Genomic DNA, 72,089 nt, shown 5'->3' on the forward strand with positions numbered 1-72,089 from the left:
TGGATGAATGTAATGTGGATAAGATTGTTTGTGTTTAGATGGATGTTGTTTATGTTTGGATGGATTTACGTAGTTTGGGTTTAGATGGATGTGAATGTAAATATGATGAAATATATTATATAACGGTGTATATCAGGAAGAATACGATGAAATATATTGTAATAGGTGTATATTGACCATCTCAAATATATTGTATATGTCGTTTAAAGGCTCATAAGAGACGGTTCTTAGCAGCCCTTTTTAAGGACGGTCCATAATCGTCCTTTGAAGGCTCATAAGAGACGGTTCATAGCAGTCCTTTTAAAGGACGGTCCATGACCATCCTTTGAAGGCTCATAAGAGACGGTTCATAGCAGTCCTTTTTAAGGACGGTCCATGACCGTCCTTTGAAGGCTCATAAGAGATGGTTCATAGCAGTCCTTTTTAAGGACGGTCCATGACCATCCTTTTAAAGGACGGTCCATGGCCGTCCTTTGAAGGCTCATAAGAGATGGTCCATGACCGTCCTTTTTTCTTTAATAAGAATGACGGTTTTCAACCTCCTTTAAGTAATACAACACATCAAAATATGACGACCCATGCGACGTCCTTTTTGGTCATTTGAGATGGTTTTGGACTGTCCTTTTTCACTGTTTTGGCGTAGTGTAAAGGGGTAAATTTTAGATATATGCACCCTATCGAAGTAAGGAATCCTATTCACCCCCCCCCCCCCCCACCCTCCTCTAGGACTGAGTGCTTACCCTTTTCAGCATTTGCTTTTGAAAGTATGAAAATATTTTACTGATGGTTTTTTTGTTAAACCAAAGTTCATAAGCTGTTTTATTTATTCCTGCTCTTATATGTACTCAATTAATAATATAACAAGTAGTATTAACAACTTCAGCCCATAGATTTTTTGCTAACTTTTTACTGTTAAGCATAACAGTCGTCATTTCTTGTAGAACTTTGTTTTTCCTTTCAACTACACCATTTTGTTAAAGAGTTTTAGGGGCAGAGAATTCATGTAATATTCCATTGTCATTACAGAACTTCTCAAAATTACTATTTTTAAATTCTGTTCCATGATCACTTCTTATCTTTTTCATAGTCAATTATTTTTCCATCTGGATGCGTTTAAATAATTTTTTGACTTCGTCAAAAGCATCTGATTTTTCTCTTATGTAAGCTACCCATGAATATCTAATGTAGTCATCAACTACAACTAGAAAGTAATTTTTACCTTCTCTACTCTCTGTTCGAGTTGGTCCAACTAGGTCCATATGGAGTAATTCAAGGGGTTTAGATGTGGTTAAGCAGTTCACCTTCTTGTGGCTACTCCTTATTTGTTTGCCTACTTAATAGGCACCACATACTTTCTTTTCCATTTTTAAAAAAAAACTTGGGTAAGCCTCAAAGATTATCTCTCTTGTTTAGTTTATATAAATCTCTAAAGTTCACATGTCCAAGACGTTGATGCTATGGTTCAGTTTTGTCTGTTTGGACCATATAGCAAGAGCGATTTGAGGAACATGATTCATCAGTGATATAGCAATTTTCAGAGGTTCTTCGACCATTTAATATTATATGACCTTGATTATTAATTATATCATATTCGAGATTTGAAAATTTAACACTATGATTATTATCACATATTTAAGATATGTTAAGAAAATTAGGTTTTAAACCTTCAACATATAAGACATCTTTAAAAACAAGAAGACTGAAAAGTTTTACATTACCTCTTCCGATGATTTTACAATTACTACCACCTCTAAATGTTACTGAGTCGCCATCAATTTGATTGATGTCTTAAAGTATCGCCTTGTCACCTGTCATATGTCTAAAGCATCCATTGTCTAGGTACCTTGATGAGGCCTGTTATTGAGGCCCACCTTGATGTGATGTATGAGGCCCGTTGTTGAGGCCCACCTTGATATATATGAGGCCCACGTGATGTGGCTCATTTGATGTGTTTGAGTTCCATGGGTCGAGGCCCAATGGGATGTATATAAGGTCCATTGCAATGTGTGATTCCACCATAGTTTATATAATGATGTTTATGGCAAGCCGTGCCTTGGGAACAATGATGGTTAAATGTCCACATTGATGGGCGATGATGGTTAACTATCCACATTGTGACCTTCTCTTAGGCGGATTCTGATTGACGGGGCCGATTATCAAGGTCGATTGCCAAAGCCGATTGTCGAGGGCGATTATCGAGACCGATTATCAGTGCCAGTTATCGATATCGATTATGAGTATGTGACAGCATAGCATCATGATACCTACACCTTGGAGCTACCTTGTATATATATTGGGCCCATAGAAAAGTCCAGTTTATTACGCGATAGAGAGGGTAAGGAAGTCCACTTCTTGCACTTAGACTCGGGTCTGCCCTTAGTGGGGGATATTGTGATGCTCCATCACTGTGATCGCATGTGAGTGGGCACACATGAGTGGACACTTATGTGAGCGGGGCCTAAGGAGCCTGGGCGAGTTACCAGTGATTAGAAAACTACTGTGCTGACAGGCTACTATGCACACAGTGAAGGCAGAACTTTATCCCACATCAGTTGCATCGTCCAATGTTATGGTGGCTATAAGTTGGATTCTTTCCTAAACTATAGTGACACGTTTTAAATCAGTGAGCTTATCTTAATATTTGGACTATATCCGCCGTCCTTCTGTGGACCCCCATCATTCGTATGCATGTTATGATGGATGATTGATTAAAGCAGATGTCATTGGGCTGAGATGTTTATGGAACTCCTTGTGAGATGGAGTTATCCCCACATGATCGCGCGATATGCACATGTTTGATGTATGGCCCAAATGAGGTTGATGGTATTCATGGCTCGTCAAGATTTGCATATTACATTGCATCATCGGCATCTGTTATTGTCTTATCATGTTTTGTATTGCATAGCCTTGATATGGTCGTTAGCATTCATGCCTTGTATAACACAGCCTTGGTACGGCTGATAGCACTCATGATCTTACCAATATTTTTTTACATTGTATTGCATTGAATACTTGGCACTTACCTTATACACACTTTCACCACCCTCTAAGCTTTCTATAAGCTTATGCATGATATATGCGTGCAGGTGGCGTTAGGTCGCAGCAGCAGCGTTGAACTTAGAGCATGCAGCAGACTTCTGGAGCTTTGATTTTGATACATATATATATTTCCCTTTCAGCATTGTATTCAAATGTTTATATTAGTGGATATGTGATGATGATGTTGCCTTTGTGATTTGAGTACACTTGTGGTTATGCTTATTACGAGATAAAAGTATGATGGAAAATCCTCCTTGTAGGATCCCAAGATCGGAATCTGGCATATGGACGCTGGGAGCCGAGAATGGGGTACTACAGAGGTTTTCGGCACCGGATTCAGTGATCGGGATTCCTGTGAGTCCGATCTCCGGGTTTGGGGCATGGCAATCTCGAATGGCTACTAGCTTTGAAAGATGTGTGAATAACAAGACACTTATTTTTTGGAACCCATTTTAATATGGTTTTAGGTTTAGGAGGATCTCTAATAACATATTATTTTGAGAGTAAGATTTTTCTTTATTCTTACTTACTCTATTAGTTCTAGAGTTGGATTTCAAGATCTCCTTAAGTAAGTCCACTATTTTATCTCCTTAAGTAATCTCCTTTGATAGTTGGGCTTAGTTTTTGGATAAAAAGTTTTTTATTCTTCTTTATTTCCTTTTTAATTTCTATTTTAGATTTTGAAGATTCACCTTTAACAAATCTAGGAGTAGAATTTTTAAATTTTGTAAATGATTCTTAATATATCTCAAGCCAAATTTGTTGCTACTTTGACGAGATGAAATTAACAGCTTTTTAAGTCTCTGGTCACCATGGGTATATATCCAAGCCTCTTTAGAATTTTTAAAAGAAGCAACTTCTAATAATAAATTTTCATTTTTAGTTTTGAGATTTTGAATTTCAGAATTTTTTAGATTCAACTCTAGTTTACTTTTCTCAAAACAATCAGAAAAATGAGATTTCTCCAAAACAGATTTTTCAAGTTTTTGTTTTAAATCACTAAATTTATCTTTTTGAATTTTTAATTTTGCCGCAATCTTACAACTTTCTTTATATAAGGCATCATAGGCAATTTGAAGATCTTCTTCATTTCCAATATCACTTCCTCGTGTTTCATAGTCAGAAGTTTTATCTTCATTTGTAGAAGTGATTCTAGCTATGGTCATGAAGGCCTTTTGATTATTTTCAGTTTCTTTATTTGATTCATCAGTTTCTAAATTAGATTTAGATTTAGACGATTCATCCCACGTGGCGATCATGCATCTCTTTTAGATTTATCCTTCTTAGGATACTTTACAGCTAGATGCCCATATTCAGAACAATTGAAACATTGAAGTCTTTAGATTTTGATTTACAAGCATTGCATTTTCTCTTGTCAATCAGTTTTTGAAAATTAGATTTGTTTTTATTTTAAAAATTTCTATAAAACATTTTAGCTAGCATAGCCATGTCATCCTCATTTTCTTCATTATCTGAATTTGAATCTTTGGAGTTTGATTTTGAGGATTTAAGGGCTATGGACTTATTTTTGGGAGCTTTGAAATTCAGCTCATAGGTTTGTAGAGATCCAACTAATTCCTCTACCTTCATTGTGTCGGTATCCCTCAATTCTTGTATCACAGTGACTTTAGAATTGAACCTGTCAGGAAGCGATCGTAGCATTTTTGCACACACATTGCTTTCAAGGACTTTTTCTCCAAGACCCCACATGGAATTAACAATGCCATTTAGTTTAGTAAAGAAATCCATGAATGATTTGTTTTCTTCCATATGAATTTCTTTAAACCTTGTAGTAAGGATTTGAACTTAGACTTTTTGACAATGTTAGTTCCTTTGTGTGTCATTTCGAGAATATCCCAAACTTGTTTTGCTATATCACAAGAGATTTTTTTTTTTATTTCGTCTGGTGATAAAGCACAACTTATAGCATTAAGTGCTTTTGCAATAGCACTACTTTCACTTTTTTGACCTATAGTCCAAAGAGTATAAGCTAGTTCTTTCATGAACTTATTTCCATTTTCAGCCACCACTTCCAACATTGGAGGGAACCATTGAGTCACGGTGGCTCGCCACACACTTTCATCAATGGATTCGATGAAAATCCTCATCCTAGCTTTCTAATAGGAATAGTTCGAGCCATCAAAGTGAGGTGGCCTAGAAATGGATTGTGAGACCCGACGCTAGTTCTCATGGGTGCATGTGTGTGTGTGAGTATGCATCTTGTTCTTCATCATGGTCTCACGTCGTACCAGTCGAATTTCGTCGACCCACAACCCTCGGATTGTGTTTGAGGTCATCCTTGACTCTGGTCACATGAACCCGACTCGGATCGACCCAAGACCTATGCCATCTTGTTTGCATCGTCGCTGCGATTCCGACGATGTGTATTGTGCATCCATCCGACTTATGGATCAAAAGTTATGAGCATTACATGATATGGCTCTTGATCATATGGCCCACTTTTATGCAAATGCATGAGGACCACTTCCATGGCACAAGTCCCCATACACACTACACACACACCACAAATCCTATGGAAACACCACCTATCTCAACAAACACTACCAAAGCCTAGCCTAAAAGCCTAAGCATTGTAATCTCCTCCCTATGATAATGATGACTTCTCTTACAAAATAATGATGGCACTTTTCTCTCTCTTTATTCTCTCTCTCCCTCTCATTTCCCTCTATTGGTAGAATTTTCAGCAACTTCCCTTCCATCTCCCCCTCTTCTCCAGCCCCCTAATCCTCAAAATACTCTCAATCCCTCCATCAAAAGTAGATCTCCACCATTAAAACTCTTCCTAGGCTCAAGACCTTCATGGTGTAGGAGTTTGGAGGCTTGATTTGTAAGTGGGTGATTATAATTTCTAATCTTCTTTTCTACCCTTTGATCTTATTTTTCTTCTTAGATGGATCATATGGGACCCACCAATCCATGGTAGGGACCCCATTTGACCTCATGGATGTGGCCTTTTGACCCATCCTACATGCATATCATGAAACATGATGTATTGTATCATCCACTTTATTTCAAGGGCATCTAGACCCTAGAAGTCATGTTGGGATGGCATCCTAACCACCCATTCTAGTCATAGATCATGCATGCATTAGTATAATGTTGCATGTTCAAGTAACATTGTTGTATGGTTAAGATTGACACTTGGGAGGGCCCATTAGTGGTGGGCCCCTACCCCCATGGCTGGATTACTCTCTTTTCTTCTTCTCTTTTCTCTGATGTATGGATGATAATGTGTGTGTGGCCCATTTAGTGGGCCTAGGATGTCCCAAAATAAATAAAAGTAAAATCCAGCAAGGTGGGATGCCCTTACCACCCAACTCCATGATACTTGGACACCTTAATCAATGCATGCAAGTATCCTAGCCTTAGTATGTGATCTAGACTTATGTGGGGCCCACTGAGGAAGGTCACATACCCTTTTTATGGCTGAGATTATTGAGATATAGGCTGATGTGTCCAGCCATGTATTGCTGTCAAAAAATCTGAACTGTTGCATGGACTGTCATGTTTAATCTTTGGCATGGATTTTTGGATCATGATTTCCATTATTTTCTTTATAATTATGGGGTGTAATGAGAAGGTGTGGACCCCACCTTGAGGTGTGGTGGGTCATACCTCAGATGGCCCATGAAATGGTACCCAAAAAGGAGGCCCATAGGGGTGGGCGACCCACCTTGTTGGGCTGTCCAGCCCACATGTATGGAGGGAAAACATACACTTCAGCTTGGTTTCTCTGAGGGATGGGCCACTTTTGTGGACCCCACCTTACTGTATTTTATGAAGAAAATACTAAACCTCTATTTCCCCCCTCTTGGATGAAGTTTGGGCCCACCGTATTGGGTAAATAATGCATGGACAGCAACATCTCTTCCTGGACAGATTGAAATTCCTAATTTCATTAAAATATTTATGAGTATTCAAAAATTAAAAAATTTTCAAAGAGGTGATCCACTCATGGTAGGACCCACCTACAAATTTTTTGGGACCAATGGACACCTGTACACACCATGGTGGTGTCTGGACTGGCCCATTACAATATGGTGTCCAGATCAGTCCGATTTTTAGGATAGATTGATTTATTTAAATAAATTAAAATATTTCTAGATGTCTAAAAATTTTGAAATTTTGGAGTTGTGGTCCACCTATTTTAGGAGCCACCTACCAAATTTCAGGTCCAATGGACCCCTGTACACACCGTGGCAAGGGCCGGACTGGCCCACCTGGTTGGGACGTCTAGGTCAGTCCGATTTTCTGGACAGTTTGTTTCATTTAAATAAATTAAATTATTTTTAAGTATCCAAATATCCTAAAAAATTTTGATATTGTGGATAACCTATGGAAGTATCACCCTACAAAATTTTAGACCCAACAGACATTTGAGCTGGCCGTGGTATGGTTGGAAGTGGCCTGCTAGGTAGGGACGCCCAGGTTGGGGCGTCCAGCCTGCTTCGTGGGCCCACCTTGATGTGTTGTATATCCCACCACCCATCCATGTGGGGTCCTTAGGGGATTGATTATCCTCCCCTTTTTTATTCAATTGGGGCCCATTGGGTGGATTTTTGGGCCAGACACCCCGGGCCCATAGGGCTGCGTACACATGGGACATCCCTGCCTTAGGCTACTGCCGGGCCTACATTCCAACGGCCTGGCCCATTTGATATATGTGTTGCATATCCTCTCTCATATGGTGGGGCCCACAGTGACGTGTGTGGGCCATCAGAAATTAATTATACTAAGAAATCATTCTATTGTTGAACTCCAACCAACCTAGAAATTTGGGTGGGCTGGAATTTGGCATTGAGCCCAATAATTGTTACCTATAGATGTTCTTTTGGGGCAATATGGCCCACTAGATTTGAGGAGGATTTAAGTCAGTATCTTACCATCTAAGTTATATATTTTTTTTTGGACTTAATTAGTGCATGATTAAAGGCCCATCCCAAATGAGATTCTTCTTGGGCTAGTCTCTTAGTTAAGTATGGGCTTTATAGCCTTGGTTGGGATAGAACTTTTGATAGGCCCATTGAACCCTTGGGTCCTATATTTACCATGTCATTGTGATGGGTCTTATGGGCCAAATACCCAAGTAGTTGGGCCCTTGTTTGCCTACTATAATAAATCCATACTTGGGCCAAGATGTGAGGCCCAACTTACTTGTGTTAAAAAAATAAGGATTTCCCATATGTTAGGATAATGGGCTGCCCATTAGGCCCACCACAATGGGTGAACCCATGACCCTTATGGTTGGGCCCTAAACTTGCTTAAGGGCCCACCAGGTTGCCTTTGTTTTGGGCTTAGTGTATGGCCCACTAGGCCATGGATTGATTGTGTCATGGACCTTTCTTTGCATACGTAGCAGGCTACGTTTTGCGACCCAGTTGAGGTTGGATGTCCTCCTTGGTGGCCCTAAAGTAGGCCCATAGAGGCCCTTATAGGTGGTTGAAGGTCCACCTTAGGCCTGGCGAGAACCGTTCCTCCTTAGGTTTTGACTCTCTTAGTTTATGGGCCATCCCAAAGTACTGGGCTCCCACTAGAGGACTTCTCTTCTTCTTAGAATATATGTCTATGTTCCTAGACCTTAACCCTCCTTAGGACAGAGGATTCCATATTCCACAGGTAGCACACTTACATTTTTATGACCCATATGCATCATCTGTATGAATTGATTGTATTGTGTGGTGGTCATTGAGGTATGGAGTTTCTCCCCTTATGCATATTGTGTGCCTGCAACTAGTGCATGATCTGTGTGTGTGACTCATGCATTGGCATAGCATTTCATGATGATACCGCCCTTGCTTCATCAGGGCCTCGCCTCCATAGAATATTCGTTGATGACCGTATGAGTGGACACCAGAAATATTACTTGAGTATACCGAGTGCATAAGATGCCTATGGGTAAAATTCTCAAAACTTTCATGGTAGCAGGTATCTGCTCCAACGTCATGATCGAGTGGAAACTATAAGTGCACGAGGGCCTTATACCGATAGGTTGTGACTCCTACTGTCGTGTAGTCGGTTGGATAGGGGTGTGGCTTTACCTTCCTAGTGTGAGGAGGCATTGCTAGGCTGAGTCTGACCAGCTCGTAAATGGGTCCACTACCTTCAGGCCTTGTTGGTGATTGGTTGTCCACAGGCGGGTAGTGAGGTCTCTTACACTCGTTTGACTGTGCGAGGTCTGTAGAGCGACAGTCATTCAGCAGTGTAATGGACCCTAGTGATTTCCTTATGATTGGAAATATACTTGACATATGGTTGGGTTATGAGCACTGGCATTACTTCCATCGCATTAGCATTGGCTATGTAAGCCCCTTCATGCAGTGCCTTGGTATGGCTCCCAGTACTCATTGCATGGTATTCATGATAAGCCTTGGAAAGGATAGTGATATTCTCATTGAGCATCTTCTTTCCTCGTACTTCCTGCTAATCTTATGTGCACCATTGACACACACTTTCACCACCCTCTAAGCTTCTATAAGCTTATGCATGATTGATATGTGCAGGAGACTCTAGGCAGGCATTGTAACAGCAGAGCGTGGAGTAGAGTTAAGCAGTGAGGACTCTAGTGTTGCTGATTTCTCTCTGTTTTCTTGTTACCTTATGTATATTCTTTTGAACCTGATGTAAACTTGTAAAAGTTCAAATTCTTAGTGGATTTTACGGTGTATGCCTTTGTTATTCTCATATGTACTTGATGTAATCTTGGTTATCATCATATTAGAAATGATTATGCTGTTATGGAAATCCTCCTTGTAGGATCCCAGGGTCGGAACATGTCTCAAGAGCCGAGAATGGAGTACTATGGAGGCTGTTGTGGCCAGAACCGTCCATCGGGTTCCTTGCGAGTCCGGTTACCGAGACTGGGGTGTGACAGGACTCGGTATCAGAGCATAACAAGTAATTCTGGGATGACTTAGGATAACATCACATGTCTACCAAGAGCATAGGACAAGTAGTGTCCGGAGATCCTTCCTTTCGCTCCGTATTGAGCCTATAATTGTCCTGATTCCTTGCATCATCATTATTTTATAGACGATGCCGCGTGGACGTGGCACCCATGGTCATGGCACCCGTGGTCGTGGTGCCCGTGGACGAGGCGCCCGAGTTACCCCTCCTACTCGAGCACATCCTACTCCCGTTGTTGAGGATCCGATTCCTAAGGTCCCGATCCAACCTGCTCCCCCAGTTGAGCCCGTAGCGCCCGTACCTTCAGTTGCTCCAGTTCCCCTACTATCCCCCCTCCTCAGACTATTGTTCCAGTTTTGGAGGCTCCTGCTCCGTCGGCGGCACCTGTGCCTCCGCCTGAGGTGAGTGTCACCCCTGCCTTTCCGATAGTACCTATAGGAGACGAGTATTTCTAGCAGCTGATACAACTTGTTGCCACCGCATTGCAGACCCGTCAGCCAGCTACTGCCGAGGTTTCTGGGAAGTCTGATTTACCAGGTGCTAGTGCGATAGCTTGAGATTTCCAGCAACATGATCCCCTGAGGTTTAGTGGTGACCCTGACCCTTCTGCCGCCGAGGCTTGGCGCACTGAGGTTGTGAGGATTTTTGACACTATACATATCCTGCGGGTCAGAGAGTATCCCTTGGGACATATCTTCTTCAAGGTGAGGGCTGTCACTGGTGGTTATCCATATCTAGGATGGTCGGGCCTCAGTTCATTTGGACATGGGAGGAGTTTGTGGTCCATTTTGACTAGAAATTCTTCCCCAAGCATGTTCAGATCCAAAGGGCTATCGAGTTTGAGACCCTAGTACAGGGTGATATGATTGTATCTTAGTATGAGGCCCATTTCTTGGCTCTGTCTAAATTTTCTCCTCATCTCACCAGCGATGAGAAGATGAGGGCCCGTCGTTTTGTGACTGGGTTGCGTCCTGCCCTTCGTAGCCGTGTGGTAGGGCATTGTTTGAAGACATTTGACCAGGTCGTTCATCGACACTGGTTTATGAGGAGGACTGAGTTTTGACCCAGAGTTTGAGAGAGCAAAGTTCCGGTGGAGACCGGAAGAGGAGAGCACCAGCCGGTAGTTTCAAGCAGCTCCGTTAGCAGAGAAGGAGGGGTAGATCAGGGTTTCGGTAGCCTGCAGTTCAGACAGTAGCTTCTTCCTCATCCTCAGCACCTCCAGCCGCTTTATCTTCCAGCCCCTTTTCTGGTGTATGCTTCGACTATGGACAAGCCAGACATCGGAGGCGTGAGTGCCCTCTCCCCATTCAGCATAAGAGGCCACTGCAGTTGCCCCCTCCTCATCCTCCTCAGCAGCAACAGAGAGCACAGCTTCCACCCATCGCTCCTAGGACTCCTCTTCAGCAGCAGAGGCAGCCAGGCAGACCTCTTAAGCAGAGACAGTAGCAGTAGAGACAACAGCTGCAGAGACAGCAGCAGCAGTAACACCAGTAGAGGGGATATCCGTATGTCTGGTCCATGGGTCTAGTATGTATAGCAGCCCAGCAGGCTTAAACTCAGGACCCTCAGTCTTCCGGTTTGCTTCCCCTACTAGCTCAAGGCCATTTTTATTCTGTGCAGCAGGCACCAGGCTAGGACCCGCAGTCATCGACTGGTGGAGTCGTTGAGGGTATTCTTCTTGTTTCTTCTTGTGTTGCTCATGTTTTGTTTGATTCTGGCTCTTCCCATTCTTTTGTGGCCGAGAATTTTTGTCAATTGACCGGTATTCCATTGGAGGCCGTGTTTGAGGCCTTGACCATTTTGACTCCCATGGAGAAGTCTATTGTGCTGAGTCGTCGCTGTCCTTCTTGCCCAGTATTAGTGGGCGAGATGTTCCTCCCTGTCGATCTGTTCGTGATGATGATGGTAGGATTTATTGTGATTCTGGGTATGGACTAGCTTGCGGAGTATCGTGTCATCTTAGACTGTGCCGCGAGGATGGTTACGTTTCACATTCCAGGCTTGCCAGTATTTCAGTTCATCGCTGAGCCCAAAGGGGAGCCGTTATCTAGTTTCTTGGTTTCAGTCGTTGAGGATTCTGTGGCAGAGAGTATTAAGAGTTGCTAGTTGTTTGTGAGTACCCGGATGTGTTCCAGGAAATCCCGGGTTTGCCACCGCTTCGGCAGGTAGAGTTCCAAATTGATTTGGTACCGGGTACCACGCCTATCTCAAAGGCCCCTACCGGATGGCACCGTTGGAGTTGAGGGAACTGCAGGAGCAGTTGGATGAGCTCCGGGAGTTAGGTTTCATTCGTCCCAGTAGTTCGCCTTGGGGAGCCCCGGTATTGTTTGTGAAGAAGAAGGATGGTTCGTTGCGACTCTGTGTAGATTATCGTGAGCTCAACAGAGTCACCATCAAGAACCGATACCCACTTTCACGTATTGATGACTTGTTCGATCAGTTGCAGGGTGCACGGTATTTTTTCAAGATAGACTTATGTTCCGGTTACCATCAGATTCGGGTCTGAGAGGAGGACATTCCAAAGACGGCTTTTCGGACACGCTATGGTCACTTTAAGTTCCTGGTCATGTCGTTTGGACTGACCAATGCGCCTGCCGTATTCATGCAGCTGATGAACGAGGTTTTTCGGCCATTCCTCGATCAGTTCGTGGTGGTATTCATTAATGATATTCTTGTATATTCGAGGACCCGAGAGGACCATGCTGAGCACTTGCGGATTGTGCTTGAGACCCTCCATGCCCACCAGTTGTATGCGAAGCTGGAGAAGTGTGAGTTTTGACAGGAGGAGATGAAGTTCCTCGGTCACGTAGTGACGAGGGCGGGTGTCACTATGGACCTCTCAAAGGTTGATGCAGTGCGTCAGTGGGGCCAGCCCATGAACGCGTCCGAGATTCGCAGCTTCCTTAGTCTAGTGGGATATTATCGACAGTTTATCAAGGGTTTCTCCCGTATTGCAGCACCGCTGACCCAGTTAACGCGGAAGGGCATTGAGTTCATCTGGAGTGACGCTTGCGAGAAGGCATTTATGGAGTTGAAGGACCACCTCATGACCGCTCCTATTCTGATTCTTCCTGATGGGAGTGAGGGTTTCGTTGTTTTCACTGATGCCTCTAGAGTTGGCTTGGGTGCTGTACTGATGCAGCATGGGAAGCCAGTGGCGTATGCCTCACGCCAGCTCAAAGTCCATAAGCTGAACTGCCCCACTCATGATTTGGAGCTTGCAGCAGTTATCTTCGCACTGAAGGTGTGAAGGCAATACCTATATGGGGTCAGGTTCGAGCTCTTCTTAGATCATAAGAGCTTGAAGTATCTATTTTCGCAGTCCGAGCTGAACCTACGGCAGAGGCGATGGATGGAGTTGCAGAAAGACTATGATTTTGATCTTCAGTACCACCTGGGCAAGGCGAACGTGGTGGCGGATGCGCTCAGCCGTCAACCACGAGGCCTAGTTGCACAGATGATGGTGTGAGAGTGGCAGATGCTCGAAGATGTTTCAAAGTATGACTTTGAGTTTGGCCTACAGTCTTCCATTGTTCAGCTTTCGAGCTTATCGATTCAAGCCTCTTTGGTAGCTAGGGTGATCGAAGCTTAGCAGACGGACGAGTCACTTCAGGAGTACCGAGCAGAGGCCACATCCATGGAACAGTCAGACTGGCAGATTGGTTCTGATGGTGGCTTATGCTTCAGAGGCCGGTTGTGTGTCCCGGACGTACCAAAGTTACGTCGTGATCTAATGACCGAGGCACAACGATCGAGACTTACTATCCACCCGGGCTCCACGAAGATATATCATGATATGAAGAGGCGGTATTTCTGGCAGGGAATGAAGCGCCAGATTGTGAGTTTTGTGGCTGAGTGTGACACATGCCAGCGTGTCAAGGCTGATCATCAGAAACCCCCTGGTCCCTTGCAACCATTGAGCATTTCAGAGTGGAAGTGGGAGCATGTATCAATGGACTTCATCGCAGGATTGTCGAGGACTCAGTGCGGTCACGATACCATCTGGGTTATCGTCGATCGTCTGACAAAATCGGCTCATTTCATTCCAATGCGTGCTTCCTGGTCTATGGATTAGTTGGCGAGGATATTCATTGAGGAGATAGTGAGACTGCATGGTGTCCCAGTTTCGATCATTTCAGACCGAGATTTCAGATTTACGTCTTAGTTTTGGAGGAGTTTCCAGCAGGCGCTAGGGGTCACTTTGTGTCTCAGTACCGCTTATCATCCGCAGACGGATGGGCAGACCGAAAGGGTCAATCAGATCCTTAAGGATATACTCAGGGCTTGTGTGATCGACTTTGTGAGGAGTTGGGATGAGCACATGCGCCTCGCCGAGTTCGTGTACAACAACAACTATCAGGCGACTATCGGTATGGCTCCTTTTGAGACACTTTATAGTAGATTGTGCAGATCTCCTAGTTGTTGGACCGAGGTTAGAGAGCGTCATCTCTTAGGTCCCGAGCTTGTGCAGCAGACGTCAGAGGTTATTGATGTTATCAGGCTGAGGATGCGCACAGCTCAGAGCCGGTAGAAGAGTTTTGCTAATTGTCTGCGTCGACCTCTCGAGTTTGTAATCAGGGACATGGTGTATCTTAAGGTCTCGCCTATGAAAGCCGTGGTTCACTTTGGTGTGAAAGGCAAGCTCGCCCTAGATTCATTGGACCTTTTGAGATTACCGAGCACGTAAGCGTGGTGGCCTAAAGGCTTGCCTTACCTCCTGAGTTGTTCACGATCCACGATGTATTCCATGTGTCTATGTTGGGGAAATGTGGGTCGGACATTATTCCCGTGATTGATTGGCAGCCGCTTGAGGTCCGTGAGGATGCTTCCTACATTGAGCAGCCGATTCGTATTCTTGATCGGAAGGAGCAGGTCCTCAGGACCAAGGTCATTCCATTAATGAAAGTGTAATGGGGTCATCATTCAGAGGCCGAGGCATCTTAGGAACGTGAGGCCAATATTAGAGAGCGTTATCCCCATCTGTTTGATGATTGATTGCTTGTATTTCTTGCATTGCCTTCTCTTGTGATTGATGATTGAGGTATATATGTACGACGATGTTTATGCATTTTCTTGTCCCTGTTTTGTCAATTTCGGGGACAAAATTTCTTTATTCGTAGGGAGGATTGTGAGACCCTGCCCTAGTTCTCATGTGTGCAAGTGTGAGTGTGAGTATGCATCTTGTTCATCATGGTCTCGCGGTCTAACCAGTCGAATTTTGGTGACCCTCGGATTGTGTTTGCAGTCATCCTTGACTCCGATCACGTAGACCCGACTTGGATCGACCCGAGACCTATGCCATCTTGTTCGCATCGTCGTTGCGATTCCGACGACGTGTATTGTGCATCCATTCGACTTATGGATCAAAAGTTATGAGCATTACATGATATGGCTCTTGATCATATGGCCCACTTTTATGCAAATGCATGAGGACCACTTCCATGGCACAAGTCCCCATACACACTACACACACACCACAAATCCTATGGAAACACCACCTATCTCAACAAACACTACCAAAGCCTAGCCTAAAAGCCTAAGCATTGTAATTTCCTCCCTATGATAATGATGACTTCTCTTACAAAATAATGATGGCACTTTTCTCTCTCTTTATTCTCTCCCTCCCTCTCATTTCCCTCCATTGCTAGAATTTCTAGCAACTTCCCTTCCATCTCCCCCTCTTCTCCAGCCCCCTAATCCTCAAAATACTCTCAATCCCTCCATCAAAAGTAGATCTCTACTTTTAAAAACTCTTCCTAGGCTCAAGACCTTCATGGTGTAGGAGTTTGGAGGCTTGATTTGCAAGTGGGTGATTATAATTTTTGATCTTCTTTTCTACCCTTTGATCTTATTTTTCTTCATAGATGGATCATATGGGACCTACCAATCCATGGTGGGGACCCCATTTGACCTCATGGTGTGGCCTTTTGGCCCATCCTACGTGTATACCATGAAACATAATGGGGCCATTCTCCATGGACCCCATCATGATGTATTGTATCATCCACTTTATTTCAAGGGCATCTAGACCCTAGAATTCATGTTGGGATGGCATCCCAACCACCCATTCTAGTTGTAGATCATGCATACATTAGTATAATGTTGCATGTTCAAGTAACATTGTTGTATGGTTGATATTGACTCTTGGGAGGGCCCATTAGTGGCAGGACCATACCCCCATGGCCAGATTACTCTCTTTTCTTCTTCTCTTTTCTCTGATGTGTGGATGATAATGTGTATGTGGCCCATTTAGTGGGCCTAGGGTGTCCTAAATAAATAAAAATAAAAATCCAGCAAGGTGGGATGCCCTTACCACCCAACTCTATGATCCTTGGACACCTTAATCAATGCATGCAAGTATCTTAGTCTTAGTATACGATCTGGACTTATGTGGGGCCCATTGATGAAGGTCACACACCCTTTTTATGGCTGAGATTATTGAGATATAGGCTGATGTGTCTAGCCATGTATTGCTGTCCAAAAATTTGGACTGTTGCATGGACTGTCATGTTCAATCTTTGGCATGGATTTTTGGATCATGATTTCCATTATTTTTTTATAATTATGGGGTGTAATGAGAAGGTGTGGACCCCACCTTGAGGTGTGGTGGGTCATACCTCAGATGGCCCATGAAATGGTACCCAAAAAGGAGGCCCATAGGGGTGGGCGGTCCACCTTGTTGGGCTGTCCAGCCCACATGTATGAAGGAAAAACATACACTTCAGCTTGGTTTCTCTGAGGGATGGGCCACTTTTGTGGACCCCAACTTACTGTATTTTATGAAGAAAATACTAAACCTCTATTTTCCCCCTCCTGGATGAAATTTGGGCCCACCTTATTGGGTAAATAATGCATGGACAGCAACATCTCTTCCTGGACAGATTTAAATTCCTAATTTAATTAAAATATTTATGAGCATCCAAAAAGTAGAAAATTTTTTAAAGAGGTGGTCCACTCATATTAGGACCCACCTACAAAATTTTGGGACCAATGGACACCTGTACACACCATGGTGGTGGCTGGACCGGCCCATTACAATATGGTGTCCAGATCAGTCCGATTTTCAGGATAGATTGATTTCTTTAAATAAATTAAAATATTTTTAGATGTCTAAAACTTTTGAAATTTTGGAGAGGTATGGTCCACCTATGTTAGGAGCCACCTACCAAATTTCAGGCCCAATGGACCCCTGTACGCACCGTGGCAAGGGCCGGACTGGCCCACCGGGTTGGGATGTCTAGGTCAGTCCGATTTTCTGGACAATCTGTTTCATTTAAATAAATTAAAATATTTTTAAGCGTCCAAAAATCCTAAAATTTTTTGATATTGTGGATCACCTGTGGAAGTATCACCGTGCAAAATTTTAAACCCAACAGACATTTGAGTTGGCCGTGGTACAGCTGGAAGTGGCCTGCTAGGCAGGGACGCCCAGGCTGGGGCGTCCAGCCTGCTTCGGGGGCCCACCTTGATGTGTTGTATATCCCACCACCCATCCATGTGGGGTCCTTAGGGGATTGATCATCCTCCCCATTTTATTCAATTGGGGCCCATTGGGTGGATTTTTGGGCCAGACTCCCCGGGCCCATAGGGATGCATACACATGGGACATCCCTGCCTTAGGCTACTGTCGGGCCTGCATTCCAACGGCCTGGCCCGTTTGATATATGTATTGCATATCCTCTCTCATATGGTGGGGCCCACAGTGATGTGTGTGGGCCATCAGGAATTAATTATACTAAGAAATACTTCTATAGTTGAACTCCAACCAACCCAGAAATTTGGGTGGGCTGGAATTTGGCATTAAGCCCAATAATTGTTGCCTATAGATGTTCGTTTGGGGCAATATGGCCTACTAGATTTGAGGAGGATTTAAGTCAGTATCTTACCATCTAAATTTTATATTATTATTTTTTGGGCTTAATTAGTGCATGATTAAAGGTCCATCCCAAATGGGATTCTTCTTGGGCTAGTCTCATAGTTAAGTATGAGCCTTATAGCCTTGGTTGGGCTAGAACTTTTGATAGGCCCATTGAACCCTTGGGTCCTATATTTACCATGTCATTGTGATGGGTCTTATGGGTCAAATACCCATGTAGTTGGGCCCTTGTTTGCCTACTATAATAAATCCATACTTGGGCCAAGATGTGATGCCCAACTTATTTGTGTTAAAAATATAAGGATTTTCCATATGTTGGGATAATGGGCTGCCCATTAGGCTCACCACAATGAGTGAACCCATGACCCTTATGGTTGGGCCCTAACCTTACTTAAGGGCCTACCAGGTTGCCTTTGTTTTGGGCTTAGTGTATTGCCCATTAGGCCATGGATTGATTGTGCTTTGGACCTTTCTTTGAATACGTAGCAGGCTACCTTTTGGGACCCAGTTGAGGTTGGATGTCCTCCTTGGTGGCCCTAAAGTAGGCCCATAGAGGCCCTTATAGGTGGTTGAAGGCCCACCTTTGGCCTGGCTAGGACTGTTCCTCCTTAGGATTTTGACTCTCTTAGTTTATGGGTCATCTCAAAGTATTGGGCTCCCACTAAAGGACTTCTCTTCTTCTTATAATACCTGTCTATGTGCCTAGACCTTAACCCTCCTTGGGACGAAGGATTCCATATTCCACAGGTAGCACACTTACATTTTTATGACCCATATGCATCATCTGTATGAATTGATTGCATTGTGTGGTGGTCATTGAGGTATGGAGTTTATCCCCTTATGCACATTGTGTGCCTGCAGCTAGTGCATGATCTGTGTGTGTGACTCATGCATTGGCATAGCATTTCGTGATGATACCACCTTTGCTTGATCAGGGCCTCGCCTCCACAGGAATATTCGTGGATGGCCGTATGAGTGGACACCAGAAATATTACTTGAGCAAACCGAGTGCATAGGATGCCCATGGGTGAAATTCTTAAAACTTCCACGGTACTAGGGATCTGCTTCAACGCCGTGACCGAGTGGAAACTATAAGCGCACGAGGGCCTTATACCGATAGGCAGCGACTCACACTGTCGTGTAGTCGGTTGGATAGGGGTGTGGCCTTACCTTCCTAGTGTGAGGAGGCATTACTAGGCTGAGTCTGACCAACTCGTAAATGGGTCCGCTACCTTCAGGCCTTGTTAGTGATTGGTTGTCCACAAGCGGGTAGTGAGGTCTCTTATGCTCGTTTGACTGTGCGGGGTCTGTAGAGCGGCAATCATTCAGCAGTGTAATGGACCCCGGTGATTTCCTTATAATTGGAAATATACTTGACATATGGTTGGGTTATGAGCACTGGCATTACTTGCATCGCATTAGTATTGGCTGTGTAAGCCCCTTCATGCATTGCCTTGGTATGGCTCCCAGTACTCATTGCATGGTATTCATGATAAGCCTTGGTAAGGATAATGATATTCTCATTGAGCATGTTCTTTCCTCGTACTTCTTGTTATTCTTCTGTGCACCATTGACACACACTTTCACCACCCTCTAAGCTTCTATAGCTTATGCACAATTGATGTGTGCAGGAGACTCTAGGCAGGCGTCTTAGTAGCAGAGCATGGAGTAGAGTTGATGAGTGAGGACTCTAGTGTTGCTGATTTCTCTCTCTTTTCTTATTATCTTATGTATGTTCTTTTGAACCTAATGTAAACTTGTAAAAGTTCAAATTTTTAGTAGATTTTGCAGTGTGTGCCTTTGTTATTCTCAGATGTACTTACTGTGATCTTGGTTATGCTCGTATTGGAAATGATTATGCTGTTATGGAAATCCTCCTTGTAGGATCCCAGGATTGGAACCTATCTCAGGAGCCGAGAATGGGGTACTACGAAGGCTATTGCGGTCAGAACCGGCCATCGGGTTCCTTGTGAGTCTGGTTATCGAGTCTGGGGCGTGACATGGATAGACTATCAAAATTTGGTATTCCAATAGCTCTAGATCTAACTCTAGGAAGTTAATCTCAAAAAGAGCAACCTCGCTCTGATATTAATTGAAAGGGCAAGCTATAGATGTCCTGGAGGGGGGGGGGGGTTAAATAAGACTATACCAAATATTTTGATGCAACGCAGAATAATACATCAAATAAACTCAATTGCGTAAAGTATTGAATTCTTGATATCAAATAATTTGTAGGATAAACTTCACCTAAATGATTTAGGTAGGACAAACTTATTTCACGACGTATTTGAAATCAAAATATTAAACTATCAGAAGAATAAATGAAGCAAAAGATATGCACAAATAATAAAAAACAATCACCACAATGTACAAAAGAATTAAGTGGTTTAGTTCCTAAATGCAACCTACTGCACTCCCAAAATTACTACACTTATAATTTTGGCTTTCACTATTTCAAGGTTTTTCTAAGGACACCTTAACAACCTGATACAATTATTGTGATTTTCACGGGCTATCACAATTAAAAACTCACTTTGTGATTTTCACGAGATCACCACAAATAAACCTGCTGAGATTTCTGGACTATCTCAGAAAAACCCAAACTGAAATAAATATAAAGATAGTACTTATCTTCGATTGGCGAGTCAAAGTCGTAGCTATAGCTTGAATGCAGCGATCTTCTTCTTGGGATGTAGATGAAGTCTTTATATAAGTTTAACCTAAAAAGAAATAAATGGATCTAATGTATTTTTAATAAAATGAATGATGCCCTAATGCTGCAAATTCGATTCTTTATTTCTCAAGTAGAGTATGGATTACTCTATTAAAACAGTTTAAACTAACTTGAGAGAAAGAGGAGAATGAATTAGCTATAACAAATATAAAAATTACAACACAAATAACTTAAGGAGGCTTGAGATTTCTCTCTTTACAACACTAAATAGATCAATCAATTTTCATGATTTAAAGAGTAAGAAAGAGCCTCTATTTATAGCCAAGAATCTGTGAAGTTCGCCTGGCCCGAGGGTCGGTTCGGCTAGCCGGATTTCAAAGATCACATTCTAAAAGAAATCGGATTTCATGGGATAAGATCTTTCAAAAATTCGGCTGGCCTAAACCTAAGTTTGGCTATTCGAGCATCAGGTTCGGCTAGACCAATTAGCCTAAAATCCAAAAATGTGTCATTGCTGGAAACTTAACTTAACCCACCTTGGGCTAGCTGAACCTCGGGTCGTGCTGGCCGAACAGGCCGCGAAATTTTTTTCAAATCTATCTTTTTTTCCCGAATATTGTAAGGTTGGCCAAAGTCATTTAAGTCGGCCGAACCAAACGTCGGGCTGGCCTAACTTGAGTATATTTAAGATAGAATATGATTATTGTTATGCATGTGTGAAATACACCTAACTTATGGTTAATTTAGGTTTATATCACCTGAAGGTTGACTTATACGAAGTGTTTTAAACTTTGAACCATGAATGATCTTGCCTTAAGATGTTGAGTCTTCTTTTCTGACGCTTGATCGAGTTAATAACTTGTCTTCAATAGAGCTTGCGATCATAACAGGACTAAAAAATTTGACAAACTATAATGTGTTTAAATATAAGCACTTACAGTATCCTTCAAGCTCCTCTACCCTAAGGTAGGAGCTCACGCCTAATCTTAGGGCACAGGCCTATCATAAAATGAGATAGGGTCACAACAAGGGACTCATCAACATCACATTACATCACATTATGTAGTTGTTGCATGTCAAATATTGCATATTTTCCTCTGCTAATATCTTGGTTTTATGCACATGATACTGCTTAATGGTATATTTTATACATGTTTGCGTTGCAAGGTGAATCTGAGAGCTTGAATTGAAAATAATGTTAAAAGCATGGATTTGATGCTCAAGAATCACCAAAGCAAAGTATGGATCTTAGGAGACCAAGATTGAAGAATTCACATGCCAAAGATCTAAGGAAATCAAGTGATTCTCGACTAGCCTAAGCCCTGCTTCGACCAGCTTAAGCTCTACCTCGACTAGTTGAAGAAACTTAGGCTCGAACTCCAACAACATTATCTTTTAAATTCGCGTGATCCTCGACTTGTCGAAGATTGTCTTCCACTTGTCTACGGTTACACAGATTCTGCGCGAACTGCGTAAATTTGAAGTAGTTTTTGTCACGCCCCAAACTCGGAAACCGGGCTCACAGAATTCTCGATCGTCGAATCCGGTGCCGACAGCCTCCTTAGTACCCCATTCTCGGCTCCCAGCACCTATACACCAGATTTTGATACTGGGATCCTACAAGGAGGATTTTCCAATGTACATTTATCTCGTAAGGAGCATAACCACAAGTTTACCCAAATCACAAAGGCAACATCATCATCACATATCCACTAATATGAACAGTTGAATACAGTGCTGAAAGGGAAATACATATATCGAAAATTAAAGCTCCAGAAGACGGCTGCACGCTCCAAACTCAACGCTGTTGTGACCTAACGCCACCTACACGCATCTATTGTGCATAAGGTTATAGAAAGCTTAGAGGGTGGTGTAAGTGTGTGCTCAAGGTAGGTGCCAAGTATGCAATATCAGAGCAATACGGAAACATGCCGGTAAGTCCATAAATGCCAACATCCTTGTCCAGGCTATGTGATGCAAAACATTAAAAAAAATTCAATATCATATACTGAGGAAACAATGTAATCAGCTATGCAATGCGGAGTCGTAGTAAGCCAAATATCATATACTGAGGAAATAATGTAGATCAGCTATGCAATGCGGAATCATAGTAAGCCAAATATCATATACTGAGTATGCAATACAATATGCAAATCCTGACGAGTCTATGAATACCGTCAACCTCATCTAGGCCATATAAATGCAAAAACATAGCAATCTAAAATATCATATGCCGCGGATGTAAGGTAATGTGTAGTGCGAATGGAATGAGCAAGCTGGAGTGTGAAGTCGAGATGATAGTACGTAATATCACAAGCTATAGGATTCATCACAAGGGACTTCTATCCAAACTAGCCCCATAACTAAATTTGGATAGCCAGACTCCATGTGGTAAACTCCTGATCTCAGGTTAGTCGCGCGCCCCAACCGAAATCCTGTTCATTGCAAAGGTACACAGTAAATAGTTGCGCACCACCAGCTAGAGTGCATAGTGTATAAATGAATTAATCAAATGCTGAGTATGCAATTGCTGCTCAGAAAGTCACATATCAGTATCGTACATTTCTGGGATCATCACCGGGGTTTGGTACACTCGACGTCACATGTGGCCCCATTAAGTGCACAATTGGGTAAGTGGAAGAGACCTCACTATCTGCCTGTCAGCAGTATACCAGTGCCTACCTTGCTCATCAATAGTAGACCCATTTATTAGCTGGTCAGACTCAGCCTAGAATCGCCTACTCCCTCAGGCAGGTAAGGCCACACCCCCTCCCAACCGACCATGACACAGTGGGAGATGCAACCTACTAGTATTCGACACTCGAGCGCTCATGTATCCACTCGGTCTAGACATTGGGGCATCCTCTGATACCTAGAGGGTTTAGGGACTTTCACCCAGGGATATCTATGGCACCCCATGTAGAAAATGATTTTTAGTGTCCCATCTAGCCATCCACGATATGCATGTGGAGGCTACGGCCCTAATGTCACTAGGGCGTACAGTAGTCATATCACAAATGCAAGATGCATGAGTCACATAGTCCAATCATGCATCAGTCTTGCGCATACCATGCGCTCATGTAGGATGACTCCGCCTATCAGGGAGTCCCATAAACAACTAGCCCTATGGCATATGCAAGAGTCAATCACATCTCATAACAAATGTGCAGATGATGCGTTTGGGTATGTATCATGATGTTATTTTGTCACATATTCATAATCGATATCGATAATCGGCACCGATAATCGGCATCGATAATCGGCCTCGATAATCAGCATCGATAATCAGCCTCGATAATCGACCTTGACAATCGGCATCGATAATCGACCTCGACAATCGTCCTCGATAATCGGCCTCGATAATCGGCATCGATAATCAGTCTCGACAATTGGCCTCGACAATTAGCCTTGATAATTAGCCTTAACAATCGACCTCAATAATCGGCCTCAATAATCGGCATTGATAATCGGCCTTGACAATCGGCCTCGATAATCAGCCTATATGCAAGGCAGGATCCATAGATGAATAGCCGATCTAAAACAAAACATAAAAATCAGCCTTCAGCCATGGATATGCCCAATCTGGTAGCATGGGGACATCCGTCTACGGCGATGATGAACCATTCAACATCAATGGGGCCCGATGATTTAGGTTGACCCAGAATAATGAGAATAGGCCTAACAACGGCCTAAGGGAAGGTCACAATGTGAACATTTAACCATCATCGCCCATCAATGTGGACATTTAATCAACATTGACCTCAAGGAGTGGCCCACATAGGGCCAAACATATAGTGGGCCCATAGCCTCACACAAGGGCCTCATAGACAACTCAATGGGCCTCACACAAAGGGCCTAATGTGCACCATGATGGGCCTCACCAAATGGGCCTCTCATATACATCACATTGGGCCTCACTCATGGGCCACATATATATCATATTGGGCCACACATAAGGGCCTCATACACATCAAGTGGGCCGCATCAAATGGGCTATAACAATGGGCCTCATACACGTCAAGTGGGCTGCATCACATGGGTTGTAACGATGGGCCTCATGTACACTTCAAGTGGGCAGCATCACATGGGTCGTAACAAAGGGCCTCGTACACGTCAAGTGGACTGCATCACATGGGTTGTAACAATGGGCCTCATATACACTTCAAGTGGGCTGCATCACATAGGTCATAACAATGGGCCTCATATACACTTCAAGTGGGCTACATCACATAGGCCATAACAAAGGGCCTCGTACACGTCAAGTGGGCTGCATCACATGGGTTGCAACAATGGGCCGCACCAATGGTCCTCATATACATTAAGTGGGCTGCATCCATGGGCCATACCAATGGGCTTCATATACATTAAGTGGGCTGCATCCATGGGCCACACCAATGGTCCTCATATACATCAAGTCGAGCCCACCGATCTAGGCAAACCATCTACACCCTACATCTATTTTTAGAGATCATTTTAAAACATTACCCAAAAATGAATTAATCGGAAGATCATCTGGACCATACCACAAATAATAGTGGAGATAATGATTTCCACTGTAAAAAATTTCCAGGGCCTACCATAACATTTATCTTCCATCTGACCTGCTCATAAGGTTACAAAGACCTGAATTATGAGGAAAAACAAATTTCACATTGATCCAAAACTTCTGGAATACCAAAAAGGGTTTCAATGGTGGTCGTTCAACCCCTCACTGGTATTTACAATGTGGTCCATCAAATAGGCAGATCTATCTCATTTTTAGTCTTAGGCCTTAAGACAAGCTCGCCAATTGGATGGACGATTTAGATGTAACACATACATCAATGGTGGGGTCCACGTCCCTGGACAGTGGACGGTGCTGGTTGTAGCATGTCAGCAGGGTGGGTACCACCATCCTACAGACGGACAGCGTGGATGAAACACCCACATCACGTGGGCCATACCATCCTCAGCTGGACAGTGTGAATGAAACACATGCATTGTGGTGGTCCCACGTGCTGGGTACAGCACGGTAGGCTCCACACGAGCTTGGATTAGCCTCATGGCTATAAGGTACATACATCCAGGTGGGGTCCACGGCAGTGTGGCCCACCTAGTCTTAAATCAAGCTGATATATATATATATATTAACATCAGATGTCCAGCGTCCAGGCCTTAAACAGCCTGGATGGATAACGTACATCAAGGTACGGCCCCCCACATGGTCTTATATACATCACATTCGGTGAGTCCACACGTGTGGGACCCACCACTGGAGGAAGTTGTTACCACTGGAGGAAGCCGATACTTGTGTTTCCCTTCATCTGGGCCTGTCTAGTCGGTCGAGCAGCAAACCCGTCTAATGGACAGTCCAGCAAGATAGGCCCCACAATTAGATGGCATGGATATAACACATAATGGTGGGCCATGCACATACACTAGGTAGGCCACACACCTCATCATCATCATAAAAATGAAAGAGAGGGAGAGAGAGAGAGAGAGAGAGAGAGAGAGAATCGTGATGGAGGGACCTCGCCACTATGGGCCCCCCATTTCTTCCAATGCATATATCAAATGGATCCCACCACATGTTGGCCCACAAATCATCAAGATCAATGGTAGGAACCCTAGATCACCCACCGATTCCGCTTCTTCTAGGCTCCATGGACTCCTTAGCTCCTAGGCTTTAAATTTAATGGAGGAAGATGAGGATTGAAGGGTGGAGATGGGAGATAGAGTGGTAGGGAGTGGGCCACACTTGACTCTCTCATGGGAGGCTTGGATGTTGGCTCTCCTTTGGGGCTTGGGATGGATTGAGAAATGAGAGAGAGGATGGGTTATTGTAAGGGAGATGGGATAGAGGGTATGGTTTCTCTTGACTTTTGGTAAGAAGGGAATGGTTAGGTGTGGGTGTTGTTAACTTGGTGAAGAGAGAGGTATGGGTGAGTGATGGGATGTACTTGACTTGATTGATGTGATTGATTTGATAGGTTGTAGAGATTCTCTTCACAGGATTGTAAATGCATGGCATTTCTTCGAGATATACGCTGGCCCACAACTTCAGGCCTGGGTATCGTATCGACTCGCGAGACGCGGAGTTGAAACCGCGGCAACGGCGCGATTCCTAGGATATAAGTTTCGAGTCGAGTCAATATAGATATACAAGATGTAACTTAGGGTCACACGCAAACACCGATTATAGGTCGTGGTTCGTAGGAATTCGATCGGGAGAATCGCGGAAGCTTACAGAACGGTACGGTTTAGGATACGGGTCTTATAGTTTTTAGATTTTTCTAAGTCAGTTCGTAAGGAGGCCTTTCACAACTATAAATAGGAGTTCCTAGGATGTTCCAAGACATCTTCTAAGGTTTAAGGAGTGGAATAAAAGCGTAAATAGCCGCCACCAAGAGTCTTTCTTCTTCTTCCTTAGTTGTTTTTATGTTTTTCTTAATAGATTCTAGTTCAATCATGTCTATGGTTGGCTAAACCTCTTAACTAGGGCTGAGAGGTGAAGCTTGTAGCGTGATTGGGAAGTTTGCTTTACTTTGATTCAAGTTTTTATTGAACCTTATGGATTCTAGTTCTTTATTAAGGAATATTTTTAGTTTTTAATGGTTTATTGTGACAAATTACAATAGATCTACAATTGCTTTAAATTTCGTCTTTTCCTGATTTGAGATTGTGAAATTAGTAAGTCCCATTGTTCACCATCTTCCCTTGGGCATGGTTAGGTGATGGAATCCTTCCTAATCTTCACAATTCTCCTATGATTGGTTGTGGGATTGGTATATCCTGTTGTTTGCCATTATCTCCTGGGCATGGTTGGGTGTTTCCAATCCTCACAAATCTCATCTATTAAGACTTGGTTCATGAGAAGTTCAGACATCTGACCGTCCCTTCTTTCTTTAACTAGATAAGAGAAGACTCTGATTCCAGTTGGATCTCTTGAATCATACAAGGTGGCCTCCCAATAGCTACAAGTGGATTCTTGGCACCCTAGTTCCCACCTTTAAATTAACAAGTTTCAATTACATTATTCAGAATTACTCTTTCCAATTATTCAGATTTCGATTTATATCTTCTTCTAGTTCTAGTTCTAGTTACTTTTAGAAACGTATAAGATTAGTCCTTATGGAGTCGACCTTAGTCTCACCGAGATTATTACTACATCGTGACCCTACACTTAGGGTTGTGAACAAGTTTTTGGCACCATTACCGAGGACTAATGGTTGCATTTTTTTAAATTTAATTAGTTTTAGAATTAAGTTAAATTAGGATTGACTTTTTATTTTATTTCTATGTTAGGATTTTCTCTGATTTACTTTTAGAAATTAACTTACTTTTCTGTTTTGTAGGATTTTAACGTTGCAATCTTCAATCTGTTAACTTCTTTCTAACTCTCTCTCTATTTTAGATCTCTTATTTGTTTTAGTTTCTCTAGTTTTCTTTCTTAGGTTTAAGTTTAGTTACTTGAAGGCTTCGAGTGGTTCATGCCCAAGTGGGTTTGTGACAGCACTCGACATCTCTTAAGTGAATGAGGATTGGTCGAAGGGTTGTCTATCCATCATAGGATTAGACACCACCAAAGATCCACAGAGTAGATAGAAGTGATGCTTACAAATCAACCTGCAAATCCAAAAAACGAGGTGCAGAACACACCCCCACCTCATACACTACGAGATTTCTTACAACTGCGAGGGTGAGCACGCCTTCTTGTATGGTTTTTCCAGAAAATACAGGAAACATAGATACCAAGCTAAGAGTGATCCAACTCCTTCCAAAGTTCCATGGACTTGAATATGAAAGTCCATATTTACACATGAAAGAGTTTGATAAGATAATAGTGTGTCTGAGGACACAGTCGGGCTGAAACTTTTTCCCTTCTCTTTGAAAGAAAAAGCTAAGATGTAGTTGCATTCACTACGTTCATGATCTATTGGTAGATGGAACGACGTGACAAGGGAGTTCATAAAGAAATTCTTCCCATTTCATAAAACAAACACCCTCTGAAAGTCGATCATGAACTTCGCCCAAAAGGAAGATAAAACATTCTTCCAATGTTGGGAGCGGTTCAAGGATCATGTCAGTTCATGCCTACAATACGGTTTTGAAATGAGGCACATAACAAGTTTGTTCTATGATGGACTGACATCTTCCATGCGCCAAATGGTCGAGGCAAAGTGCAATGGGGAATTGATGAGCAAAGATGTCAATGATGTGTGGGACTATTTTAATAAACTTGCTGAAAACACACAATCACGAGACATCTCCCCTAGACCCATTACCACTTCTAAGCTTACTCAATCAAAGGAGAGGGGCGGAATATACTTGTTAAAAGAGGAAGATGATCTAAATGTTAAAGTGGCCAGTCTCACAAGGAAACTCGAGGCCATGAAACTTAAGAAGGATAAGGCTAAGGAAGTTGTCTGCAGTATTTGTGCTTGTAATGTTCATACGATTGAAAATTATCCAACAATACATGCTTTTCAAGAAATATTGAATGACCAATCGAATGTCGTAAACAACTACCGAAGGCCTTTCAAAGGACTCACTTCAAATACATACAACTCAAGTTAGAGAAATCATCCAAACTTCAGCTGGAGGAATGGACAAACTGCTACTCAATGAGTCCCCAATGAATTTTTAAATCAAGGGAAACCTCAAGAGGAATCAGTTCAAAATCCTACACAAACTCAAGAGTTCATCCAGCAAAGTACTCTCCAAGCCTTATAAGAACTTACTAAGGCTATAGAAAAGATAGACTCACGTATTACGGTTATGGAGAAAGGGATCCTTCCAGCTCAACCTATCCCCAATCCTAAACTGCAACACGGAGTTAGTGACCCAAGCTCTTTAAATTCAATGGAGCAAGCCAAGTCTATCACCACTCTTAGGAGTGAAAAAAATTGACAAATCTATTCTGGTAAGGGCTGAAAAATCTAATGACACGAAAGAGGACACAAATGATAAACCTAGTACTACTCCACATGGATTAGAACCAGAACCTGTGAGCAAGCCGATTGCTCCATTCCCCCAACGGTTGATTGCACCAAAACCTCTAGCCAACTCACAAGATATTCTAGAGGTATTAAAATAAGTGAAGGTCAACATCCCTCTTCCGGATGTTGTGAAATAAATTCCCTCCTATGCTAAATTTCTAAAAGACCTATGCACAACTAAGAGGCGGCAAAGTATCAAAAAGAAAATTTTCTTGACAAAAAAAGTGAGTGCCATCCTCAAGCAAAGTGTGTCACAAAAATACAAAGATCCTAGTAGCCCAACTATTACTTGTATAATTGGGAATCACCAAATTGAGAACGCACTTCTTAATTTAGGGGCGAGCGTAAATCTAATCCCTTTTCAGTCTATGAACAACTTACTCTAGGTGAATTAAAATCCGCCCAGACCACATTACAACTTGCTGATCACTCGGTTCATGTACCAAGGGGGATGATTGAGGATGTGTTGGTCCAGGTTGACAAATTCTACTATCCAGTAGATTTTATTGTCCTAGAAACTCTGCCCATTGTAGATATGAGCACTCAAATCCCTATCATACTTGGTCGCCCATTCCTTGCTACTCCAATACTATTATCAATTGTAGGAATGGGCTCATGAATTTGTCTATTGGAAATATAACATTGGAGCTCAATATCTTCTTTAACATGAGCAGACAAGCAGAGGATGATGACGAGGCCCATGACATAAATAAGATAGACTACTTTGTTAAAGATAGAGCCCTGATGACCCTATCCTCTGACCCTTTAGAGACATGCTTGGCACACTCCCCCAATTTGGATGATGACATGATTAGGGAGATGGATACCATGCTTGATACTACACCGGTACTTAAAGTTAACTGGTGGATGCCGCAATTTGAAGAATTGCCCTAAACTAATGTAGTGCCTCTACCATCTAACCTCAAAGCACCGAAGCTTGACCTAAAGCCTTTACCCTCTGATTTAAAATGTCTTTTTAGGTCAAGATGAAACATACCCGGTGGTGGTTTCTTCCCACCTTGAGAAAGAATAGGAGAGTGAGCTTATCGCTACTCTCATTGAGCAAAAAGGAGCTCTTGGATGGTCGATTACAGACCTCAAGGGAATCGACCCTTTGATTTGTACTACTGTATTCATCGTGAGGATAATGCGAAGACCTCTTGACAACAACAACATAGATTAAATCCAAATATGAAAGAAGTGGTTAAGGCTGAGGTGCTTAAATTGTTGGACGTGGGTATCATATACCCCATATCCGATAGCCAATGGGTGAGTCCAACTCAAGTGGTTCCTAAGAAATCCAAAATCACCATCATAGCCAATGCTGACAATGAACTCGTGCCAACTAGAGTCACTACTAGTTGGAGAGTGTGCATTGACTACAGGAAGTTGAATATTGTCATGAGGAAGGATCACTTTTCTTTGCCCTTCATTGATCAAATCTTGGAAAGGCTAGCTGGTCACTCTTACTATTACTTCCTCGATGGGTATTCGGGCTACAATCAGATAGAGATAGCCCTTGAAGATCGAGAAAAGATAACATTCACATGTCCTTATGGCACCTTTGCTTATAGAAGGATGTTATTCAGACTGTGTAATGCCCCTACCACTTTTCTGCGATGCATGTTGAGTATTTTTTCTGACATGGTGGGGTAATATTTAGAGGTCTTCATGGACGACTTCTCTGTCTTTGGTCCATCCTTCAGCAAATATTTGAAAAATCTGAAAATTGTGTTGAAACGATGTGAGAAAAAGAATTTGGTACTAAATTGGGAGAAGTGTCATTTCATGGTTCGTAAGGGAATTGTTCGGGGACATATCATCTCGTCCAAGGGAATTGAGGTAAATAAGGCTAAAATTGATCGTATCTCTAACCTAACCCCACCCAAGAGCATAGGAGATGTGCGATCCTTATTAGACATGCTAGATTTTACACAAGATTCATAAAGGGACTTTATCACCTCTCTCGTCCCTTATGCAATCTACTTCAAAAAGATGTACCATACGAGTGGACTGAGCAATGCGAGGAAGCTTTTCTAAGCTTAAAGGCATGTTGACCACCATACCTATCATGCAGCCACCCGATTGGAGCATTCCTTTTGAAATTATGTGTGATGCGTCTGACTATGCTATTGGGGTGGTTTTAGGCTAGAGAAAAGAAAGAAAGCCCTACGTCATTCATTACGCAAGTAGAACTCTAAATCCTGCCCTAAGTGAACTACTCTACTATGAAAAAGGAACTATTAGTCGTAGTATTCGGTCTGGAGAAATTTAGGTCCTACTTGATTGGATCTAAGATTATTATCTACACTGATCATGCAGCACTCAAGTACATTCTCTCCAAGAATGATGTTAAGCCCCGCTTGATAAGATGGATCCTCAAATTTAGAAATAAAAGATAAAAAGGAAGTAGAAAACAAAGTAGCTGACCATCTTTCAAGACTTGACCACCATGATTCCCTTCAGACGACACCTATAAATGACATGTTCCCTGATGAACAACTGTTTAAACTCTCCCACTTACCTTGGTTTGCTGATAGTGCAAATTATCGTCCTATTAATTTCACACCAACTCATTAGACTGTGCAGGATAAGAAAAAATTCTTCACTAAGGTACGTAATTTCTTCTAGGATGACCCATATTTATTCAAACTAAGGAGATGCGTGCTAGACAATGAACACCAAAGTGTCATCTCCTTTTGTCACTCTCAGGCCTATGGTGGTCACTTTTCTGCTAAAAAGACCACAGCCAAAATCCTGCGGTGCAACTTCTATTGGCCTACTATTTTTAAGGACACTCATCAGTTCTACAAAGCTTGTGAGCTTTGTCAGAAATTGGGAGCGTTGTCCCATCGAAATATGATGCCTCTGAATCTCATATTGATCATTGAAGCATTTGACTGTTGGGGCATTGATTTCATGGGGCCATTCCCCCAATCCTTTGGAAATTTATATATTTTACTAGCAGTAGACTATGTCACTAAATGGGTCAAAGCAATCCTGTGCCGGAACAATGACCATCGAACAGTCATTAGATTCTTAAAAGAAAACATTCTTTCTCAGTTTGGAACGCCTCGGGCCATCATTAGTGATGGAGGTTCACACTTCTGTAATATGCCATTTGAAAGATTAATGAAGAAATATGTCATCTCTCATAAGGTGAACACTCCATACCACTCGCAGATAAGTGGGCAAGCTGAGATTTCCAATAGGGAGATTAAACATATTTTGGAGAAAAAGGTTAACCCTGATCGCAAGGATTGGTTAATCCGTTTGACTGATGCTTTATGGGCCCACCGGACTACCTTCAAGACCCCAATTGGAATGTCTTCCTTTAGACTCGTCTATGGGAAAGCTTGCTACTTACCTATGGAATTGGAACATGGAGCCTATTGGGCTATCAAAAACCTGAATTTTAACCTGGACAATGCTGGCTCACTGTGCAAACTTTAGTTGAATGAACTCGAGGAAATTCGGAATGACGCATACAAGAACTCGAGAAGTTACAAAGATAGGATGAAGGTCTTTCATAGCAAGAACATCCTTCGAAAATCATTCTTGACTAGTTAAAAGGTCCTTTTATACAATTCTCAGTTATATATTTTTCTAGGTAAACTCCGATCTCGTTGGACCAGCCTTTCACTGTTATGAATGTCTATCCTCGTGGGGCCATTGAGATAAAGAATCCGAACAATGGTAATGCTTTTAAAGTGAATGGACATCTTTTAAAGCCATTTGTTGAAAATTTTGATTCAGAGGACATGTCCATACCTCTAATTGATCATGTTTACCAGGATTAACCTCCTAGTTTGATGGATGTGTAGTCAGGTTTATTGCTTTCATATAATTTAGGATTGGGATAGTTTGCTTTCTGTTTGTTTCATATTTTGGCTAACCCATCTTCACATTGAGATCCTTGGAAAAAGCCTCAAAAATTCCTTCTTCATGTACTATCTTTCCATTGCTACTCCTTTCTTTTCATTGCCTCTTTTGTATTGCATGCTTATATCTTTTACATTGAGGCAATGTAGATTTTAGGTTGGGGGTGTGGATTAAGTAAACTAATCAGTACTTTCTTAGTTAATTTCTGAGCAAAAATTATTATTTCTTTTGAATTTTTTAAGTAAAAACCTATTTGGAAAACAAAAGTTTGTGTACTTAAGAATGTTTTGAGTATGATAAGATAGAAATTGAATTTTGAATTATTGGAGTCTGATCAATTAAGTAGTTTATCACCTAAGTTCTTACACTCAATTGATTGAGAGGAAGTTTGAATATCATGTTAATCTAAATCACAAGACACGTTCAATTTGCTTTCTATGAATAGTATTAGATTTTCAAATTGTTAGTATGATGATCATTGAAAGATATTGAGAATCAAGTCTGAAAAATTTTATCCACCTTAAAAGAAGAAAAAGACCAATTAAAAAATAGGAGATTGGCAAAAAGGTCATGTATGGTGAAAAGACTGAAAAAGTTTGAAAAAGAATGAAAAAGCTAAAAGAAAAGAGAAAAGATGAAAAGAATGAAAAGACTGAATGAATACAAATGACCGTCAATATAAAATTAAAAGCTGAAAAAAGAAGGAAAATGGGATAAGTTTGGAATCAGTACTTGAGTTTCAACCAATCTTGAAGTGACGAGCATGGCTAACATTATGAAAAGATAGTATTTTTATGAGAAGTTAATTTGCACTAAGCACATTGAAAAACTTGATACATTAACTTCTGCTTTGAAAGAATTGTAAAGAATTTATTTGATTGATTGCTTATGTGATTCAGCTCCAGGTTTTCAAAATCACGCTTACTCGTCTTAACTCGACTCATTCATACTTGATTTCACGAAGGATTAATTTCTAAAAAAGGTTTAAACGTTGAAAATTGAAGATTACTTCACGTATGTTTTGGTCGGGACTAGCAAAATGCTGGTTGGGGAGTGTGTTGAGTGTCAACTATTGCATATTCCCCCTGCTTATATCTTGATTTTATGCACATGATACTACCTAATGATATATTTTATACATGTATGTGTTGCAAGGTGAATCTAAGAGCTTGGATTGAAAAGAATGTTAAAAGCATGGATTTGATACTCAAGAATCACCAAAGTAGAGGATGGATCTTAGGAGAGCAAGATTGAAAAATTCACATGCCAAAGATCCGAGGAAAGCAAGTGATTCTCGACTAGCCTAAGCCCTGCTTCGACCAGCTTAAGCTCTACCTCGACTAGTCGAAGAAACTTTGGCTCGAACTCTAGCAAAATTATCTTTTAAATTCGCGCGATCCTCGACTCGTCAAAAATTACCTTCGGCTCATTGAAGGTGACCTTTGACTCATCGAAGATTGCCTTCGACTCGTCTAAGGTTATGCAGATTTTGCACAGACTGCATAAATTTGAGGCAGTTTTTAAATTTTTTTCAAGTCAGTTCACAAGGAGGTATTTCACAACTATAAATAGGAGTTCCTAGCATGTTCCTAGGCATCTTCTAGGGTTTAAAGAGTGGAACAAAAGCATGGAGATCCACCTCCAAGAGTCTTCATTCTTCTTCCTTAATTATTTTTATGCTTTTCTTAAGAGATTCTAGTTTAATCATGTCTATGGTTGGCTAAACCTCTTAGCTAGGGCTAAGAGGTGAAGCTTGTAGCGTGATTGGGATGTTTTCTTTGCTGTGATTCATGTTTTTATTGAACCTTATGGATTTTAGTTCTTTATTAAGAAATATTTTTAGTTTTTAATAGTTTTTTGTGACAAATTACAATAGATCTGCAATTACTTTGAATATCTTCTTTTCCTGATTTGAGATTGTGAAATTAGTAAGTCTTGTTGTTCACCATCGTCCCTTGGGCATGGTTGGGTGATGGAATCCTTCCTAATCTTCACAATTCTCCTATGATTGGTTGTGGGATTAGTATATCCTATTGTTTGCCATTGTCTCCTAGGCATGGTTGGGTAATGGAATCACTTCCAATCCTCACAACTCTCATCTATTAAGACTAGGTGCATGAGAAGTTCAAAGATCTGACCATCTCTTCTTTCTCTAACTGGATAAGATAGGACTCCGATTCCAGTTGGATCTTTTGAATCATGCAAGGTGGCCTCCTAATAGTTACAAGTGGATCCTTGGTACCCTAGTTCCCACCTTTAAATTCACAAGTTTCAATTACATTATTCACAATTACTCTTTCCAATTATTCAGATTTAGATTTACATCTTCTTCTAGTTCTAGTTCTAGTTACTTTCAGGAACGTAGAAGATTAGTCCCTGTGGATTCGACCTCGGTCTCATCGAGATTATTACTAAATTGTGACCCTACACTTTGGGTTGTGAACAATACTCCTTGAATCTCTTGATGTAATCTGACATAGACATCGACCCTTGCTTCAAGGATTGCCATTGGTCCAAAAAATGATCGCGATAGGAGAGCGGGCCGTATTTTTCTTTTAGAAGTTCTTTCACCTCAACTCATGGTGTAATGGGTGCATCTCTACGTTGCTCTACCTTCTATTCTGTTGGCTTGAGTAGTCAACTTCATCTTAACAAACCGTACTCGACAATGATCTGACATATCATGTCACTCGAAGAAGTGGTCCATGTCAGCTAGCCGGTCGAGGAAATGCTTCAGGTTCAAGTGACCATCAAAACTGGAGGTATCAACTTTGACATTCTTCATAACCCTTTCCTCAAGGATGTAATGATCCCGCGACTCTTTACAAGGCACGTGGGTGCATAGTCCTACATGGTGTACTTCCTGACCAAAGTAAAGTTCCTATTGCAATCCCTAATGGGTTCTACTGGGACTGGACCCTACTCAATTGAGTCATCATCCACTAGCTCTCCTGCCTGAGACTGGTGGTCTTCCTTGGTGATGGGGGTACCGTGGGAGGTGGCATCTAGTCACGTGATACACTGGTTACCGGCAGTCAATTGTATGGTTGTGGTCTTATTGTGTCTCAAAAGACATTAAACAATGATTTATCTTTTTGAGAGCCTTAACAATCTGATCCGGGTTCATGGTGGGGCATAGACCTAAACCACAACCTATTCACATTTGCATACACTAAACGACTAAATGAGAGACAACCTAGCTGAATGTGTAATATATGATCAATGCGGTGAAAAAAATTAGATTTAACGATAATCAAGGTGACGCTATATGATGAACATGTTCTATGTATGATGAACCTTAGTACCTAAAACCCTATGGACAACCCTAGAATGATTCTAATAAGGGTAAAACTGAAAATTCAGTAACTAAGTGTCTTAAAATCATTAAACCTGAAAATTTCAACAATATAGGACTTTGAAAATACCCAAGTAAAAAATTTAGCAAGCCAAATCAAAAAATTCAGCAAGCTATATGTGACTTATATGCTCTACTATGGTTATAGGAATTTTGTCCAACACCTACACTATGTTAGACGCAAGCTCTAATACCAAATTTGATGTAGGATTATAGAACTATCCTAGGATGCAAGATGAGAGATCAATTTACATATTAATTTTAGCAATCAACATGTAAAATATAACATATCTACATAATAGATTTGGAAATTAAAATTTATAACACGAAAGTCCCAGGTTATCACATACGCGGTGCATGAAAATATAAAATAATTCAATAATGGCCCACTTGGAATTAAGGACTTCCAATCTAGTGTGGGTAGTGGAGCAAACAAATGGATAGACGATGATACAATCAAAATTCTAATTTGGGGAAAGTAAATAATAATAATAATAATAATAATAATAATAATAATAATAATAATTTCATTAGGGTTTTAGATTCATGTATAAAGATTTAGGAATGAGGTTTCTAGGGATTCAAAGGATCTATGGATTAGGGAGGTTAAGAGAAATATCAAAGAGGAAAAACACCAAACGAGGGCCCACATATGGTTGCCCGTACGGACTCACATGCGTGTGTGTGCACATGCGGGTCCACACGTGGATAGGAAAGGGGAAAGAGTGAGAAGGTGGATTGTGTTAGGTTTTGATGGGTTGAGAAGGTTGTTTGGGAAGGGGATGAGAGGATAAAAGAGAAGAAGAAGAATAACTTGTTGGAGAAGAGGAAGAATACACATTAGGGAATTCACCACCAGTCAAGCCTTTACTCTCTCACAGTTCAATTGGAATGGAGGGTTTAAAAACCCTAGAAAATGAGGAAAATTCATTCACACAAGAGAGCTTCTCTTTTCTCTTTTTTTTCCTTCTTAAATATCCACTAGGGTTGGATGTTCCCCTCCCCTGTGCTCTTATAATAAAAATTCAAAATAATTACAACTATGCCACTCACTTAAGTGAAATGGCCAATTATCCAAAATAAGGAAACTAAACACTTATTATCAACATCAACCATCAAATAAATCCTAAAAATAACAAGAAAAAAAAACATAAAGGAAATATGATCAGAGTCTAAAGGGACCTAGATCTAGTAGCCCCATGGCCTAATCGACAAGATCCAATGGTTGGATCGACACGAACTAAAAATTCTATGACAAAAATAGTATCCTAAGCAACCCACATGCATCATCCCAAAATGGGGTCTTCTTGATGCACGTCCAATGCATGTGGGGTCTTCACAATGGCCTAACTGGCCCCATCTGGAGGTTGTCTCCCAGTCACAAAGAAAGCTGCGTTGATGTGGATGGTCGCCTCTGTCTCCGGTACACCCAGGTAGGTCCTTTGATCTCCCCATTAACAAGGAAAGTGAGCTGGTGACTGCTAATTATGGTAGTGTTTTGGGTCATCTAGGCAGCCAAAAATGGGTGTTGCTTTAGGGATATTCGGGTGGGGGTGGATGGGTGTTGCTTTAGGGCTATTTGGGTGGGGATGGATGAGGTCATTAGGAAAGTTTAAGGCCTTTTAGTAGATTGGGCAAAGCATGCTTTGGTTGCATAGGTCGCTTTTTTATTTTTTTTATTTTTTTTTTGTGTTCTTGGCATTGTATTCTTTGCTCACTTTTTGTGAGCCTTCTCAATAAAGTGATTTATCATCTCTTAAAAGGAAAAAAAAAAACTCCAATCAAGTTATTTTGCATCAGAACACAAATTGGGCAGTGAAATTGTGATATGAGAGTGGATTTGGGCTGAAGCTTGAAAGTTGAGCAAACATTGCTTACATTCTAGTTTTTTTTTCAATATATTGTAAGAAAATACTTATCAAGTAGGGTTGGAGAATAACCCCTTGATAAGGAGCTTAGTGGAGTTGGCTGAAGAAGGAAAGACTAAGAGATTGTAGTGCTCTATGTGCCTAAGTGAGGTGATCTACAAAGGGAGTTGCTTAGGTAGGGCTGTATGACACTTAATGGGTAGGACACGCTAGCCAATATTGGACTTTGGCCTCCTTGATGTATGGTACTATTGGCCGAACATGAGGAATGATGTGGAAGGATATGCACAGAGCTGGTTTATATATCAAAAAGATTCTACCATGGTAGCAACAGAGTGATTCTCCCAGTACACGATATTCATAATGGCGCGAATTGACTATGAGGCAAAGGAAGTAGGCGATTGTTACTCAAGAATGTGGTGAAGTTTTAGATTATCCCTAAGGGCATTGTGAGTGATAGCGATCCTAGGTTCACAGTCCAATTCTGGACGGAGGTGTTCAAGGTTATAGGGATGCAACTGCATTTCTCCGTGAGCTTCTACCTTTAAATGGATAACTAGACCAAGAAAGTCAATGCGTTGCTAGAGTATCTACAGCACTTTGTCATTACTTGCCAAAAGTACTAGGTCCAACTTTTGGATGTGGTAGAATTTACTAATAACTCGCATCAAAGTGAACCATCTAGGCATAGTCCAAGGGCAACAACCACTCGTTACAATAGTGACAACCTACACGAGGAAGAGTCCAATTGCATATTGATTTGCCAAAGTATAGGTAAGAGAAGACCGATATCACCAAGACATGCTTGGAGAAAGCTACTAAGCACATGAAGAAGTGGGTGGATGAGAAGAGGCGGCCTATCGAGTAAAGAAAAGGGGATAAGGTTTGTTGAGTGTGAAATATTGCATATTTTCCCATATTTATACCTTGGTTTTATAAACATGATAATGCTTGATCGATTTAATTATTCATATTTTTATATGCGAGGTGATTTTGAGAGCTTAAGGTGAAATTGATGCCAAAAGGAAGATTTATGCTCAAAAGTTTACTAAATAAAGATTTGAAGATTTACAAGTCATTAATGAAGATTTCACATGCCAAAGATCCAAGAAAACCAAATGAGAAATGAAGAGAATCAAAGATTTAAAGTGAAGAAAAGGAATCCTGAAATTGTCCTGAAAACAAACATATTCTTAAAATTGTCCTGAAATAGCATATTCTGAAACTCTGAGTCCATTTTGGAAAACTGCGCAGAGTGAAGTCTATTTTAAAAAACTGTGTAGAGTGAAGTCTATTTTGGAAAACTGCACAGAGTGTGTAAATTTGAGGCAGTTTTCAGATTTGTCTAACTCAGTGCGAAAGTTAGAGTTCCACAACTATAAATAAGACTCCCTCAGATACTCCAAAGCATCTTCTAGGGTTTGGAAAGGTCTCAAGGAGCACAACAAGAGGGTGGAGCAGCCACCAAAGAGTTTTTCTTCTTCCCTAGTTTATTTTTCATGCTTTGTTTAAGATATTTGGTTTCAATAATGTCTATGGTTAGCTAAACCTCTTAATTAGGGCTAAGAGGTGAAGCTTGTAGTGTGTTAGGATGTTTATTTTATTTTGATTCTTGTTTTTATTGAACTTCATTAATTTCTACTTTGATATTAAGAGAATATTTTCAGTTTTCTATGATTTATTGTAACTAATTACAATAGATGTTGTGATAGTTTTAGATATCTTCTTTTCCTATTTTGAGATTGTGAGATTGGTAAATCCTGTTGTTCACCATCATCTCCTGGGCATGGTAGGGTGATGGAATCCCTTCCAATCTTCACAATTCTCCTCTATTGAGAATTAGGTCAATGAAAAGTTCAGATTAAATTTAAATTGCTTTATCTTCTAATTGGATAGGATAGGACTCCAATTCCAATTGTGTTTATTGAATCAAGCAAGGTTCTTGATAACTACAAGTGGATCCTTGGCACCATAGTTCCTACCTTTAAATTCATAAGTTTTAATCAACATTATTCACTATTACTCTCAATTATTCAGATTTCAATTTAGATCTTTTTCTAGTTCTGGTTATTTTCAGAATATGCACAAGTTTAATCCTTGTGGATTCAACCTCAGTCTTACCGAGTTATTACTACATCGTGACCCTATACTTGGGGTTGTGAACAAGTTTTTGGCGCTGTTGGTGGGGACTATGGCTACATTTCTCAGCAATTAATTGGTATTAGAATTCGGTTAAGATTAGGGCTAACTTTTTTCTTTGATTTTAGGTTAAGATTTTTTTTCTTTGAAATTATTTTTAGAAACTAACATTGTTTTCTGTTTTGTAGGATTCTAACATAACGACACCAATCCGGTAACCTCTTTCCAATTCTCTCTTTCTTTTCTTTTCTAGATTTCTTATTTGTTTTAGTTTTTTTAGTTTTCTTTTTCTTAGGTTTAATTTTTAGTTATTTGAGGACTGAGAGTGTTTCATGCCTAAGTGGGTTCGTGATAACACTATACACGTCTTTTGAGTGAAGGAGAATTAGTCGAAGGGTTGCCTATCCATCACAAGATTAGACACCACTTGAGACCCTCTGAGTCAATAGAAGTGATGGTTGCAAATCAACCTCAACCACCAGTTGAAGAAGTTGAAGTTCAATATGAAAATGCAGTGCATAATGCACCCCCACCTCATACTCTATGAAAAGGGCGAGCCCCAAGTCCTAGAGGGGGGGGGGGGGGGTGAATAGGATTGTACCAAATAAAAAATAAATGCAGAAAGATAACTCAAATAGCAAAAATATAAAACAACATCAAATGCACAAGTATTTAGAGGTTGGTACAAACGTTGTTCTAAGGACAACCTTACACTAAAAACCAATGGCTTATGGTAAGACAACCTGATTTCTAGAACGTTAGTAAGTATCAAAAACTCAAACTGATACAGAGGCAAAGGAAATAAATTTGGCTATTACAACAACCACTACAATTGCATAAAATAGATATAAGCATTCACACACATAACCAGATACAATCATCGACCACAACACCATGAATTATAGTGGTTCAATGTGTACACCAACTATTCGTAAATAGCCACACCCACTCCACTCCCAATAACCACAACCCATGTGGTATTGGCTTTCACTAAGAAAGAAAGTTTTCCAAGGTTCAGCTTATAACCTTTACAAATGTGTTTTTCAATGGGCTTACACAATCAAAAAAACCTTCACACTGAGATTTTCCTGGCTGATCTTAGTCAAAACCACAAAAAGAGATTTTCCTGGCTGAATCTCTCAAACCACAATATAAAAAATAAAATCAATACTTATCTGAAGAATGATCTTCGATGTAGCCAGTAGAACTGTCTCTTTGTAAATGAAGATGTTCAATGTTCAATTTCACAGAAGAAGGGGTTTTAGGTCTAGATGAATTTTAAATTAAATCCAACCTTAGGCTACTTAGATTCAATTCCTTGGATCTCACAAAGGGTTAAATCAAAATCCCCTTTGTATTAAGTAGAATGGAATCAAGAGATCAAGAAATAAAGAAACCAAAAAGCTATTAAAATGATTTATAAATACCTCACAATAGTAGGGACTAATCCCTCAAAGTGGTGGCTTGAATTGGCTTGGAATGAATGAAAAAATCTGAGAAATGTTCTTAATTTATAGGTTGCAACTCAATTCCCTCGACTGGTCTAGGGTTCGGCTCGACTAGTGCTAATAGAACCAATTTTCAAATTTTCTGACATGATCAGATAAAACAGACCCTCGACTGGTCGAGTGGCCAGCTTGACTAGTCGAACACAGCTCTAGACTGGTCGAGTGAATTAAATTAGCATTGCTGGAGTTCGAGTCGATCCCTGCTTGACTGGTCAAGTAGGTCTCTACGACCGGTCGAGCAAGGTACTCGACTGGCCGACGACCAAACAACCTTATCCGATTTTTTGAGTAAAATTCTGGACTGGTCGAGAAAAACCCTGGACTGGTCGAGCCAGCGCTTGGACTAGTCTAACACTGACTAGGACTAGTCAAAGTAAAGCCTAAAATAATTGCTATGACCCAAATTAAACATGCAATGTTAATGACCTAATCCTAAAGTCTTTCTAGGGTTATGTATACCTTAAATGTGAGTATTGAAATTGAAACATCGGTCACTTCGGTAGATAGGTCACTTTGAAGAACATGAAGCTTGACCTCGTATACTTGAGCTTGTGTCTCGAACTTGTGTCTTAAGCATGTGACTTGAGACTTAAGCTTGATTAAATGTATTTTAGCTGAAACTTGAGCTTTAAGCTGAAACTTGAGCTTGAACTTAAGCTTGAGCATTTGATGCACTCGAACTTGAGCTTAAGTCACTTGGACTTGAGTACTTGGACTTGGTGAACTTCAACTTGTTCTCGTAGTTGAACATGCATAATTGTAGCACACTAAATGTCGATGTAAATAACATGAAGCTCATCTTCGAATGAAGATGAACTTTCCATCTATTTGAACTTGAAGGTGAACATTCCATCTATTAAAACAAGTCAAACATTCCGAAGTGTTTTGGCACAACAAAATTTGACAATACAAGGTGCTAGATTTACAACATAGCACTTACAATCTCCCCCTTTGTCAAATTTGTGACAAAACCAACTTACAGAAGATTAACCTATTATAATACACAGATTCACTCAGTTCAACTTAAATCCAACAATCACAACTCCCCCTCAATCAACCCCCCTCCCAACTTGAGCTCAGTAGAGACCTGTATTAAGATATACATATACATATCAAAAAAAAAAAAAAAATCCACAATGCCACATGCATATCCACATCTCTACATCCACTCCAAAACCACATAATAACATAATAACAAATAGATTAAGTAATAAGCAATCATATACTCCCCAATTTCTCCCCCTTTTTGTTATAAAATAACAAAGGAAGAAAAGATGAAAAATATGTGAATTTGGTATCTAATTATGTGAAGAGAATAAGAAAGAGTGTGAAAGTTAGCAAATTAAAACATAATAGAATAGAGTATCCACATCATACCAATTAAACATATCCAAATATAAGAGTCACCAAGAAGAGTAAAGTTAGGTAGTTAATACAAGTCCAACATAGCACTTACACTCTACAAGATTATTTATAACCGGCGGCAGTGAGTACACCTTCCTGCATGGTCTTTCCACTTAATGTAGGAAACGTGAATATCAAACTTGGGGTGATACAGCTCCTTAATAAATTTCATACACTAGATTCTGAAAGTCTATACTTGTTCGTCAAAGAGTTTGATGAGATAGTGGCCACATTGCACTTTCCAAACGTGTTTGAGGACACAGTGCAACTAAAATTGTTTCCCTTCTCATTGAAGGAGAGGTAAAGACATGGATGCACTCCTTAAAGCCAAGATCCATCAGCACATGGGCCGAGATGACTCGGGAATTTCTCAAAAAGTTTTTTCCATTTCATAAAATTAACACTTTAAGGAAGGCAATCATGAACTTTTCCCAGAAAGAGGAAGAGACCTTCTTCTAATGCTGGGAAAGGTTTAAGGATCTCACAAATTCCTATCCACCTCATGGCTACGAGATATGGCAAACAATAAGCTTTTTCTATAATGGATTAACTTCACCAATACGCCAGTTTGTAGAGATGATGTGTAACGGTGAATTCATAAATAAGGAGTCCGATGATGCGTGAGATTACCTAGATCAATTAGCAAAAAACGCGTAATCATGGGACACCTCTCCAAGGCCCACTACTTCTAAGCCTATTCAATCAAAGGAAAGGGGAGCAATTTATGCTTTAAAATAGGAAGATGATATGAGTGCAAGAGCGGCCAATCTCACAAGAAAAGTCGAGGCCATGAAACTTAAGAAGGCTATACCTATCAAATCCGATAAGCATACGGAAGTTGTTTGCGGTATTTGTGCTAGCATCATACATACCACTGAAAATTGGCCAATAATTCCTGCTTTTCAAGAGATATTGAATGATGAATCAAATGTCGTGAATAACTACCAAAGAACTTTCAAAGGACGCACCTTCAACACATACAACTCTAGCTGGAGGAACCATCCAAATTTTAGTTGGAGAAATGGACAAACGGCTAACCCTCAAGAGGCCCTTACATAATTCTTAAATCAAAAGAAGCCTCAAGAAGATACGGTTTAAGAATTCATGCAAAATCAAGAGCTATTCAACCAAAATACAGTGCAAGCATTCCACGATCTCAAAACAACGATGGGAATGTTTGCATCATCCATTCAAAGGATTGAGTCATGCTTAGCGAGTGGGGAGAAAGGGATGCTTCCAGCCCAATCCAAAACAACAATGTGAAATTAGTGACCCAAGCTCTTCAAATCAAATGGAGCAAGCCAAGTCTATCTCCACTCTGAGGAGTAGAAAGACAATTGACAAATCTATTCCAGTAAGGGCTGAAAAGCCTAAGGATCCGGAAGAAATTGAGAATGATAGACCTAGTAATGACCCACATGGGTTGGAAATGGAACATCAAAGTAAGCCAATTGCGTCATTCCCCCAGCGGTTGATTGCACTAAAATCTCTTTCTAACTCTCAAGATATTTTAGGGGTGCTTAAACAAGTGAAGGTCAACATCCCTCTACTGGATGTCATTAAACAAATCCCTTCATATGTTAAATTTCTGAAAGATCTATGCACTACCATAAATGACAAAACATACAAAAGAAAATCTTTTTGACAGAAAAAGTGAGTGTTATCTTCAAGTAAGATGTGCCACAAAAATACAAAGATCCTGGTATCCTAACCATCACTTGTGTAATTGGGAATTACCAGATTGAGCGTGCACTTCTTGACTTAGAGGCGAGTGTAAATTTGATTCCTTACTCGGTCAACAAACAACTGGGTCTTGGCGAATTAAAACCCACCCAGACCATGTTACAACTTACTAATCGATTAGTTCGTGTACCGAGAGGGATGATTAAGGATGTGTTGGTCCAGGTTAATGAATTTTATTACCCAATAGATTTTATTATTTTGAATACTCAACCCATCGTGGATGTGAGAACTCATATACCCGTCATTCCTGGTCACTTATTCCTTGCTACATCAAATGTTATCATTAATTGTACGAATGAGATTATGAATCTATGTTTCGAACATATGACATTAGAGTTCAACATCTTTTTCAATATGAACAAATAGTCAGAGAATAATGACGATACCCACGATATTAACATGATCAATTCTTTCATGGAAGATAGAGCACTTTTGACTCTATACTCTGACACTCTAGAGATATGCTTGGCCTACTCCCCTGATTTAGATGATGACATGATTATGGAGATGGATGCCCCAAACTGATGTAGTGTCTCTACTGTATAGCCTCAAAGCACCGAAGCTTGACCTAAAAACTTTGCCCGCTGATCTTAAATATGTCTACTTAGGTCAAGATGAGACATACCCGATGGTGATTTCTTCCCACCTTGAGAAAGAACAAGAGAGTATGCTTATTTCTACTCTCATTAAGCATAAAGGAGCCCTTGGGTGGTCGATTGCGAACCTCAAGGGAATTGACCCTTTAATTTGTACTTACCGCATTCATCTTGATGATAATGTGAAAACCTCTCGATAACCACAACGTCAACTCAATCCAAATATGAAAGAAGTGGTTAAGGCTGAGGTACTTAAGTTATTGGATGTGGGTATAATTTAACCTATATCCGATAGTCAATGGGTGAGTCCAACTCAGGTGGTTCCTAAGAAGTCTAGAATCACCATCGTAGACAATGTTAACAATGAACTCGTACCAACCATAGTTACTACTAGTTGGAGAATGTGCATTGACTATGTAAAATTGAATACTGTCATAAGCACAACTTTCCTTTGCCCTTCATTGACAAATCTTGGAAAGGCTAGCTGGTCGTTCTTATTACTACTTCCTTGACGGGTATTCAGGCTACAATCAAATAGAGATATCCCTTGAAGATCAAGAGAAGACAATATTCACATGCCCTATAACACCTTTGCTTACCGAAGGTGAAAGTACCCTAATTTGTCAATTAGCGTGAGTGCTAAGTCAGCAAGACAAGTGAACCCCACAGGAAGATTGTTCAAGCATCTGCCTCAACAGGATGTGTGCCCGAACTCGTCAAAGGTAAACTTAGCCTCACATCCAATGTCCCAAAACACCAAGTATATAAAACACTTACAAATGAATAGAACATCTTAGGGTTTAAGGTGAGAAAACTATTTTACAAAATCAGGAAAATCTCTAAGTTTTCTACCTTTGTCGATTTATCGATACGTGGTTCAATAAAATTGAACCCTGTTATTGATGTCCTCGAAACTCACTTGATATTATCGAATTGAGGACTTCAAATGTCCAGCAACTACAAAGACTTTTGGACTGAATTATCGATGAATCGATGGAATGTTCGATATCATCGAATTTTGAATCTTGAGTTCATCAAGACAAGACGGCTCGATAAAATCAACATCTGGTCAAATGTGTCCAATATGCTATTAAGGCAAATCATGTGATTTTTGATATGTTGAAGAGAGCCTCGTTATCCTCAAAATTCAAACCCTGATGATATCGACAGACCTTCGATGATATCAGATTGGGACACAAAACTATCCAGCAAGCTTACAGGTAAAATATTTCAAGTATCGAGGATCACTCGATAAAATCGATATTCAAATATCGATCATATTGAGACTAGGTCGATGTCATCGAAATAAGACACAAACTGTCCAACAAGCTTACAGGAAAATTCCTTGAAAATATCGATGAATCGACACCGTCATCGATATCATCGATATTCAAATTCTGATGATATCGAGGGATGCTCGATCATATCAAATACCTGTTAAGTTTCAAAGACAAGTCTGCTCTCATGTTTTTAAATGTCAAGGAATCGAACCCTGTTTCGATGAAATCGAAGTTCGAAATCCGATGACATCGAAGAGTGTTCGATTTTCTCGACTAGTTGGCAAAAAGGTTCAAAAGCGTTTGACAGATTGAGTTCGTGGCATCAAGCGGCCATTCGATGTTATCGAGAGTATATACTTGATGATATCAAACTCTACTCGATGATATTGAACTCTATAAAAAATATGACTGTTTTATTTTCGTTGGAACTTTTTGCCTATTTAATGAGAGCTTGCCTTTGGTTGTTTGTAGAGAAAATAGATAGAGCTTTTGAGTGTTTAAAATCGAGATCATATACCCTAAGTCTTTTTCTCTCATGGAAGTTCATCCTCCAATCCACCCTCGTCATTGATATTCAATAGAGTAGATTGGGGAATGAACTTTCACATTCAAGGATCCTGTAGCTACCATCTTAATGGTAAATCATTGAGCTGGGATACCTTAAATGCAAAAATGATTGGAATCACTCTGTTTCTAACATAGAAAAATATTTAATAGAGTAGGATTCCAACATAACCTTAACCCAACCCGTTGCCTTACATTGGAACATCATCTGTGTTACGGTTCAAGGGAGTTAAAGACTCTCGTCATCAAAGGAGGAGATCTTTACCAACATGCTGAATGCGGCTCATTTACTTATCTGTAAGTCATTAGAGTCCAGAGACCCTTTTGATCATTCCTTTTGTAGGATTGGGTCAAAGGTGCTTCTCACCCCTTTCAAGTCCTCATAGGAGGCCTCCGACGGGAGTGTACGTGGGGGTGTTGTGTGTTGACCCTTGCTCTGTGGAGAGCATAAACTTAGGTCCTTGACCTGTGTGGTCTAAAACCTGGGTGTTGTGTGTTGACCCTTGCTCATGTGAGCATAAACTGTCAAGTTCCTTGTATGGATCCTTGGCCTGTGTGGCCTAAAATCTGGGTGTTGTGTGTTGACCCGTGCTCCTTTGTGGGGCATAAACTTATGTCATGGAGACACGTTAGAGTCAGCCTGGTGTAGGTTATACTAGTTTGAGGTGAACCTGATTTGAAACCACCGTTAGTGAGATCCGGTACACTTAATGGTTGAGTGCGTCCACCGGAAGTGGAGTAGACACCTAATCGAACCACTACAAAAATGACTGTGTTTGAGATTTCCATTTACATCTACTGCTTATGTGATTTCTTTGAATGTTCTCATATTGCATGTGTACATGATTATCTAGAACTAAGTAGAATCACACCTCACACATAGTCACAACCATCATGAACTATGTTGTACATCTTGTATATCTCTTGAATAGACTTATGATTGGATCCTCAATGTGGCTTGGAAGCCAGTAGAGTTACATTGAAGAAATCCTGTTATTTGCATATTAGGCAAGGATAGGGTTGATAGGTTTTAAATCATCATAAAATTTTAAAAGTCCTATTCACCCCCCTCTAGGACATCTTGGCATATTCTTACTTCAACTAAAGCGGTCATTACCGCAATTTCAGAAGGATGCCATTCGGTCTATGTAATGCCCCCACCACTTTCCAGCAATGCATGTTAAGTATTTTTTCTAACATGGTGGGGCAATATTTAGAGGTCTTCATGGACGACTTCTCTAGCTTTGATCGATCCTTCAGCGAGTGTCTGAAAAATCTCAAAAGTGTGCTAAAGAAATGCAAAGAAAAAAAAAATTGGTTCTGAATTGGGAGAAATGCCATTTCATGGTTCCTAAGGGAATTATACTTAGACACATAATTTCATCGAAGGGAATTGAGGTGGATAAGGCCAAAATCAATCTTATCTCTAACCTACCACCTCCCAAAAGCATACGCGATGTGCGATCTATTTTAGGACACGCCGGATTTACAGACGATTCATAAAGGACTTTAGTCCCTCTAAATTCATTCAAGACTATCTAAATCCCTGCTAGAAGTGAGAGAGAAGCTCCATTTCTTATCAAGCTATTGAACGGTATTTATAAATTATTTTATAGATTTTTCTTTAATTCCCTTAATCTCATATTCTGTCATTCTGATTCTAAAGAGAGTGAATACAATTGATGCAGTTTTCCGGCAGACCCTCCGCAGCTAACCCTCTTAAGCCTGCACAGATGTGAAAGAGAAACAAAGGAGACCCGGGCCAGTGTAGGAAACTCTCCAATGCTAGGAACAGGGTCTTTTTTTGTAGGGTAGGGTCTCCAAAAAAGAGACACCAGTCGAGTGCTAGGGTAAGAGTTAACGTACCTTTGATGGTTAGAGATACATCTATATATAAGAAAGAGAGCCCAATTGCGCAAGGACTCTTCCTAATATCTTGGAGATCCATTCAAATCAGGGATCCTTGCAAGATTACCGGCTTCCGAGGTTATTGGGATCTGATCTTATCCCCTAAAGATCTGGGGAGAGATCTTTGGGATGTTAGGGAATTACTCGAATCTATAGCTCGGGTTTAGGTTTGCTCCTATTGGCGGGTGACAACTCGGGAATAAGCAATGTCGATCTCCTTAATAGATCAGCATTCACCATCTTTGATCAATGATGATAGATCAACATTCACCTTCTTCAACCAATAATTGGGTTGGAGGGTCCGTGTTCCCTTTGGCTGGGCGCTAATGGTCCTTAACCTTCTCGCGGGGTGTCACCTAACTTTCAACTAGACATTGACCGATCTATGGCATTCAATGGTTGAGCTATGACTGGGCTATGGCCGGGTAGTAATTGATCTAGGGTTGATCTATGGTCAACCTACATCCAACCTATGACCAACCTATCGACGATCTGTGGTCGATCTATAATTGACCCATTAGGTTAGAACACGGTTTATCCGAATGGGCTCATAATCGTGTTCTCTGAGTGTCCTTACAGTTGCCTTGACCTCCTTGAAGGTCGGCCTATTTCTAGATGTAGATGCCTTATCAGGCTCGGGTTTTGCTAGGTCCGTGCTAGTTAAGTAGAGTTAGTCCATTCCATAAGCAACTTATCGACTTGTCACTTTTTTCCCCCAACAATGAGCCCCCTTACTTTTCGCGCCAATCTATGGAGGTTCAAAAAGTAAGCTGGCCATAGCTAGGTCAGGTTATGCGTGGACTAGGTCAAGTCATATTGTAAAAAATGCTAGGTATGGCAGCTAGCATGGTAGTCGAGGCATTGTCAGTCCATGATTATGACATGTCGGTTCGTGACTCAAGGTCACATGGGGCGTCAAACCGTCTTTTTAACGACGGACCAATAAGATCGTGATGCATGGCGTCATACTTTATATTAAGGTCGAGCAATGCATGAGGTCGCACCATGTGTCGTGTTGGGGTAGTCGAAGGGACGTTGTACGGAATTGCATTGATGGGCGTCCTTAATGAATGCCACATGGCATTACTATATAAGGGAAGCCCTAACCCTTAGGGTCTTTCCGTTTACATTTCTTCTTCCCCTTTTCATTCCCTTGCTATTCTCTAGGTAATTTCTAGCATCCATTTCCCTTTGCACTCAGGCCGGCGACTTGGCCATTCTCCGGTGAGCTCTATCTCTCCCTCCTCCTGTCATTTTTCCCTTTTTAAGTACTTTTACTCAAAAAATTGTTATGTCAAGCTCATTAAGTTCACTTAAGGGGGCTTCTGGCGATGATAGTGGGGTGAGTAGTCGCCTTAGAGTAATGTACAACCCACTGTCGCCGCTAGTGATGATCACGAACGCTGACTTTCAGTCGTCGTCATCGTAAGTGCTAGAGCGGTCTACTGCACAAAGGCCAGCGCCCATGGCTAGGGCACTAAATCTGTCCCCATTGCGAAGGTCAATGCCCATTCCTAAGATGCCTAGCGTATCTCCGGCTAAGGAACCGGTGGCTGTAAGGCGCGACCCTTCCATAGAGGTGAATTCGGAAGAGCTTAACAATGAAGAGGGCTCGAGGGGGCTGGTACCCTCAACTTTGCCTGAAGAGGAGCTAGCCCAAATCAGGCTCGGATACCATGTCCCTGAGTCTGTGGTTCTTCGGCTTCCTTCGTCGGACGAGCTTCCGGACCGACCTCTAGAGGGAACCGTCGTGATCTTCCAGGTCATGCTTCGATGTGGCCTGCAGCTTCCTCTGTAGGGAATAGTTAAGCGTCTGCTAGCTCGCCTTGGCTTAGCCCTGGGATAGATGATCCCGAATGGGTGGAGGGCCTTGTTCGGTTGTGCGGTCCTATGGGTCGAGCTAGACCAACCTAAGTTATCTGTGGACGAGCTCCTCCACCTGTACCAGTTAAAGCCAAACAAGCTTCAGCTCGGCTGGTACTACTTCTCCACTTGGCGGAATACTAGTGGGGCCCTTATCACCGACGCTCCGTCCTCTAACAAAAATTGGAGAGACAAATGGTTCTGGGCCTCTAAATGCTGGGAAATGGTCGAGCCAAACTCAACTCCCCTTATCCCCCAAGCTTTCTCTGACCCAGGTTAGTATTTCTGCTATAGTAGTTGTCCTTTAATCAGTTGGTATTTACTGACATCTAACCTTTGTTATATGTGTCTTTTGATGTAGCCATAGCCAAGAATACTCCTCTGCTTTGCAGCGGATCATTAGCTTGGATCCATGATTTGCGAGCGATCGAGGAAAGGAAGAGGTCTTGGAGAGTACTTCTTTAGCCCGAGCTACTCCTCAAAATGGGCTTGGACTCCGCTCTTACCGGTAAGAACTTTGGTAAGATCTTCAGCCGAACCTCATAACTTAGAATTTTTTTAGGAATCCTTGTTGACATATCATTCTTGTGTGGTGATGTGGAGATGCCTGAAGCTCGGCCCCTCCTTTGTCCTCCCTCCGAGGTTTGCGCGCCCCTTCGAGATGAATCGGCAACGCTAAAGAAGAAGAGACAAAAGACCTCCTCTAAGGCCAAGGGGAAGGTCGACCCTTCTTTCCCAATCGTGTTTGAAGTCAAGGGAGAGAGCACAGAGGTGGAGATCTCTTCTAGAGCGTCGGGGATGGTCGTTCCAGAATACATCATCCCCGCTGGGGCTTCTGAGCTACCTGCCAAGGCTAGACCTTCGAGGAGGGTGGAAGTAGAGGATAGGTGAGGGACCCTTCGTTGGACTATGGAGGAGATCCTCCCATGGGTAGAGCGTCATATGGTCGAGGTGAAGCACGCCAGCTTGTTCTCGAGCGTGTGTCGACGAGCCTTCTTGGGGGTAAGTGCATCATCCGAAGCTAGTCTGAATTTATTTTTTTTATTGCTCATCTTCACCCTTTTTCTTTTTCTATGTAGTTCGCCCCGTGCGTATTAAGGGTGCACGCTGAGTTTTCTTGGATGCACGATCGGGTAAAGAAGGCCGACTAAAAGGCATCTCAGGTCAAAGTCGAGTTGAATGCTGTGAAGACGGCTCTTGAGGCGTCTTTTGTTGAGAAGGCCATGGTAATTACACGGCTGGAGGAGACCAAGGGCTGGCACGATGAATGTCATGCTCGGCTCGTGGAGACGAAAGGGAAGCTGGAGAAGTTGAGGAAGGAGACTAAGGCTGTGATCACCCTGGCTCGAAAGGAGGTCGTCCAAGAGTTCGAATCATCTCAAGCATTCCTAGATGAGAGGGATAACCTCTTACGCCAAGGCTACGCTGAGTGCGTGAGGGCGATGAAGGAAACCTTCTCAGGCTCGATCTCTCCATTTTTTATGAACTGGAATCGAGTTCCGATGGGTCGAGCGATGAAGTGGCTCCAGAGGTGACTCCTGAGAAACCTTCTGAGGCCTGATGCTCAGCTTTTACAAAGCAGTATTTCCTTCGTCCTGCTCTATCTTTCCCTTTTTGGGCTTCAAGCACTTCAAGCGCTGCTCACCTGTGCCTTTTTTGTCTTTCAACACTTAGTCATTTAAAGATTGGTGTACATGTATTTTTCTAGGATATTACTAATGTAATCATCCCCTTTGGGCCTTATTAATGAAAATACTTTTTTTTTTTGAATTCTGAATTTATAGGCTAAGTAGATCGTTGTTTACTTCATATGAGTGGGTCGGACTGAGCCTAAGTCATAACTTAGTTAGATATTACCCGGAGAGTTGCTGAAACTTGTCTAAACCAGTTAGTTCTAATATAGCTCAGTCGTTGATCCGACCGAGATTGCTAGTTGATCCAATCTTGGTCGGTCATTGATCGGATCAAGAGCGCTTTTTGATCAGATCTTGGTCGGTAATTTTTCAGATAATATGCTGATGCTATATTAATGTAATTCAGAGTTGAACAATACATAATGAACGTCATACCAGTCTGACTTAAGGGTAATAGATCTTTAGATGTTTGGCGTTCCATGGGTACGGGAGCAACTGTCCAGTTAGGTCTTCTAGTCAATACGAACCAGGTCGGCTTGTGCTTGATATCACATAGGGTCCTTCCTAGTTCGGACCTAAGGTTCCTGACCCTATCTCCTTGGTATTCTGGAACGTCTTTCGAAGAACTAAATCTCTGACTTAACATCTTCTGACCTTGACCCATGTATTATAGAAGCATGATACCAACTGTTGGCGAATGACGGTTTGAGTCCGAGCTTATTCCCTTTGCTCCTCGAGGAGGTCGAGATTGAGGGCCATAAGCTCGGTATAGGCCTGTTCATTGAATGAATCTGTTCGGGCTGTATGTAGTTGGATCTCTACGAGAGTAACTGCCTCTGTTCCATATGCTAAGGCGAAAGGGATTTGCCCAGTAGCTATTCGGGCAGTAGTTCGATAGACCCAGAGAACTTTAGGGAGTTCTTCAGCCCACGCTCCTTTAGCATTCTCGAGCTTGGTGTGGAGATGATGCTTGATGATCTTGTTGACTATCTCGACTTATCCATTCACTTATGGATGTCATGGTGACGAGTAGACGTTGCGAATTCTGAGGTTCTCACACATCTCTTGATATTGTTTGTTATTGAATTGTTTCCCGTTATCAAAGACGATAGTCCGAGGGATTCCGAACCTAAATATGATATTCTTCCAAACAAAGTCTGTAATCTTTTCCTCGGTTATCTTTGCTAATGGTTCCTCTTCTGCCCACTTGGTGAAATAGTCAACAGCCATGACGGTGAACTTTGACTAACCTTTACCCACTGGGAGCGGACCGATATATCGATCCCCCACTAAGCAAACGGCCACACCCCGGCCATAGGAGTGAGCTCTTCCGGCGGTTACCAAGGTATATTTATGAATCTCTGACACTTGTCACATCTCTAGAAAAGCTTCCGTGCATCATGTTGGATGGTCGACCAGTAGTAACCCTAATAAATGACTTTGTGTGCCAACGCTTGTCCCCCGGAGTGGTTCCCGAAAATTCCTTCGTGGATTCCCCTTAGGACATATTCTTCTTTTGCTGGTTGGACGCACCTCAGGTTAGGAAGGTAGAATCCTTTCTTGTAAAGTATATTATTAAGTATGATATATCGGGCAGCTTTCATCTTCATTCGCTATGCTTCCATTCAATCCTCGGGTAACCTGCCGCTCTCAAGGTAGTTGATGATCGGATCTATCTAGGTTGATTCCAAGATGAGTGGAAGCACGTCCGTGAGCTTGACTTCATTAATGCTCGGTTTGGCTAAGAATTCGATTAGGATGGACCTCGGGATCTTTTCTTCATCTATTGTAGGAGCTTTGCCAACATGTCAGCTTTTGAATTCTCAGCCCCTGGAATTAGGACGACGCTACACTTTCAAAATTTGTTGATCAACTCTTTCGCTCTTTGGAGGTAGGCTTTAACGTGTTCTTTTTTGACTTGATAGACATCAGCTATTTGATTGATGACCAATTATGAGTTGCTGAAGACCTCAAGATATTGAGCCCCCATGTTTGCTACTAATTTGAGTCCGACGAGCAAGGCTTCATATTCCGCTGCGTTATTGTATACTTGAAATCCAAATCTTAAGACATACTGTATGCACGTATGGTCAGGAGTCTCTAGGACTATCCCAACCCCGCTTGCCTTAGAATTGGATGAGCCATCAACGTAGAGCATCCATTTGGGTAGGTCGGGTACTGCCCGGGAGTCAGACGGTCCCATGATGTCTGGGGCGAATTCTGGCCTGAGTAGGTCAGTTGTAGCTCGGTTCATGATCAGATCTTGCTCGGGATAACAAGTTAGCTTGACAATGAAGTCGGTCACTGCCTGACCCTTAATTACAACACATGATTGGTATTTGATATCGAATTCTCCTAATTCAATCGCCCACTTAGTCAGTCGACCCAAGGCTTCAGGCTTTTGGAGGACTTGACATAGTGGTTGGTCGGTTAGAACGACGATTGAGTGAGCATGGAAATACGGCAGTAGGCGTCGGGAAGAGATAACTAATACCAAAGCTAGCTTTTTCAACATGGGGTACCTCGTCTCTATAGGGACCAGGGCTTTGCTGACGTAGTAAACTGGGAACTGTTTCCCATCATGCTCTCTAATCAAAGCCGAGTTAATTGCTCGTCGAATACGGCCAAGTATAGCAACAAAGTCTCTCCTGGCTTAGGTTTAGAGAGCAAGGGCGGTGATCGTAGGTATTACTTGAGCTGTTGGAAGGCTGCCTCACATTCTTCAGTCCAATCTACTATCTGTCTCCCCTTCAACTGTTTGAAGGAGGGGAGACAATTTTCCGTAGCTCGTGACACGAAGTGGTTAAGGGAGCCTCTGTATGTCTTTAATTGTTTTTGGTGACTGCATGTCAAGCAGGGCCTTAATCTTTTCTAGAGTTGCATTAATCTCTCACTAGTTGACTAAAAAACTGAGGAATTTTCCCAAGCTGACACCGAAAGCGCACTTGCTTGGATTTATTTTCATTCGGTATTTTTGAAGGATGAAGAACATTTCCTCTAAGTAGGTTATATGGTCTGTAGCTATGATGCACTCGATGAGCATGTCGTCGATATAGACTTTCATAGTTCACCCTATTTGGGGGGCGAACATCTTGTTGACCAATCGCTAATAGGTCACTCTTACATTTTTCAGACCGAAGGGCATCACATGGTAACAATAAAGACCTTTGTCAGTGACAAAGCTAGCCTTAGATTTATCGTGAGAATGCATTGTAATCTAATTGTATCCTGAATATTTATTCATAAAACTCAGTAACTCATGTCTCGCAATCTTTTCAACTAACTGATCAATTCTAGGAAGGGGAAAGCTATCTTTAGAGCGGGTTTTGTTCTGGTCTATATAATCTACACAGACCCGCCACTTCCCATTAGCTTTCTTGACCAGAACGATGTTGGCCACCCAGTCTAGGTAGTAGACTTCTTCAATGAAACAAACTTTGAGGAGCTTTCCGACCTCTTCTTCAATCAGGCATACCTCTTAGGGCCAAGGGCGCGCCGCTTCTGTTGAATTGGTTAGGAGGATAGATCGATGTTCAGTCGATGCGTGATGACGGTAAGATCAATTCCTGGTATGTATTCATGGGACCATGTGAAAACGTCGGTGTAGCTTCGGAGGAGGGCTATCATCTTCTCATGTAGTGGTGATGTCAAAGACAACCCAATCTGGACAATCCTAGATGGAACAAACTCATCTAAAGGAATTGGAATGAGGTCTTCCATCGGTCAGCCTCTTTCTTGAGATTCTTCGGGCGGGTCCAGAGATTATATGGTCATTATTTCACGCGAGGCTCTCAGTGCCATCGCATAGCACTGTTAAGCGTCATGTTGTTTGCCTTTAACGGTCCCGACTCCTTGGTCGGTCAGGAATTTCATCGCTAAGTGGTAAGTTGATACCACTGCTCGCAGGAGGTATAATGACGATCAGCCATGAATAGCATTGCAGACAGATGCTTGGTCGACCATAAGGAAGTCCACCATCATAGTGGCTTGATTTTGTTCATCCCTAACTGAGAGGGGGAGCTGGATGGCTCCTTCAGGCACGACCTATCCGCCTGAGAAACCGATTAATGGAGTTTTGACATGTCGAAGTAGAGACCAACTAACTCCCATTTTGTTAAAGGCTTAAATAAAGAGCACATCCGTTGATGATCCTATGTTGACGAGGATTCGAAACACTTTTCTGTTGGCAATGGTTAGAGTGATTACTAGCGCATCATCATGAGGGAAGTGGATATCTCGGGCGTCCTCTTCAGTGAAGGCTATGTTGTATTTTTCCACCTTTTACTCTTTCTAAGGTCGTCCGAGAAGTAGAACTTCTTCCTTAGGACGACTAATACTTCTAGCTTGCACTTTCCGAGCATTATTCAAGTCGCCTCCCCCTCTGCGGCCTCTAAAGATAGTGCGGATTTCTCTAGTTGACTGGTTATCGATCGGATGTTCTTCAGTGGCCTTGATCCGATCTCCTCTATTATTGACATAATCCATGAGATGACCATCACGAATGAGTGTCTCGATTTCCTTCTTGAGGTCAATGCAGTCGTTCATATTGTGACCATGATCTCGGTAGAAGAAGCAGTATTTGTTCTTACCCTTTTGTCGGGATTGGACTTCAACTTATTCGGCCATCAAAGAGGTTTATCCTTAATTTCAATCAGGACTTGTTCCGACGTCTTGTTGAGAGGGGCGTAAGTTTTGAACTTATTGTCCGGTCGTTTGCTCGACTTTTGGTCATCTCGAGATCGATTGCCTTTCTCTTCTTATTGGTCGAACTAGGCTCTGCCTTTGTCTGCTCTTTAGCTGGAGGATTTTTGCTTTGGGAGCCTTTATCCAATCTGCTTAAAATTTCAAAAATCTGTTGGTCCTACAACCAGTCGTGGTGTCCTCAGGACTAGTCATGATCGTGATTTCTTCACCGATAAATAGAGCACAAATTTCAAAGTTATTCATTCAATTCAAGATAAATCAATACACCACTCTGAGAGATAAGTTAGTATTCTTTTTAAACTACATTGTGCTTATTTAATATTCTCTTAATTTAGCTTTGTTATATTTGATTTTGTATTCTATATTCCATTCATATTTGAAGATGGGATTGAGGATTACCCTTTTCATGGAATCAAAATCAAATAGAGCGAGCCCAACTTGATTTAATTTAAAATCAATTTAGAACCTAGAAGCATTTCATAAGTGAGTTTGGACATTGAACTTCTACGTTGAAATTCTACTCCGATTTAGTTCTTCTAGGTGGCATCAAAAAGAGAATATCCAGGTATTTTACATTTTTGTAAATTTCTGTTTTCGTTTTTTAGATTGTGCCAGAAAAAATCTTTGTTTTGGTTTGTCTGAGGTGATCTAGAAAACTCAGAGTGTGGGGTTTTTGAATTGTGTAAGCCCACTTGAAAGACACAATTGTGAGGGTTTTAGGTGAACCTGAAAAAACCTATTTTCATAGTGAACGCTAATATCCACTGTGTGAAGATATTAGGAGTGGAGTAGTTGTGTGGCTGTTTTTCTAAACAGTTGGTGTACACATAAGCGAACCACTATAATTTCAGGTCTTGTGAATTGAATGTTTATTTATTTTTGTGGATGGTTGTAATTTCCCTATTTTCATTTGTGGTGAATGTTGTAATCCTTATGTGGATGTGTGGGAATGTTGTAATAGCTTAGATTTCCTTCCTTGCTATTTATTTATTTATTCTTCTGTATCAGTTTGAGTTTTTGATACACAAACTGTTCTAGTAAGGTTGTCCTATAATAAACCTTTGGTTTTAATGGTGCAAGGTTGTCCTTGGAACAATGTTTGTATCAACCTCTCAATACTCGTTCATTTGAGGTTGTCTTTAAATTCAACATTGTGGGATTATCTATTGCTATCTATATTTAATTTATTTAAATTCCGCAGTTAAATTTTAATTTGGCATAGTCCTATTCACCCCCCCCCCCCCAGGACATATAGCTCGGTCTTTTCAAGTGGTGTCAGAGCTTAATAGCTCGTTTTTAATCGATCTGAGCTATTTAAGATGTCAAATTTTGATAGTCTTTCAGTCACTAGGCCTCCACCATTTGACGGCTCCAATTATGCCTATTGGAAAGCCAGATTAAGGATTTTCTTAAAATCCATGGATGAGAGCGTGTGGCAAGCCACAGTGACTGAATGGACCCCTCCTACCACTGAAGCAACTAGTATCGATGGATCCAAATCAATGAAAGTCACTCCTTATTTTACTTGGACCACTCTTCAGAAAAATGAAAGTAGTGTCAATGTAAAGGCTTTAAATGCCATAACTTGCGCACTATCACCGGATGAATTCAAAAGAATTATATCCTGTGATACTACAAAGCAAGCCTGGGATTTTTAGAAATGACACACGAGGGAATAACAATTGTCAAGAAATCTAAAGTCCAAATCCTCACAACCAAATTTGAGGAAATACGTATGAAGGAAAATGAAACATTTATGACATTGTTAACTCTATCTGGGGTCTCGGTGATAAAATCCCAGAAAGTAAAGTCTGTGCAAAGATATTACGTTCACTACCTGAACGGTTCAATTCAAAGGTGATCGCGATCCAGGAACTTCGTGATACGGATAATATGAGGGTAGAAGAGTTAGTTGGTTCTTTATAAACCTATGAGTTAAACTTTAAAGCTCCTAAAGGTAAATCCATCGCCCTTAAATTTTCTAAATGTATTTCTCAAGAAAATAGTAATTCTGATTTAGAAAATTCTAAAGATGATATGGCCCTTTTAGCTAAAAAGTTTAATAAGATTTTCAAAACTAAAAAGAGGATTGATTTTCAAAAATCAAATGATAAGAAAAGATCTAAATCTAAAACTTGGAAATCTTTAAAATATAGTAAATGTTACAACTGTCATGAATATGGGCATTTAGCAAACAAGTGTCCTAAAAAGGACAAACCTAAAAAAGAAAGGTATGTTGGCTACTTGGGATGAATCTTCTGGCACTGAAGCCTCTTCTGAATCAGAAGATTCTGAAACTCAGTCGGGTAATGAAGTCAAAGCCCTTATGACTTTAGCCAAGTTCAATTTTTCAGATCATGATGATTCAAATAATGAAGAAAATCTGAATAGTGATCATGAAAATGAAGAAGATCTTCAAGATGCTTATAATGCCCTATACAAGGAAAGTTGAAAAATTGCGGTAAAACTAAAACTTCAGAAAGAAAAGTTTTCAAAACTTAAAAGAAAATTTTGATACTCTTGTTTTAGAAAAATCCCACATTTCAGATTCGTTTGAAAAAACTAAATGCGATTTAGATTTCAAAACCTCCCTTATTAAAAATCTAAAATCTAAAAATGAAAAACTAAAACTTGAAGTCTCTTCACTTTTGAGTTTAAAGGATACATGGAGGTATGCCCAAGGTGATCCTAAGTTAGAAAAACTATTATCCGGATCCAGAAAATGTGACGACAGATCCGATTTGGGCTACGACAAGAATATTCCTCCCAAACATAAGAATACTCCTTCTAAGTTTGTGAAAGGAGAGTCTTCAAAATCAAAAGGAAAAAGTTTAAATCAAAATTATTTCAAAAATACTAAAACTTTTCAACCTAAAAGCAACCGTATTAACTATAAAAATTAGAATCGTAATCCTTTAGTTGAGAAAATTGTTGATTTACTTAAGGAGCTATTAAAATCTAACTCAATGGGTCGGTCTTATAACAACTACAATCATAAGAAGACCAACTATACTCAAAAACCCAAAACAGTTATGAAATGGGTTCCTAAGGTTACTTGCTTGGTTGCCCACACGGCTTTCAAAGCTTCAAGCCATTCAAAGTGGTACCTAGACGGTGGATGCTCCAAGCATATGACTGGTGACAAAGGTCTGTTCACCAATCTTAAAGACATGACTGATGGTTCAGTCACATTTGGTGATGGTAGCAACTACAGAATTATTGGCCAAGGTACGGTTCAACTTTCTAACCTCCCTTTATTTGAGAATGTTTTATATGCAGAAGGTTTAAAACACAACTTATTAAGCATTTCTTAAATATGCGATAAAAATCATAGCGTAAAATTTTCTAACCTAGGGTGTGAAATTTTAAATAAAATCGATTCTGTAATATTAACTGGTCGTAGAACTTCTGAAAACTGTTATATTGTAAGTGATTATAGCTCATCTAATTTATCGTGTTACATGGTCCATACCGATGAGACCGAACTATGGCATAAACGCCTTGAACATGTACACTACTGCAACTTATATAGATTAAACAAAAGAGAGTTAGTAAGAGACTTACCCAAAATACAAAAAATAGATAAAATATGTGGCGAATGCCAGATTAGTAAGTAAACTAGGAGTTCCCATAAAAAATTGGACTCCAATACCACATAAAAACCGCTCGAACTCCTCCATATGGATCTTATTAGACCAACTAGAACAGAGAGTCGAGGTGGCAAAAAATATATTTTGATAATCTTTAATAACTTTACTAGATATACGTGGGTAGCCTTCTTAAAAGACAAATCAGAAACTCTCGATGAAGTTAAAAGGGTACTTAGACGTATCCAAACTGAAAAAAGAGACTCAAGTCTGTAAGATCCGTAACAATCATGGATCAGAATTTGAGAATAGCAGTTTTGAGAAATTTTACAATGATTAGGGAATATCACATGAATTTTCTACACCCAAAACACCACAAAAAATGGTATAGTGGAAAGGAAAAATAAAGTGCTTCAAGAAATGGCAAATGTTATGTTAAAAAGTATGAAGCTCCCTAAAAATCTTTGGGCTGAAGCCGTAAATACTGCATGCTATATAATTAACCGTGTTTATAGAAGAAAATCAAATGGTAAAATGGCTTATGAAATGTGGTTTGATAAGAAGCCTACTATCAAATACTTTCGAGTTTTTGGCAGCAAGTGCTATATTTTGCGTGATCGAGAAAATTTAGGTAAATTTGACACCAAAAGTGATGAAGGGATATTTTTAGGGTATGCTCTGAATAATCGAGCATATCGAGTTCTTAATAAGATGGCCGGTGTTATTCAAGAGTCTATTAAAGTGGTCATTGATGATCACTTGAATACACAAGTCTCAAGTTCAGATAATGATGAAGTACTTCCAATTGATAAACCAGATTCTTCATCAAATTAAAACAACTCTAAACTGAGAACTGTTAAAGACCATCCAACTAATCAAAGTCTTGGAAACCCTCTCACTAGTGTATGCACTTGTAAATAACTAGAAGATATGTGTAACTATGTGTGTTTTACATCCCAGATAGAACCGGCTAACATAAAAGAAGCTCTTACTAACGAAAACTAGAAAGTTGTGATACAAGAAGAGCTTAATCAATTTGTTAGGAATGATGTACTTAGTTCCTAGGCCAAAAGATAAACATATTATCGGAACTAAGTGGATTTTCAAAAATAAGTCTGATGAACTTGGTAATATAATTCGAAACAAGGCTAGACTGGTTGTACAAGGGTATACTCAAATTGAAGGCATCGATTATGATGAAACCTTTGCCCCAGTAGTACGTCTTGAATCAATCAGAATATTTATATCCATTGCTTGCTTTAGAAAGTTCAAAATTTATCAAATGGATATAAAGAGTGTTTTTTTAAATGGAGATTTACATTAAGAAGTGTATGTTGAATAACCATTGGGTTTTGAAGACCTTAAGAATATTGATCATGTCTATCGCCTAAAAAAGGCTCTCTACGGTTTAAAACAACCTCCCAGGGCATGGTATGAAAAATTGTCTAAGTTTTTACTAGGTCATAACTTTATAATGGGAAGTGTTGATAAAACTTTATTTGTAAAGAAACATAATAAACACATTTTAATAGTATAAATATATGTTGATGATATTATTTATGGATCTACCTGTGCTAACATGACTGTTGAGTTTGCAGATCTGATGAAATCTAAGTTCAAAATGAGCATGGTTGGGGAATTGAATTATTTTCTAGGGTTGCAAGTTAAATAGCAAGCTGCTGGTTTCTTTATTTCCCAAACCAAATATGTTCTGAACTTTGTTAAAAAGTTTGGATTTGAGAATGGAAAATCTTTTGATACTCCTATGAGTACGACTCTAAAACTCTCAAAGGATTCTACAAGTAAGAAAGTGGATCCTAAATTGTATCGCAGTATGATAGGTAGTTTATTGTATTTAACTACAAACTGACCTGATATTGCATTTAGCATAGGGATTTGTGCTAGATATTAATCTATAAAGAGTCACATTTAACTGCTGTTAAGCGGATTATGTGATATGTCGCAAGTACAGCTAATCTGGGTCTTTGGTATCTACGTGATACTAATATTCAATTAGCTGGTTACACTGATGCTAATTAGGCTGGTAACGTTGATGATAGGAAATCAACCAGTGGTGGTTGTTTCTATGTTGGGAACTGTTTAGTTTCTTGGTAAAGTAAGAAACAAAGTTCCGTATCTCTCTCAATTGTTGAAACTAAATACATTGCAGCTAGTAATGCATGTACTCAGCTTGTATGGATGACAAGAATGTTAAGCAATTATGGAATTGCACAGGATTCTATGGTTTTATATTGTGATAATTCCAGTGCAATTAATATATCTAAAAATCCAATCTAGCATTCATGAACCAAACACATTGACATTAGATATCACTACATTCATGAATTAGTGGAAGAAAAGACAATTTCTTTGGAATACATTCCGACCAAGAATCAACTTGCTGACATTTCACTAAACCGCTCGACAAAAGTAGGTGTAATAAATTGAAATTTGATCTTGGTATGTGCAATTTAATAAAGTGATATCCCTTTTGCATATCATATGGCTGTGTTAGCCACCCATATGTTAGTGGCTATGCCTGTTGAAGAGGCTCCTAATCCTGCTCCCTCTTCAGGATCTGATTAGTTTTTTTTTAATCTTGGTTTTTAATAACTTTAATGCTACTTGGTTTATTTTTTCTTGTAAGGTTATACTTAACTTAACTTTGTAGTACTTGGTTAATCTGGGTTACTTATGTTTGAATTTGACTTTCTTATTGATTTAAAATATTGTCTATCTTGATCATTTATTCCTTAATACTCTTCTTATTCTTCCTTCTTTATATATTTTCACTTCCATGTATTAGTTTCTTCCTTTGTCATATTGTGACAAAAGGGGGGAGAAGGTTATCATGCTTGATATATGATATGTGGATTGTGGATGGGTTGTTTGTGAATGATTCTATTTTGAGAAGGGGAGTTAAGTAAGGGGGAGTATTGTTGGAGGAATTGAAGCAAATTGTGCTTTATTTTTATATCTGGTGCATGACTCTTTAACCAGGTTGTAACTGGTTTCTTTTTATAACTGGTGCATGATTCTTTATGCGTATAATGTTTATGTTTGTATGGAGTATGTTTTGTCACAAATTTGATAAAGGGGGAGTTGTAAGTGCTATAGTTTCTAGCTCCTATAATTGTCAAATTTTGTAGTGCCAAAACCTCTCTTGGAATCGGTATCTTATCCAGCTCTTCTACATAATGAAGACTTTGCATCACTTAAGAACAAAGATCTTTACTTCAAGAAATGCAAGATTACAGGTCATGTTCGAGTACAACATCAAGTGATTGTTCAATGTTCAAGATTCATAATTCAATCTCCAAGTCAAGACAAAGTCTTTTTACTTTGTACCTCAAGCTCAAGATTCAAGATATCTCAAGTTCAAGCTTCTTAAGGCTACAAATTCAAGTTTGAATATTCTTCGAAAGGTCTCAACTTCAAGCTTCAATGAATGTCAATTTCAAGCTTCAGAACTCTGAAGTTCAAAGTTCTCTACATGACAAGACATCAAGCTTCATGAACTTCAAAGAACGACTATCAACTGAAGGAAAAGAAGTTCTCAATGTTCATACTTCACTAATAAGGTATGAATGACCTTAGATTGACCTTAGGGTAGGTCATTTTGAATACATAATTCAATTAGAACATTTTATAAGTGAAGTAATTCTTTCTCGACTAGTCCTGGACTCTGTTCGACTAGTCCTGACACTGGCTCGACCAGTCCAAGAAATTCCACGACCAGTCCTAAGTTTGTTTCAAATTTTAAAAATTTTTTTAAGCCTCGACCAGTCCTAGAGACTGCTTGACCAGTCGTGTGAACAGTGCACGACTCATGCTCAACCAGTCTTGCGCCCATGACTCAAAGTCCAGCGACTATTTCAGGTTCCATACGACCAGTCGTGGAGGTCCCTCGACCAGTCATGAAGGTCCTACGACCAGTCGTGGAATGGCTTTATCCAATCGCACTCAAATTTTTAAAAATCTGTTGGTCCTACAACCAGTCGTAGTGTCCTCAGGACCAGTCGTGATCATGATTTCTTCACCTATAAATAGAGCACGAATTTCAGAGTTATTCATTCAATTCAAGATTAATCAATACACCACTCTGAGAGATAAGTTAGTATTCTTTTTAAGCTATATTGTACTTATTTAATATTCTCTTAATTTAGCTTTGTTATATTTGATTTTGTATTCTATATTCCATTCATATTTGAAGAAGGGATTGAGGATTACCCTTTTCTTGGAATCAAAATCAAATAAAGCTAACCCAAGTTGATTTAATTTAAAATCAATTTAGAACCTAGAACCATTTCATAAGTGAGTTTGGACATTGAACTTCTACATTGAAATTCTGCTCCGATTTGGTTCTTCTGGGCGGCATCTAAAAGAGAATATTCAGGTATTTTACATTATTATAAATTTCTGTTTTGGTTTTTGAGATTGTGCCAGAAAAATCTCTGTTTTGGTTTGTCTGAGGTGATCCAGAAAACTCAGAGTGTGGGGTTTTTGAATTATGTAAGCCCACTTAAAAGACACAATTGTGAGGGTTTTAGGTGAACCTAAAAAAACCTATTTTCATAGTGAACGCTAATATCCACTGTGTGAGGATATTAGGAGTGGAGTAGTTATGTGGCTGTTTTTCTAAACAGTTGGTGTACACACAAGTGAACCACTATAATTTCAGGTCTTATAGATTGAATGTTTATTTATTTTTGTGGATGGTTGTAATTTCCCTATTTTCATTTGTGGTGAATGTTGTAATCCTTATGTGGATGTGTGGGAATGTTGTAATAGCTTAGATTTCCTTCCTTACTATTTATTTATTTATTCCTCTGTATCAGGTTGAGTTTTTTATACAAACCGTTCTAGTAAGGTTATCATGCCATAAACCCTTGGTTTTTATGGTGCAAGGTTGTCCGTAGAATAACGTTTGTATCAACCTCTCAATACTCGTTCATTTGAGGTTATCTTTAAATTCAGCATTGTGGGATTGTCTATTGTTATCTGTATTTAATTTATTTAAATTCCGCTGTTAAGTTTTAATTTGGCATAGTCCTATTCACCCCCCCCCCTCTAAGACATATAGCTCGGCCTTTTCAGCAAGTGACAACTCAAGAATAAGCAATGTCAATCTCCTTGACAATCAGCTTTTACCATCTTCGATCAATGATGACAGATCAGCATTCACCATCTTTGACCAATAATTGGGTCGGAGGGTCCGTATTCCCTTTGGCTGGGCGCTAATGGTCCTTGACCTTGTCGTGGGGTGTTGCCTGACCTTTAACCAGACATTGACCGATCTATGGCCGTTCAATGGCTGAGCTATGACTGGGCTATGGTCGGGTAATAACTGATCTAGGGTTGATCTATGGTTGACCTACATCCAACCTATGACTAACCTATGAACGATCTGTGGTTGATCTGTAATTGACCCATTAGGTCAAAACATGGTTTATCTAAATGTGCTCATAATTGTGTTCTCTAAATGTTCTTACAGTTGCCTCGACCTCCTTGAAGGTCGGCCTATTTCTAGACCTAAACACCTTATCAACTCGGGTTTTTTAGGGTTCGTGCTGGTTAAGTAGAGTTGGTCCATCCCATAAGCCAATTTATCAACTTGTCACTTTTTTCCCCCAAAAAATACTACTCTTGTTTTAGAGATTTAAGAGAATTAATACATGTAGCCACTGGTTTGAACTTAATTAAAATCAAATAGAACCCTGGACCTTTTCTATCTGACTGAACATTGAACAATCGTCATTCAAGAAAAGCAGTTCTTCACTACAGCTTTTAAAACATCTTCTACGGTGAAGATAAGTATACCTTCAATTCTGTATTTTGGTTTTTCTGAGATAGCCAGAAAATCTCAGTATAGGTTTTATTTGAGATAGCCTGAAAATCTCAGTGAGGGGTTTGATTGTGATAGCCCGGTAAAATCACAAGTGTATCAGGTTTTAAGGTGACCTTGAGAAAACCTTTTCATAGTGAAAGCTAATATCACGTGGTGAGTGATTTTGGGAGTGGAGTAGGTGTGGCTATTTTAGAACAACTTGTTAACACACCGAACCACTATAATTCTTGGTGCGATGTGGTGAATATTTTTATCTTTATGTGGTGAATGTTTGTACTATTTTTATTTACTCTTGCAAGGTTTAGGATTTTGATTCTCAACAAATTCGTGAAATAAGGTTGTCATGCCTAAACATTGAAATTGTGGTAATGACCACTCTAGTAGAAGTAGGAATAGGTCAAAGTGTCCTAGAGGGGGGTGAATAGGACTTTATAAAATTTTATGACTATTTAAAATCCTATTATCATTATCTTAATCTAATATAACAATTTATCAAGATATCTTCAACTTAACTCTAAAGACTTCCAAGCCAAATAGAGGATCTAATCACAAGACTATTCAATATCTAAATAGTATATAAATTTATTCTATGATGGATGCACTGAGTGACTATGTGTGAGATGTGATACTTATTAGTTCTAAACAATCATGCATCATGTGATCATTCAAGCATAATGAGAAAATATGCGAATAACAATCTCAAACACAGTCGTTTTATAGTGGTTCAGCTATATGCCTACTCCACTCCTGGTGGACGCACTCAACTCTTGAGTGTACCAAATTTCACTAACGAAGGTTTCAAATTAGGTTTACCTTGAACCAGTACAACTTACACAAGGCTGACTTAGAACCTACACAAGGTACCTGTCATGTTTCCACAAGACACAAGTTTATGCCCCACAAAAGAGCAAGGGTCAACACACAGCACCCAGGTTTTATGCCCTACACAAGAGCAAAGGATCCAACAAGGAACCTACGGTTTTAGGCCACATAGGCCAAGGATCCACACAAGGACCCTAGAGTTTATGCCTTACACAAGAGCAAAGGTCAACACACAGCACCTAAGTTTTATGCCCTACACAAGAGCAAAGGATCCGCACAAAGAACCTAACTTTTAGGCCACATGGGCCAAGGACCTAAGTTTATGACCTACACAAGAGCAAGGGTCAACACACAACACCCACACATACTCTCCCGTCAGAGGCCTCCTATGAGGACTTGAAAGGGGTGAGAAGTACCTTTGACCCAAACCTACAAAAGGAATGATCAAAAGGGTCTCTAACTCTAATGACTTACAGATAAGTAGATGAGCCCCGTTTCGCACGTTGATGAAGATCTTCTCCTTATTGATGAAGATTTTTCAGCCCCCTTGATCCGCAACACTTGATGATGTACCAATAAGGTGACAGGTTGGGTCAAGGTTATCGTAGAATCTACTCTAATAAATATTACCTATTAAAGCAATGCAGAGATTCCAAGGTCTTAGGCATTCAAGGGATCCCAGCTCAATAATTTGCCATTAAGGTGGTAGATAGATGATCATTGAATGTGGAAGTTCATTCCCCAATCCACTCTGTTGAATATCAATGATGACAGTGGATTAAAGGATGAACTCCCATGAGAAAAAGGGCTTAGGTTAGGTGATATGCAGTTACTCTTTTAAAGCTCTCTCTTTTTCTCAATGCAGCAACCAAGTTTGAATTCAGATGATATCGAAGATGATTTAATTATTCGACCAATGTCAGGATATTTTCCAAAAGTTGTTGGAAAAGGCTCAATGAATATCGATATCATCGATTCTCCTTCAATGTGATCGATATTTGAATTTCGATATCATCGAAATGTTGTTCGATTTATCGATCATATTGTCCAAAATACTTTGTGGTTGTTGGACATAGAATGACCTAATTCGATGATATCGAGTCATTTTCGATATCATCGAACATGAGTGTTCGATGCCATTGATGTGTAGTCGATATCATCGAATACTGTCTGAAACACTTGAAAGATTTTTCTATTCTGAAACACAAGTTTATAGAAATACATTCCTATGTTGTTCTAAGACTTTTAAGGCTTTTGTTTACCTGGGTGTTTTGGGACATGGGATGTGAGGCTGATTTACCTGTGACAAGCTCGGAACACACATCCGGTTGAGGCTATAGCTTAATCAATCTTCATATGGGGCTTACTTGTCTTACCGACTCAACTCTCACACTAATTGACAAACTAGGGCACTTTCAATCTCCTCCTTTGTCAATTACGTGACAAAACACTTAAAACACACCTAGAACAACATCCTAAATTATGTGTACATGAACTTTACACAATTTTACAAAGATACTATGCAGTTCACACACACTCTTGATTCAAGTAGCTGCTCCCCCTATCACCTGCATCACCATGCTAAAAAAAAACATATATCCAATGTGTTATCATGGTGGGATTTGTTCTCCCCCTTTTTGTCAGTCATTGACAAAGGTTAGTGTATACCAATAGCAAATCGAATGACTAAAGTTGACAATAAGAAAATGGGAGAATCAAGGTAAAGGAGAGCTGTGATTTCGCAAAAACAGACAACAACATATCTTTATAAAGTAAGAAATCACCAAGCAGCTCACAATCTCTATGGACATACAATACTCAGTAGAAAATCATTCACCATTTAGAACATACATTCCATAAACAATCATCAGTAAATAAAATGAGCAACTAGATAGCCTGTGTTTAAAATCAACAGAAATATATCAACATTCATGCCCGAAATAGTTAAAAGAACTGCCCAAGCTTGGCTGAATTTAGAGCATTTAAAATAGACATCCATCAAAGTATTCAGCCCAACCATGGGCATATCAAAAAGTATTTTCCTCCTACAGAGGACGAACAATCCAAAATATTCAAGCACAGACAAAAATCATTTTGTCCCTTCAAAAAGTAATCACATTGTCCATGTATGGACACATTCACACCAACTACTCCGTCACCAACTAGGGTGCTCAAGTTTCTTCATCCGTCAGTAAGTCAATGACTTGTTGTGTAGCATGCTTGAGTGCATCGATCTTGTCCTCGATCCCAATCAGACGCCTCTCGCAATTGTGAAGACGCTCGTCAATCCCGTCTTATCCATTCAGCAGATGATGTTCAAGTACGTGATGTCGGTGGTTTGTGATTGACTTAGGACTACGGAGTGGCGTCCGATTAGATCCCCACGGTGTTGGTGGATTTGGCTGTGGACTGTTTTCTCCCACGGGAGGAGGATTATCCGGATGAGAATAAGTGGAGAGGTACAACTATTGAATTGCATCATCATCGAACCATACCTCTAGTTGCACTTTGTCCGAAGTCGGCAACAAGCCCACAAAATGCGTCACCATGCATATGAGGGATGGAAATGGGAGTGTATCAAGGTGATCCCCTTTGATTATCCGAATCAATTGCTCAAGAATGAGAGTAGGTAGGCACACAGGGACCTCTTGATACACATCGTACAGAACATTGAGCACAAAAGAGTTGAGACTCTTTCCTTTTATGTCACATGGATACACATTTGTACTGAGGATATTGTGGAGGATTTTGAATGTGGTTCCAAGATATTTGACATGAAGCATATTTTCATCATTTCTAGGAATTGTGACACCGTGACACAATGCACGAGTAATTTCCCCCCAGTTACCTAACCCATTCAGATTACGTTTAGTGATTGGAATTTGAGTCACACCTACGTCTAAAAGACGTCCAAGGATGACTGGAGTAATGAGTTTGGTTTGATGCATGAACTCCAGACGAATATAGGGAGGGTCATCACGAACAATGTGGCAACTATTGAAAATTTGATGAATCATCTCATACTGGAAAGGACCACCAAGGCTGAGTATATTCTGTCATCCTACTATTTCCAATAGAAGATCCACTCTGTATGGATCGATAGCACTAGTAAGAACAATACGCACTACTATCGAAACATGCTCCCAATCCGATCGATTAAGAGGAGAGCTATTTGTAGTTGGTTTCTTATTCTTGGATTTTTGGGTTTTGGAAGCTTTAGGGCTAAGAAGTTCCTTACCTTTTCCTTTCACCATTTTCTTGAGCTTGTAAGGTAGAAGGATAGAGAAAACCACAAAAGAAAAGAACTAAGCTTGTGAAAAATGTGTATGCTCTCGATCCCATTTTATAACTGAGATTGTTGATGACATCAAACCATGTTCAATATCATCAAACTCAGGCTCATAATGACATTGAAGACCGTGTCGATGATCATTGGGAAGAACCAGTAGTTATTTTCAAAGACCATTGGAAAGAACCAACGGTTAAGATTTTGTCTTCCCGAGATACGTCGATGAGATCGACAAAGACTCGATTGCATCGAGGATGTCAAAAATTACAGAAAATTTTCCATTTCTCTTGTCACATAAAACATGGTTAGTACATGAGGATTTGCCAATATTGTACATGTATGTTTAACCATCTAACAAGAATGAGGACCATAGCCCTAGATATGCCTATTCAGTTCATCTTGATTGAGCTTTCCATCAATTTGCGCATACTCCAATTAATTTTTGAAGATCATTAAACCTGTTTGCATCAAGTGGCTTTGTTAAGATATCAGTGAGTTATTTTTCTGTAGACACATAGTCCAACACAATGATCTTTTCTTCAACAAGTTCTCAGATAAAATGATGACGAATGTCAATATGCTTGGTCCGAGAATGTTGCACAGG

Source organism: Magnolia sinica, chromosome 12, assembly GCF_029962835.1.
Source record: "Magnolia sinica isolate HGM2019 chromosome 12, MsV1, whole genome shotgun sequence".
Taxonomy (NCBI): domain Eukaryota; kingdom Viridiplantae; phylum Streptophyta; class Magnoliopsida; order Magnoliales; family Magnoliaceae; genus Magnolia; species Magnolia sinica.